The 72,089-nt window shown below is 32.1% G+C and overlaps 1 protein-coding gene across 2 annotated transcripts; it reads left to right on the top strand.

Annotated features, from left to right (window-relative positions):
- Positions 1-44,198: 44,198 nt before the first annotated feature.
- LOC134689608 (uncharacterized) lies at positions 44,199-52,200 on the top strand. Of its 2 annotated transcripts, XM_063549578.1 has the most exons (3): positions 44,199-44,314; positions 49,358-49,437; positions 50,271-52,200. In XM_063549578.1, exon 3 carries the CDS (start codon positions 50,542-50,544, stop codon positions 52,180-52,182), a length of 1,641 nt encoding a protein of 546 aa, XP_063405648.1. In that variant the 5' UTR covers positions 44,199-44,314; positions 49,358-49,437; positions 50,271-50,541; the 3' UTR covers positions 52,183-52,200. The 2 variants fall into 2 exon arrangements, with proteins under 2 accessions (XP_063405648.1, XP_063405649.1); XM_063549579.1 differs by lacking the exon at positions 49,358-49,437 and having other exon boundaries at positions 44,210-44,314.
- The last annotated feature ends 19,889 nt before the right edge of the window (positions 52,201-72,089 follow it).

Here is a 72,089-nt window from a genome sequence, read left to right as displayed (position 1 = left end):
ATAAACTGTAGATTAGAATGGACTATATTCTGATTTGTTTGCAAAGCTGTGCCCTTACTCATGCAGATGCATTTGAGACAAGTTTGGGATCTCAGGCAGATGTTTGAGAAAGCTTCACCCTAAGCCATACAGACACTTATGTTTTATCCTTTCTCAATCTTATGTATGATAAGTTGTATTCTTACTTATTTCGTTAAAGATTTTGATAGACAAATTATTATAGCATAGCACTAAGTACATTCTTATAGCATAGCACTAAGTACATTCTTATAGCATAGCACTAAGTACATTCTTATAGCATAGCAATAAGTACATTCTTATAACATAACACAAGACAAGACACATTTTGAACGTGATAGCTTGATGATTCAAACAGATGTATAAAAAAAACAATACACTAACTCAATTTAACGTACATTCTTAAACAAAGCACTTTCTTCTTACTTTAAATCATAACACTAGGTACATAATATTAATTAAAGATTAAGTACATTCTTGACAGATACTACTAAATATAATATAATAGCATATGATTTAGACCCTAATCCACTGTGTCTAAACCACCCCGGCAAAATTTGTTCGGACCCGATGGTATCTAACATCCGGCACAATGACGGAACATTAATAGACAATAGAAAGCTAGGTTTCTCCTTATTTTCTTATCTTTTTTATGATATCGAAGAATATATATACATATTCAACTATTTTCTATTGTGATATACACGTTTTTCTTCAACCTTTCTTTACTAACGAAGAAATAAGTAAAAATGCATGTCAAATGACAAATTGAGTGAACCTTGCCTCGAAATTGTTTAATTTCTCGTTAAATTGTTAACATTGTACGGAGAGAAAGTTACGGGAAGATAAATACTGACACGGAGATTGCAAAACTAGTCATTATGAGCATCACAATACTTGTGTTTCTGTGTATGGAACGAAAGAAATGGGTCATGTCGAAATTGAACTGGCCGGTTTCAGCAGTGCTTACCACCCGGTTTGGTCATAGATTTCAAAATGCATAACCCGGTTTGGTCAAATAAAAAAAATGTTGGAGGATTTTATGTCATTTTGCTTAGTTGCTTTCTTGACACATTCAGACTTCATATATTTTTAATAGCGATTACTGTGCGTATTGATATGTATTTATTTATTATAGATGTATAAGGGAAGGTTGATTTGTCACAAAACATGTTTAACTTACTCATTTTTGCGACTGTCTTAAGTCAGGAACCTCTGGCCTTTGAAAGTCTTATATACATTTTTTGAATTTTAGTTCATTTATATATATATATTTTTGGTTTGGTGTGACGTCCATTTTCATGGAACTAGATCCTTGCTGTGTTGTAACTTTGACTCATTCCCCATTTCCGATCTCCATTTTTTTTATTATATTATTCAGTAATAAAAAAAATAACTCACATTACTCACCTTCACATTTATCTTTTGTCGTGTTGATACTGCATGAAGAGATGACGGGTGCAACATGTGGACCAGGATCTGCTTACCCGTCCGGAGCACCTAAGATCACCCCTAGTTTTTGGTGGGGTTTGTGTTGTTTATTCGTTAGTTTTCTATGGTGTGTCATGTGTACTAGTGTTTGTCTGTTTGTCTTTTTTTCATTTTAAGTCATGGCGTTGTCAGATTGGTTTAGATTTATGAGTTTGACTGTCCCTTTGGTATCTTTCATCCCTCTTTTGCAGGGGACATAGACATACCGAAAATCCGTGTGTCCATCTGTCCATTCTCACGTATAAAATCATTGCCAGATGTTTATGAAATTGATAGTAAATGTTTATATGATCGTTGTGTTGAACAATTCTGAAAATTAATGCCGATCAGATGGTATATATGTGCCTTTAAAATATCAATGTTATGAAAAATGGCATCATTAGGGCACTTGTGCTAACAGTTATCCCACCAAGCACTCTTATACAAATGTATACATAATTTGTGTTTGATTGTTATGGAACCTATACTATCGGATAAGATAAAAAAAAAAGCAGCAGGAATCAACAATGTTGAAGAGAGTTATGACCCTTGGAAACATTATCTATTTGAATGAAAAAATGCGTTTTTAGCGTTTTCCTATGTACAATTCCGGTCTATTGTAAAAACCCATGGAATAGGTTTTAAATAAAAATGTATTGGAAAATAGCGACAGTCAACAGTTTTAAATTTCATCATTGGAAATATCAAGTATATGGAAAATTGTATTGTAAGCGCCCTCAAGCGTTTAAATTTTGCCAGATTTTATCAAATGTATGTTAGAGATGTATATCATCAACGTCTCAGATTGTTTCGAAAATCAGTGCCGACCAAATACTATTGAAAGAATTACGCTTCTTGGAAATAACAATTATATAAAAAATTGCATTGGTTTCCTCTGAATCCGTTATTTCTCTAAGGTATTTATAAAATAATCAAATGTAAAAACACTGTAAAAACACCCGTTAAAAAAAAATTTAAAAAAATCCTGTATGTCCGAAATGCATATCAAAGCTCACCTGCACCGATAATTAAGAAAGATAGATAATTGCACGACGATAATTAACGAGGAACATAAAAGAAAGATAAACAATACCCAACTTCACCACCTAGAATAAATAATGCAAGACCACGTTGCATCATTTGGGAATCAGGGACTAAATACATATATGTATTTTATCTCATCTTTTTTGGTATTTTCGATACATTTTCAAAAAACGTATGAGACGCTCCCGAAAGGGCATTGGCTGTCAGTTGAATTCAAGTTCAACGATTTTACTAAAAATTCTTCAATTCGATATAAAATATACTAAAACGTGTATTCAATTGCATTCAGTCGGCAATAAACAATGTATGTCCTCGGTAAAATATATCAGAATTTCGTTTTTAAGTTACTTTAAACGCCATCTAGAAAAATCGCAGACAACCGGCGGTCACATTACCCAATTATTTATAAATTCTATAATGAAATTTCGTGTGTCATAGATTTTGGTATTCAGATTATTGATATGTTGTTATTCAACATGTTAAATGTTGATGGAAATTAGGCAAAGAGAATATATAGGGTGAAACAAAGAGAACATTCTAAATGCTTTATCTCACAGATTTGAAAGACATGAACTCAAATATAAAGTTTTAAAAATATTTCACGAAGATTGATAAAATCCTGGGCTTTAGATATGATGACTCGGCATAAATTCACAGTTTATAGTATGCATAGCTTACTTAAAGTCCTGAATATAAAATTAATTCATAATATTTGCATATATGTAAGTGACATGATTAAGAAGTGCTTATATTTACTGTTCGCAGTCATTGAAACTCATCGGTCCTTCTTGAATATTATTTATGGGGTGTGTGTTTCCTGTTAATAACCCAAAAGTAAGCCGTACCAAATAAATCTGCTTTTTTGTCACCACGGGATAAAAAATACATGCTGGACATACAAAAATATCTCAACAGACCTTACAATAGTGTATTCTATCCTGAATATGTACTAAATGTTCCTGATAAATGAGTCTTAATGGGAGAAAAATTGATTTAAGTTTTCTATTGGAATAAATGTGTGTACATGTATAGGTTGCACTTTGTAAACACAGCTGTTTCTCAAACCACGCCTCATTTTTGGGAGATTCAGAATATTTATAGAACAATAATTTTGTTAACATACTGATTCCCAGTTATGCTCTCTTTGTTCCATCTCATAAAGACATAATTTTGGAATGTTACCAGTAAATATACATGTGCATATTGTTAACATTGAAATATGTGGTAACCCTTCATTCGAAGTAGAGGTAGTTAAGAAAATTTGTGTTAGTTTAAAATCTGAAAAGTTCAGGGCATATAAATGTTGAAGATATGCCGCACAGCCCTATGTTTTGACCTTTAAAAACAGTTGTAGTGCATATGAACTTTCAATTCTAGGATAAGATTTTTTTCAAAATATAGTAAAACCTTCATAGTTTCTAGAGTAAACCATCCTTATTTTTTAAGAAATTCAAAATTTCCGTAGACAGTTAATCTCAAACTATTATCATATATATGATAGTTCAATTCAAGGCCAAAAAACTGACTACTTCGCTGGTGATACCCTCGGTGAGGAAGGATTCATCAGCAAATACATCGATCTAGGTGTTTTGAAGAAACAAATCTTCTGTATCAGGGTTAATTTGTCTACAAATGATTCGACAGTAACGCTCGAATAAAAAAACCGAAAAAACAGATACAGTATAAAGGTACGGACAAGAAATTCCGCAAAGTTTCCTTAACTTGCATTTTTTAGTAAATAAAATAAAATTTAAAAGAGATATAACACTTAGTTTTATAATGATGTTTTTTCTATTTTTATATAAATCAATCTTGTTAAAGTAATTGTTTAGCATGCGTGTGTTTTCAAAAAAGATGCATGGCAAAAGGCAGGAAAGCGCATATATCAATAAATTGGTACTTATGCAACTGCAGACAAATAAGCTCATAAAATCAATAATTAATAAAACCATATCAAGGAATGCTCGGGGAAACATAAATATACTACCGGAGCTATGTATTAACAGTTTAATACATAGCTCCGGTAGTATATTTATGTTTCCCCGCTATAATTGATATATATTGATATTTTTTAGGATCGTTTATATATCTTTAATTTTATTTCTTAAAAAAAAGTAACAAAAAAACGTACTCACAAATAGATTTTTATGTTTTCATATTTTAATAAATATTATTAATATGTTCCGCCTTAACAAGTAACAGTAACCAACTAAATTAACGTGCAGGAATAAAATATGCATCGGATGTTTTGACAAATGTATTTGATATTTATTCGATACATCACACAATATAAATGAAAATATCTCAAAAAATAATTTTGACATGTCTATCTCATCACACACCCGACGATAAATGACTCGCATTAATCAACATGCAATATAATTATTTAAGAAAATTAAAATGCGGCCACATCTTTCTATTAAAAATCTACAGGTGTTTTACATGTATGACACCCTTCAATTTATCAAAAAATAAAATCTGTCAAAGAATATTAAATAGATTTCGAAAGAAACGGTCATCTTCGGACTGTTTTTGTATGTTAAATGCGACAACATAATCTCAGTGTGTTTTTTTTATTGTACATGTAAGTTTTGAAGAATGCAAAATTATAAAACACTATTTTTTTTCTTTCTATGTATATAAACTAAGCATAGATACATAGTTTAATGGGGTATTTTGCCAGTCGAACATTTCGTTTTCCACAAAACTCATGAGGGACGTTCGAATGAAAATAGTTGAAAAACCTAATTATGTACAAAATGGAAGAGCATTCAGGATGATTTTGAAAATTTTCTTCATATGAAGTTATTTAAAATTGAGAATGGGAGTGGGGAATGTTTCAAAGAGACAACAACCCGACCATAGAGCAGACAACAGCAGAAGGTCACCAACATATATTCAATGCAGAATTCCCGCACATGGAGGCGTCCTTCAGCTGGCACATAAACAAATATGTATACTAGTTCTGTGATAATAAACGCCATACTAAACTCTAAATTGTACACAAGAAACTAAAATAAAAAATAACACAAGACTATCGAAGGCCAGAAGCTCCTGACTAGGCGCAAATCTATATTGGTCGACTGTGGTTTTTTTTAGTTCTAAAAATGAAGATAAGTAGTCTTACCATCTTATACTGTATTAACAAAACAAGGAAAGAAAATATGGTTTTCTAAATAAACTCCAGTGATTGCAACAAAAGTGTAAATGTAAAACCCCTGCGGAATAAATATGACTCAACTCAAAACGAAGTGTGTCTTAGAAAAAAGACGACAGCCATTAATTTAGGGCCTATCTTTTCATTGTCTAGGAAATTTGCATGATAATAGAGAATAATGCAACAACTATTTTTGTTAGCTAGAAAAGAAAGTGTTTTTATACATTTATTAAAACAATCGATGTAGTAGATATAATATCCTTTGGAAAGACATTCCATTTTTGTTTAAAGTATAAACTTAACCGGATTGTTGTAAAGGCATTTGTCATATATTCTCTACATAAGTCCAATTAAATGAAAGAAGTCATTGCAAATATTTTATATCATTTTTATGTTGTTCGAAAAAATCGGTAATTTTCTGTATAGATATATATTAATTAATAATAAATTCATTAATGATTTGTTCATACAAATTGGTTCACACAATTTCACAATTATAATCGTCTTAAAAAAAACCAGTTCATGTACTTTTCAAGTTTATGGTAAAAAAAATCGGTCCAACATTGCACAATTCTTCCAATATGTTAAAGTTTGACGTCGCGAAAAAATATCCGTTCAAGAGTAAAGCAACGTGTAGGTCTATAATCCATCAGATTTGACTTTAATCCATTTAGTTCTATTTATAAATTTGTATCGTTAAAAATAGAAGAAGAAGAATAGATTTGAAAAGTATACTTTCATCGCCAGGAAACTAAGGTATGAAACTAAACACTTCAAAATTATGTTTACCAATCATATTACATCAACTGCGTTAAGTAATTTATTGTTTGCTCATACTTTTTGACAGTTTGTCATATATAATAACAAACAATAATTTTCCACCGCTTTGGAGCTATGTGATGCACGTTTCACAAAAATATAAAATATATCGTGTCTTATTAAATTCATTTTGTTTTTAATATAACAGATCAAGCGTCATTCACAAAATAAAGGGATTTACGGGGGATTACTCAAATTATAGTGTTAGTGTTAGTCCAACATAACTTTACTTTTTCTGACTCAGAATAGACTGAAGATGTGTTTTACAAATTTTATGAAATTTAAAAGGATACTGAAGATTTTAACTTTTGCAAATGTTTTAATGTTTGTTTCAATCTTGTTTCTATTACTGGCGTTGATATTGTCTGGTGGGTCATATTCTAAATCAGTGAAGTGGAATTTGTATGACAGTGGTACAGACTATGGGACAGGCGGTAAAACGTACAAATTATATGCTTATCAAACACTCTGGGGTAGATACGATGCTTTTAAAGGAAATGGGGATACAGTCTACTCCCAAGCTTACCGGTTGATCAATTTTCGCGGTAGGTACAGAACATTTCAATTAAGGTGGTACCTAACACTTTCGCTTAATTTTGGGTCGTTTAATTTTCATAAAATTTTGTCAAAGTATTTACTTTTACCCTTTAACAGAAATATATAATTTTCTAAAATTTTGAACCAACCGTTTTGTCAAAAAATTTACACTGGTTATATAGCAGTTTGACAGACACCTATTTTGATCATTGAGAAGCTTATTGTTCCTTTTACAACACAACGCAATTAAAACGTTTAGCTGACTTTACAGAGTTATTTCCCTGTAGTGTTAGGTACCACCTTATCATTAATAGAAATGATGATAAAATCTACATGTACATGGAAATATATAATTAGGAATAATATAGCAGTAATGTTTAATTAAATTGAAAAAATCCCATGATTTTAATTTTTTTCCAAAACTAATTGATACAGTCTGACTACAATATTGCGATGTCAAATTATTATTAGATATCGTATTAACTGTTTGTGCTTTTCCATTTATATTTAGATGAATGGCGTCGACTGCCTCGAACAATGGTCTTGACATCTATTGGAACTGGAGCAGGTTCATTTGCTGTCCTTGTAGGGGCGGTTTTAGTGTCCGTTATGAAGAAAAAAGATATGTTGGTCATATTTTGCTGGATTATCTCTTGTCTTTTGGCAACTATTGCAGGTAGCATATTGCAATACTGTTATAAAATTGTCGATTATCTTGATAGGAGGTTTCCTGTTCTTCTTATCAAATTTATATATTTAGCAGTCAGTCATTAATCTTCTTTTAGGGCACAATATGTTCTGTTATTTTTCTTATTATATTAATTCTATCCCAGAAACTTAATTCCGGTATTTTACATCATGACATAACTTTGGAACAATTCAATTAAAACCAGATTTATACGGTACACATAGAATTTTCAACAAAGAATACAAAAAGAGAGGCGAAAGATTTCAAGAAGGCATGTAAACGACAACGTCCATACTGGAATGGCAAAAATATAAGTACAAAATGTACAAAAAACATACTATAGAAAACTAAAAAATGCAACCAAACCTAACAAAAGTACTTTGGCACGGTAGGGATATCGTAAAAAATAAACATACGAAAAACACTAATAAAATGTAAAGGTTCAGAAAAAAAAGATATCAAGAAGTAAAAAACGAAGTGACAATGTCATGGTAAAAAAAGAAGATAGACGAACATACAAAACATAACATAGAAAATAGAAAACTAAAAAGTGTAACCTAACTCCAACAAAAAACCGTAGGTGATCGCATGTACTTCGGCAGAGTAGGCAGATCGCGGTTTAAGAAGCAAAGCTACTCATGAAAAAGAACTTGAATGCAAATACCTGAAAGCAAATATTTATGTAACAACTAATTTTCCAAGCAAATGAGTAATATCATTTAAATATCAAAATAAATTACAAATTTTACAAGTTTACCCGAATTAAAGATTAACTGTAGTATTTACTCTAAAAAAACCTAAGAAAATGTTAATGTTATTTGCTTTAATTTTCATCTTGCAGGTTTTTGTTTGGCATTTGCAATGAACAAATATTCAACGCATTACCGTTCAATGCTTGATCCCACTTTCTATGAACCAAAAGCCTTTTATCCAGATGAAGATAATTTATCATCAGGATTTTTTATGGCACTTATGGCATGCTCGTTTTTCTTTATTTCTTCTATGATGGATATTATCAACATTGTTGTTTTTATCAAAGCAATGCATTCAGAAGGAAGACTGGCAGTTTCAAACGTAAAACCAAAAAGTGAAATCATTAGTAATGAAGTAGTAGAAATGAACATTCAGGAAATAGTTTGAAGTTATCATTGAAAATCTTTTTTTTATTTCAACATATACATATGAAGTAATAGGTATATAGATTTGACTCATGTCCACAGAATAAGGTACCAAAATCTGTTTGACTTTATATACTGGTCTGGCTTTTAGTAGCAAAACTTTTAATTTTGTGTTCTTTTTAAATTTTTCATTCTTTTTTTATGTCTTCATTTCTATTTTTCATTAGTTGCATTCAAATATTCGAATGACCAAAACAAGTCAGGAGCGACCGTTCTAGAATCTCATGTGTAGTCGATGTAATTAAACACTTACTTAGCTTACTAACTATTTCGTTTTTTCCACAACTAAACTAGCAGTGTTTTGACTCTTTTAAATTGTTGGTCAACTGTCAATTTATGTTCAACATGTTTCAGTAGTATAATACATCATGTACATTGGCCAACATATATAAAAAAAAAAAAATGTGGTATGATTTCCAATAAGACAACTCTCCACCAGAGACCAAATGACACAGAAGATAACAACCTTAGGTCACCGTACGGCGTCTAATAATGAGCAAGCTCATACCGCATAGTCAGCGATAAAAGGCCCAAAAATGACAATGTCAAACAATTCAAACGAGAACACTATTGGCCTAAAAAATGTACCAAAAATGTTCACTAAGGTTTTTAAAAGATATAAATATTTTCAAAGGAAACGTGTATGACGTTGATTTTTTTATTTAATTTTCTAATGAAAGAAGTTTAAAGGCTGAAACTACGAATATGAGAAAATGATAACACATGGTCGTGTGAAGATGTAAGAGACGGTGTTTTGTAGATTTATATAACCCTTTGATTTTGAATTAAAGAGTTTGTCATACCTTGTTCTTTCAAAAAAAAATCTATAAAGCAAAAAGGTGCTTTGGTATCTATGGAACGAAAATATGGGGGAAAAATATTATTTAATTAGCCAGATATATTACATTGACAGTAAACATGACATGGTGGCTTTTCATATGGGAATCCAAAACTACATGTATTCAACTTAAGCTTAAATGATTTGTTTATCAAAATGTTTATCATGGCGAACTTATAATAAACACCTTTATGTTTCAACTTATTCTACAATTTCAATACTCAATAAAACAATTTCAAATTTTTATAAAGTGTATTCAAGAAATTATTTTTCATATCTGTAAGTTATTTGCAAGTTGCTTTATATTACAGTGTTATATGGGAAAAATAACCAGATGACTGCGAAAATTTGTTAAAGCTAGTAAAATATGTATAGTTGGACACCTATAAAATAATGTTTTGAAAAGTTACTTATATAAGTAATATTTAAAATAGCCTCGTTTTCATAATTACTTGCAAAGGCAATTTTAAATGTTACTTGTTTGAGTAATGCCCATGACAAGAAATGATGAGTATCCTGAAATTTATTGAATTGAAAGTCGGTGTATTATTTTTTTGTAATTTCCTATTATCACATATACATAGAATATGCATTTCTTTAATAGCATGCAAAAGTTACTCTGACTTTGTAAAACGTCATCGATGTCCAAGCACAAGATTTATGAACCATATATTCATGCTTTTGTAAAAAAAACCAGGAAAGTTCATCAGAAAGTACCAAATCCTTTAAGATTAAATAACGTAATGTCTACTTCACAAATAATACAAGATGATGTTGAGTTATACAGAAGTTGTATGTCTCATTTTATTCTTTTCCCCTATATTTTCTGTGTTATTACGTTTCCTGTTGTCATATAACGTCTGAAGTGACAGAGATCGAACGCATTTTGCTTAGGGCTTTTTTTATTTTAGCGTTCCTGTTTCAGGATTTGATTACAGACTTCCGGTTTTGAAATTTCTCAGAAGTGCGTTTTTTGTGTAATTTCACTTTTTTTTTTTCAAGATTTGAAAATCGTGCAAATAAGTTATTAAAATCATTTTCATAATTTAATTTTATTCAAAAACTAACCAAAACATCTTTTACTTGGAAATCGTCATTGATTACCTTGACAGAAGACGTTCGAGTTCTATCATCTACTGAACAATAAGCATACAATAAACACCAAATAACACGAAACCCGCGTAAATGTTCCGCTTATAAAAAATGACTTTGTAAATATGACTCGCTTTAATTCATTTACCTTCATTAGAAATTATCACACAAGAACCAAAAAAGAGAGCCGTGGTGTAGTGGTTAGTGCATCGGACTACTAACACAAAGGTTCCTGGTTCGATTCCCGTTTGGGATGAAAATTTCAGGAACTCAATTTTCGGCTCTCCCTTGACACTATTTGCGATTATGGTCTTGAGGACACGATGATAGTCCGTCGGACGGGGACGATAAATGGCTGACCCGTGTTAAGAGAGAGCCACATCTCTTGCACGTTAAAGACACCCTTGTAGATTTCGAAAAAGAGTAGGCTAATGCCGCTACAAGGCAGCACTCGCACCCGCAACGTGGAGAGGGATTAATATAAGTTGCAAAACTCCACTATAAATAAATATGTTTAAACTAAAATTAAACCAATATTAAAACCCAAGATATATAACTTTGCCAATAGATTCAGAGCCATTACAAAAGAGACGTTAATTAGATAGCAAACTTCTTCCAAGGTCAACTGAAATTACAATATCAGTGGCACATATCATGGTGATAATACTATAGTCATCAATAAGCAGAGAAAAACTATGTGCGACCATTCAATCTAAATATGGCAATTAAATGGTGTTACGAAACAAAGCGTAGTTGTCGTGAGATTACATTTTTGAATTGAACTATTACATGTATTAGTAAAACAAAAAAGAGGAAGTCTAGAAAAATAAATAAAATGGATTGGCAGATAACCCATCTATTTCAAACAAGGATGTGTGAGTGGTAATATATAAAAAGTACGCAAATCACAAAAGAACGAAAGAAAAAAATCGTCTATTAGACGAGTGATATTTCATGGTTTAATCTAACTCTTATTTTATGTCCACAATCAATATTTTGCAACGAACTTTTTTTATCACCATACTATACACAGATTTTATCTAAAGAAGATTTAATATTACCTTTTTGATGCACATTGCTTTATGTAGACATCAAAGGATTGATGAGTTTCGGTTCAAAGTAGTAATATATGTTATGTAAGATTTTGAGTATAAAGAGCACGTTCCATCAAATAGTATAAGCACCTGATCATTTTATATGGGATTTCCATGTTAAACGTCATTAATCTCGTAGGCGCTTCTTGACAATTTTTATTGTTTTTATTAACAAATGAAGTATAAACTGAAAGTTATAAACATTACGAAGAAGACTAAACTATAGTTTTGTTAATGGTTTTCATTTGAATTCCTATGACCATCTGATAGCAATTAAGTTTCGTTTTGGGTCTTAAAACGGCCTGGTTTTTTTTTAAGTTGTAAAGGTCAACTATTTCTGGATTTCTCAGGTTTTGTCGTAGTGCTACAAACCAAAACAAGAGGACATTTGATTGGTTAACGTGGTTGTTATCAGCCGATGAGGCGTTGCTGGATTCATTAAAATGATCTTAAACACAGTGTCTTGTTGTGTCTTTTTGTTCAGTCCTTTTGACGGTATCAATATGAGATGCTTATCTTATATCTTTTTGTGTTTATCAGCCGCTTCGACTTTTATAGCTTTATCTGTAGCTGGTTACACAGTTGCCAAATCTGTGAAATGGACTTTTTATAATGAAGCAATAGACTATGGATACGGAACCATTTTTTACATGTATGCATACCAAAACCTTTGGACAAGTTACGATGTGTGGCATAAAGGTGATAAAGTGTACACGAAGGTTTTCATACCAAAAGTGTTTAGAGACGGTAAGATAATAAAATATGTTGTATCCCCAATGATGTTCAAAGATTTTAGGACGATTAAAACATTTCTCTCTTTAAACAGAACTATCCAGAACAATCCAAATAAAAATAGTTGTGTAAATATCCTTCTATAAAAGAGGAACAAAAGATACCAGAAGGACAGTCAAAATCATAGATTGAAAACAAACTTACAACGCCATGGCTAAAAATAAATAGACAAACAGACAAATTATAGTACAGAAGACACAACATAGCAAACTAAATACTATGCAGCACGAATCCCACCAAAAACTGGGGTGATCTCAGGTGCTCCGGAAGGGTAGGCAGATCCTGTTCAACATGTGGCACCCGTCGTGTTGCTTTTGTTATGTCAACTTCGTGAAAAGGAAAGAGTATTGTTGTTACGACAAAAGGAACATTAGTGAAACGGTAGTTCTATAACAGTCAACCAACTCGTGATGGCGTCTGTAAAATTTACGAAGGGGTGATTTTAACTTCACCATTTTGAACTCTTGGTTTAATAGCTTCCTCTATCAAGGAAATCATTATAAGGAACACAAGCCCGGGAATATTGTATCAATTAGGAGATATATAATCCGTATGAAGGCGCTGAAAGACTTAGGAAAGGTGCAGACATCTGCAGCGGGATTAAACGTTTAAATTGTACCAAACCGTTTCCCTTTTCTTAAACGACAGTATAACATCACAACATAGAAATACCCGTTTCTTATCTAATTAGTATCTTTTGCATGGTTCAAAACGACATAACCTGTACCGACAGAGTCCCGACTCTTCCTGATGTGATCGATAAGAGACTAGACAGTAAACAAACGCTGATAGAAGATATTCGTTAGAAAACTGATGCCATATTCGGGATGATCAAGTACTGCTGTACCGCATTGCAAATTGCTTTGTCAGGACATTACCGAATTTTGTATTATACTGGAACTCTTTCGGAGCGGTGTCGGCAATCACAGTGCACAATCTTGACTCAATATGCAAAAATACAGCAATAACAAATTCTCCAGATCATGTCCGTTCTTGAGGACAACGTCCAGGAAAAAGAGAACCTTGTTACATTTTAGTCCGATTAGGAAGAAACTGTCACAAAAAAATCACGATTTTAATCCGATAAGACGAACTGTTACGGGAAGCAACTTATTGTTGTGATGCATGACCGAACTCTCGATTTATTCCCGATCCTAAGGAATCTGTTACAAACATCTTCGACTACGTTCAGGCAAAACAAGGACATTCCAGATCATTCAGGAATATTATCAGATTTTTTTCCCTTTAAGTGTCCTTGCGCTGCCAGATCTGAAATGTTAGCAATAATCTGCACTGTGACACATTGTATTATCGCTAATAAATTCACATTTATCTAATAATTCGATTTTAGGTTCTCATGTTTGAAAAAACAAAAGTAATTTGATTTTCGCCTTTTTCAGATTCATGGAGAGTTACACTAAGAATACGAATTTCTATTGCCGTTGGATTTGGAGCACTCTCCGTTATTATCCTTTTGCTGGGCAGTCTTGTACCAATCCTTAACAGAAAGCCGGTTAGATTGAATGCTTTCAGGATAGCATCATCAGTTTTGTCATTCTGTGCTGGTAAATAATCACTACGTATTAATTCTATAATTTTATATTTAATGAAATACGGTGAAATCTGTCTACACCGAACAAATATTAAACTAGTCTATTAGACCGATGTTTAATTTAATTATTTTATGTAATTAAGTTGATAATAAAAGAGGAAATTACCTTCTTGTTTTCCTCTTTTTATATTTATTCAAAAATGCAAACAATGTGACAACACAGAAAAGAATTTTGAACAGAATTTGACGTTACATCATTCATTAGTGTCACATAAGGAGCAGGATTTGCTTACCCATTCCGGAGCATCTGCGATCTACCTCGGTTTTCGATGGGGTTAATATGCTTAGTATTTAGTTTTTTTGTTTTAATATTTGTCAGGTTGTCTTTTGCTTTTTAGCCAGTACGCTATCAATTTATTTCGGTTTATAAGTTTAAATGACCCTCTGATATCTTTTGTCCATCATTCATGGAATATTCTAAAAATACGTTTTTATATTACAACATAAATATAATAATAGTAAATAAATTTTATAAAATAGACATTGATTAGCTTCTACTTATAATCTAATAATAAATTTATTGACAACAAAGTGGACGATATGCATATGAGTTCAGACGCAAACGTAACATGCATTTTGTTCTTCATAATTATAAGATCTAGTATATGTGATATGAGTGCCAAATGGGACAGCACTTTATCCGAGTGAAATTATATTAAAGTAAACCATTATCTGTCAAAGTACGGCCTTCGACGCTGAGACCTGGCTCACTTCTAATAGCAAACCATAAAGGTCCTAAAGTGTAAACCCATTTAAACAGGAATACAAACGGTCTAGTGACACAATATAGAAACAACATTGATTTACAACAATATCAGAAACAGGATTACAACCTTGGAAAATATGGCACTAAATATAATTACGAACACATGTCAATATAATTGATGGAAGGAGTAAATGGAATACAGAAATATTTATTTACAACATAAACAATATTGTCGTTCATAGTACGAGAACAAATTTGATAATTTATCGAGATACTTAATACTTATCAAAGTTGGTATGAGATATAATGCAAAAATAATTAAACAATAACATTAGTAATTGAATAAAAAAAATAGAAATGCCAATAGTGTCAACAGATAAAATTTACTAAAAGTACGATTCGAGAGTACTCGCGGTTGCTGACTGCCAGTTAAAAGCCAAACCTAATCAATAATACAAAAAAAACTATGCTTCGGAGACTAAAACTAGCAAAAACACATCTCAGGGATGTATGTGTAAATACCATGGCCAGTTAATGAAGACATCTCTAATAAATTCATGCTCGCAGAAAAGCAATAACTATATATAAAAAAAACACACACATCTGACATACAGTAATATTTCAAGGTAACCATATTATTGACCATAAAAATAATTGGTGTTCTATTTTAGGAGGACTATTAGTATCTTGCTTAATCTTCTACCAGAGTAAATACCAGTCTATTTTGTCGGTTTTATTCAACGACCCAGCCAATCAATATCCAGACAAAGATGACATTTCAGACGGATTCTATCTGACAGCATTTGCAAGCACAATGTTTTTTGCATCTTCGGTCTTTAATATTTCAAATGTATTAATACTTATCAAGTCTGACAAAACATCCGTCGAACCTTTAAGCAAGCCATGATATATCAGTAAAGACAAAACAATGTCCATGTAATAAATATTCCAAATGAATCTAAATTTAATTGATAGCAAAATAACCATCGAAAGGGAAATATATTGAAGTAATAGTTGACGTCATTTAGATACGTGCTTTTTAATGAGGTAAAGTCGCGTAAATGTAATATAGGATCAAAATGATGTACATGTTGTTATACGTTTCAATTTTTTTTTCTAGATTTTTGTAATCTTGTCTTTTATTCGCTTATGTGCTTAGTCTATTAGAATATTGTTTTTCTTTGTTGAAATATATTTTTGTTTTTAAAGTGATTAAAATTATAACGCAATAGTGACTACTGTACCACTATTTTTGAAATTTTTACCTTTAAGTTTGTTTGTGTTGTTCCCACATAGTTGTCAATGTTATGAAATTTTATGCGATGGTCACCCAAGTACATGTAAGATATTTAGCCATAAAACAAACTTTAATCCGCAATTTTCTAAATAAGCAAATGCTTATCTCAAGTCAGAAATACAACAGTTGTTTTCCATTTGTTTTATTTGCTTAAGCTTTCGGTTTTGCCATTTGATAAGGACCTTTACGTTTTGAATTTTCCTTGAAGTTTGGTATTTAAGTTATTTTACTTGTTAACATGACCTTTTTGGCAGGACGTATATCTTTTGATAATACTATTTAAACTATCTAAACCTCGTTTTAGTACTTATTTATTTCCTCACATATAGAATATCGAATTACTGTAAACCAACTTATTTTCGCGAGCGATTTATTTTCGCGAATTTCACGAGTATAAAAAATACGCGAATATAAATCGTCGCGAATATTTAAAATTTGGATCTCTCCCTATGAAAGTACTCCAAATAAATAAGAATATCGCGAAATCAAATAGACGCGAAGTTAATAAGAATAAGTAAAACGCGAAATAAAGTATCCGCGAAATTAAGTTGGTTTACAGTATATGTAGGCTTATCACCCGGTGTGTACTTACATGTACAACACGACATATGTCACTTATTGCAGAGGACCTGCAGCTCTTAGAGCCACATAAATCACCTTTTTTTGTTTTAAATGGATTGTTGTAATTTGCTATTGCTTTGGTTATAAATTATGTTCTTTTTTTATTTCTTAATGTTTGTATTGTCTAATGAGACGGACACTGATGAAGGCAATTTATTGTTCCGAAATGTATTTTCAGACGATTTCAAGCATCAACATTGTTTCACAAATTATAAAAGTCATATATAAATATATTTTTATTTACCTGACCATTTGAATATAATGCATGAATAGACAAATGTCCTTATCGGGGAATAAAGTAAACTGGTAGTTGTTGTGTGCTTACAGAAGAGAGGTGAAAGATACCAGAGGAACATTGGAACTCTTAAGTCGAAAATAACTGACGACACCATGGCTAAAAGTAAAAAAGATCAATAGATAAACAGAATTACAATAAACATGAAAACTACAGACTAAGCAACACGAAACCTAGCTGGGAGGTATCTCAGAGGCTCCTGAAAGTAAAAAAAACTGCTCCATATTTGTAACCCGTCAAGTTGCTATTGTGAATACATTCGGGGACTTAGAGTATTTCGATAGTTCACATTCGGGAAAAGAAGACGACATTTAGAACTAATCTGCTATTATCTGTGAAGCGGATAATTCATAATGGTCAACTAACGCGTTATGGCGTCCGTAAAATTTACAATGGGCTAATATTTGGGTGCTAATGGAATGTTGCTATATAGAATTTGACAAAAAGCAATGAGGAACCTTAGGTCATTCCTCTTGTCGTAAAGTGTATTTTTAAACCGACCCGAACTGTCTACATGTAGCGTTAATGCAAAATATGAGGCAGGCTGAGCTGTTTCTGTTTTATTCTTTATTTTTTAGGTTGATTGGTTAAATCCTTTCAATACAGTTTTAAATATTTACTGAGAGAACATCGTCTATTTAGCAGAAAGTAAAATGAAAAGTCAAGGATACTGCTATATTCTTTTCATTCTTCTCAAGAAATTCTTGTATTAAGCTAGTTTCATATGAATACTCTGAAGGTAACAAATGTGTTGTCAATCAAGAAATAAAGCATCTTGATGATTTTAGATTCACAGAATTTTTGTTTAAATCAGAGATATTTTTTACATACATACATTTATCCTTCCCTAAAGTCAATATTCATCAACTTAGTAGTCCGTGTGTCGATGTTGACATAATTTATGACATTTTCTTTCTGTTTATGAAAGCGGTAATTATTTAGAATAATATTTGTATGTTCTCGCTCTTTAAGTAAAGACGACATTAGATAACACAAATACAAAAAAAGTTTCTTTTGTCGTTTTTGGTCAGACAGCTCCTAGTGTAAACAGTTTTTATGCATCGTTGGTATTTTACGCGTTCCTGGTGATGATAAACCCAGAAAAAAAACCAATTACGATGCACAAAATGTATATAAAATTTATTTAAAAGCACACTGATTTAATTTTTAAAAAGGCGACAGAAATATACACCTCTGTGGAAAAGTCATACATTGATTGAGAGAAAACAAATTCAGGTGTCAAACTAAACCAGGGGAAACACATCAACCATAAGAGGAAAACTACGAAACAACAGAAACACTGAAGTGCAACATACATAGAACGATATGTTAGACAATAATTGCCATATTCCTGACTTTGTGGATTTGAAGAAAAACTTGGGGGGTAAACCTGATTTTGTAACTATTCTTTTTAAAAGTGCCCATAAAAGTAACAAAATCCCGGGAACAAAGTAAGTTAAGGTTATCATCAGAATATAATGAAAATTATACAATAAATATGCAAATCACGCATTAAGAACAAACCAAGTTGGATGTTTCATGTTAGCTTGATCGCCTTGAGTGCGGAAGGCCGTGCTAAGAACCTTGTTCTGTTTCATTGAAAGACATTAAATCTATCTTGGTATTTATATCTATTTGCTGTATAAAGGAGTAGGAAAAAAACTGGTCGTTTTGTAGTCAGAATAGAGATGAGATGTTACTGTTACTGTCATGTTACTGTGTTCGCTATCATGTTTGTAAGCCGGTTCAGAGTATCGGTCAAGTACAAAGCAGGGTTTATATTTATATCGTCATAACATGTCCAAGCGTGCATTTAATTTGCTACAGGCTGTTTAAAAGCCAGAAATAAAAACAAAACTACTTAAAACAAACTAGGGTGCATTCTATAGTTGAACTGTTATTTCCAAGGTAATTTTTTCCTTATTTTTATTTCCAAAGGTTAATATTCATCTCAGAATTGAAGATTCTTATGATTTTAAGTTAGACTGAAATTTTCCCCATTTAGACAATTTCCGATTTTGAATCTGTTTTGGATATGTAGTATTGTTAAAGCTTACGTCTATTTTTTGTATTTAAAAGGACAGAATAGCCCAAAAGTACAAATGAAACTCAAAAGTCAAGCAACACTTTAAGTGAATACGGAATATGACAGAACGACAAAACAAACCAAATTTCATTCTGAAAAATTATGATTGATATCGTGTACTCTAGAAAAGTCGGCAGATTGTGCTCCACGTGACATTCCTCGTATTGATATTGGCAAGTACATATTCGGTCAACACAACTTAAATAGATATCACATGGTTTTTTGAGGTTAATTGTTTTCATTAGAAATATTAAATATTTTCATCTTTTAAATTAAATACGCACATACGTCTTTTAATTCGGCCTAAAACAGAGATCAAGAGAAAATGTAGTGTACTCATATGACAGTAATCTTCTTTATTACATCTGGATTATGTTTTATTGTAAATATATATATTGATATTTAATATAAATATTTACCTTTTTAACTGAGCGTGTTATATTTGCATAAAAACAAAATTGAAAACAGAAAATTATCACGGACACATAATTACTCTTTTGTTCTAAGATTGTATTCAAAGAAACAGCGGTGTCATTTGACTTAAGGGGGTAGACCTTGGATCAGGGAGACAACTCTTTAAGTCAGTTATACGTTTGTAAAAGTCAAGTTTCATCAATGTATTTTAAGCATTTACCTGAAACTGATTTGAAATAATCTATGTAGCCTTGAAGCTTAGAATATATTTATGAAAATGGTTGACACAAACGTACTGATGATTTTAAGAGTTATTTCCCTTAACCAAGGTCTACCTCCTTAAAATGATAAGTTTGTGACTATGTTTTTGAAATACCCACCTTGATACATACCTTTAAAACTGGAAGGCAGACATTTCATTGGGTAACATATCAGTTGTAAAAAAGGGAACAGAGCTTTGTCGTTCCATTTTAAAATTGTTTTTGAGTTTAAGTATAAATTAGCTATTTTTTGTCAAACATGAAATGCTTATCTCTTTCTCATACCCTTTTGCTTATATCAGCCGTCTCGATACTTATAGCCATGTCTGTGGTTGGTTGCACTCTTGCAAAATCTGTGAAATGGACGTTTTTCAATGAAGAAATAGATTATGGATACGGATATATTTTATACATGTATGCATACCAAAACCTGTGGACCAGCTACGATATATGGAAAACCGGTGATAAGATGTACACAAAAGTGTTCGTACCAGTCGAGTTCAGAGATGATAAGATGATAAAATAATGTCTACTTAAAGATGAGGATGATTAAATTTAATCTGAAAACTTTCAACTTAGATAGTCAGAAAGAAATGTGACATAACCTGGTTTTTAACAGCGCTATGATATAATTTATCTTCAGTCGACATTGCTCAATTTAAGCTGTCTAAACAAACGTCGATCATAAGATCAAATGTTCATTTAAGTAGATATTTTCTTATTTAATCAAATGATCTGAATGTAAATAAAGTTAATATATTTTAGTGTTTCAAATTTTAGCACTATCATCTTAATTTCCACATAAACCGAAATATGACTTTAACATGTGTAATGCTGAAATGTCGTAATTTATGGTATCATGAATCATTTTTACAAGTGTATTTTGCACCTTTTTCAAACTCATGGGAAACTTTTATCAACAAAGTCAACGGAATAAATTATAGTGTTCATGTTGTTGATTAAGCTCTCTGCCATTCTATATAACTGTATATATTTATTATAAATTCCATGTTGCTTACACATGATACTGTTGTAATTCAAATTTGCTATAGCATAATTGTGCTTATAACAATAAACGTTTTTATTTATCGTTGGTCATATGTGCATGCTTATTAATTAATCAAATGTATATGATAACATATTGTTCCCAGAAGAATGTTAACCATCAAAATTACATTAATTTGAAAAGATAGAGCTAATGAAGTAAATAAAGCCAAATAGTTATTCAGGGACCAGGCTTATACTTTAGTACGCCAGACGCGCGTTTTGTTTACATAAGACTGATCAGTGACGCTTACTTCAGAATATTTATGAAGCCAAATAAGTACAAAGTTGAAGAGCATGGAGGATTCAAAATTCCAAAGTGTTAAGCCAAATACAGCCAAGGTAGTCTATGCCTGGGATAAGAAAATCCTTAGTTTTCGAAAATTTCAAAGTTTTATAAACCGGCAATTTATGGATATGACTACATTATTGATATTCATGTCAACACCGAAGTGTTGACTCCTGGGCTGATGATACCCTCGGGACGATACGTTCACCAGCAGTAGCATCGACCTAGTGGTGTCAATAGTTATCAAAGGTACCAGGCTTATACCTTAGTACGCCAGACGCGCGTTTCGTTTACATAAGACTGATCAGTGACGCTCACTTCAGAATATTTATGAAGCCAAATAAGTACAAAGTTGAAGAGCATGGAGGATTCCAAATTCCAAAAAGTTGAGCCAAATACAGCCAAGGTAGTCTATGCCTGGGATAAGAAAATCCTTAGTTTTCGAAAAATTCAAAGTTTTATAAACCGGCAATTTATGAATATGACTACATTATTGATATTCATGTCAATACCGAATAGTTGACTGCCGGGCTGATGATATCCTCGGGGACGATACGTCCACCAGCAGTTGCATCGACCCAGTGGTGTAAATAGTTATCAAAGGTACCAGGATTATAATTTAGTACGCCAGACGCGCGTTTCGTCTACATAAGACTCACCAGTTACGCTCATATCACAATTTTCATAAAGCCAAATAAGTACAAAGTAATAGAGCATACGGGATCCAAAATTCCAAAATGTTGAGCCAATTACGGCTAAGGTAGACTATGCCTGGGATAAAAAAAAATCCTTAGTTTTCGAAAAATCCAAAGTTTTATAAACCGAAAATTTATGAATATGACCACATTATTGATATTCAGTGCAACACCGAATTGTTGACTACAAGCACAAAGTTGAATAGCATTGAGGACCCAAAATTCAAAATAAACGTGCCAAATACGGCTAAGGAAATATATGCCTTGGATTATTAAATCCTTAGTTTTTTGGAAAATTCATATTTTTGAAAACAGGAAAAAATTGATAGAAAAAATGACCATATAATTTATTTTCATGTCAACACCGAAGTGCTGACTTCTGGGCTGGTGATGCCCTCGCGGACTAAATAAGCAGTGACATCAACCCAGTGGTGTAAATAGTTATATATATTGTCAATATCACTCACAGTTCGGCTATGGATATCTGCAATTTAGTATTTTTGTACTTGTATTTGATCCGACATCGATACTTTAGTCCTGTAACTTCATATACTTTGATAAATATGTCAAATTTCAGTTTGGGTTATTGAATGAGAGAGAAAAACAATTGATAAACTTTGTGTATTTTTTTAGATTCTTGGAGACTTATACCAAGTATATTAATCGTTGCTGCCCTTCTAATAGGAGCACTGTCCGCTGTAGTACTTTTGCTAGGCAGTCTTGTCCCAATTTGTAACCGGAAGCTTGTTGTATTGAATGCCTGCAGGATAGCATCATCCGTTCTTTCCTTTTGTGCAGGTATATTTATTTTTTATATAAAATAATGGTTTTTTTTTAGTAATTAACTTGAAATCACTCTTGAACCAATCTACTAAACCGTTGCTTTTTAAACACAGTAACTGTGATATTGAACGGATATTAACTATGATCTGCACAAAACAATCAAGATTTTTTTTAAGTTGCGTAAGTTGAGAGTTCCATGTTTTTAACATTTGTCTGTTTAAATGTGACATACATTTTTGCTATAGACAACCTTCATGCTTTTCTACTGCAGGATGTCCACCCTTTTTACATGGTCACTGCATTTAAAACAAACGTACAGCCATGATATCAATTTCTATAGTCTTTATCTATACTATTAAAATTATTGCTTTTCTATTTCAGGTGGACTTTTAGTATCTTCTTTGATCGTCTATCAGAATAATTACCAGTCCATTTTGACAATTTTATTCGACGATCCAGCTAATCAATACCCGCACAAAGTGAACATTTCTGTAGGATTCTACCTGACAGCATTAGCTAGCGCAATGTTTTTATGTCTTCAGTCTTCAATATTGCAAATGTAATTATAGATACAAAAGCAACCCAAGCTTCTGTTCGGCCTTCAAGTGGTTCTCATGATATATAAACAGAGATTCAAAAGACTGACATATCAGCTTAAACAGGCATAATTAACAATTACATTTCCTTTAAGAATACTAGAACATACCCGTGATATCGCGGGTCTGTGACTGAATTAAAGAATATAACTATGCGCAAGCCTTACTTAAGTATTAGTTTTGTCATCTGATAAAGTCATGCCGATTATAAGATGCACAGCTTTCTCTGCTTTCAACATCTTTCTGTTTGAACCCGTCTTTCTGGAACTAATCAATTACTGGTATTATTAATTTTATTTGGAAAACAAAAGGGCCTGGAAAAGAGTATATTTATCAAAAGCATTGTCCTTTATGAGTTATGAATAAATTTGAATTCTTTGATTCGCTGTTTTACGTCATTTCGGCTAACAAATTGAAAACTGTACATGCTGTAGCTATACGCCTTATTTTAAGTCCAGATTTTATTATTCGTATCGTCATCTTAGAAAGTCATATTGATTAAAATACTACAATCGGGAACAATGTGACAATGATTCAATTTAGTAGTGTCAATCCTGTTATTACGACCCGTGTATAGCAAAATCCTACAATCTAAATGCAGCGTTTGGTGATGCGCATGTGCGGAACATACAGATAAGGTAATAGGTAACAGGTGAATATACTATTGGTATCGGTATCAGATTCGACCCGGAACTTCTTAATTATTGGCAATATTAATTATGTGGAAAACAAAAGGGTCTGGAGTGGTGTAATTTTTTATCAACAGCATTGTACTTTATTAGTTATATATAAAGTTGAACTCTTTGTTTCATCGTTTTTACTTGATGACGGCTGACAAATTGGAACTCGTTATTTTAGTATTATAGATTTTTTTCGTAGTAAAGATTTTTTTTAAGTTAACAGTTTTCTCATACATGAAACTAAGTGCTCAGTTCTTTTTTTATAATGATTGTTTTCTCAAATACGTGTGTATACTCTACATTTGCATGGTTCGTGTGTTTAAAATAGTTGTCAAACTATCAGGCTTTTAATTTGATACGCCAGAGCGTTTTGCTTACATAAGACTGAGCAGTGACGCCCAGATAGAAATAGTTGAAAGGCAAACAAGTATAAAGTAGAAGAGCAATTGAGGATCCCAAACATTCCCAATACTTGTTCGTGATACGTTTAATCAAATCTAATGAAAGAATCTTCAATCCTATGTACTCTAAAATATCTCATTCATTTTTTAAATTTTCCAATATGATTCACGCCTCCTTTAGAACATGGACAGGTAGTTTCTTAATAACTTTAACTATCAGCTTCGATGTAGAGAACTCTTTGTAAATAATATAGAAAGAGATTCCTGGATCACTTGAAAGAACCAGCAATATACAGATGAAACGTGCGTCTGTCGCAAATATAAAATTCCATCATTGTACCTTTCGAGAGTTTATTTACAATCATTGGGTCGATGCCTCTGTTGGTTGAGTTTAAATTCCCAATGACATCACTAGCCCTATAGTCAGCACTTCTGTTTTGACATGAATTATCACGCCTATGGTCATTATAATAAATAAACTGTTGACAAAACTTTGAATTTTTGAAATATTAAGGCTTTTCTACATCAGGAATAAATTCACTTAGCTGTATAAGGTTAGACTTTTTTGGATTGTTGGTTCGAGCGTCACTAGTGAGTCTTTTATAGTTTTATAGACGAAATGCCCGTCTTGAGCAAATATAGAATTTCAATTCTATTTCTAAATCCCGTTATTTGTAATGACACTTATGTAATTGAGATACCCAATACATTGATTGAATATTCAGTTTTTACTGTATGGTCGGATAAAGAGGGGCGAAAGATACCAGAGGGACAGTCAAACTCATAAATCGAAAATTAACTGACAACGCCATGGCTAAATATGAAAAAAGACAAACAGACAAACAATAGTACACACGACACAACATAGAAATTTAGAGGAATAAGCAATACAAACCCAACAAAGGACAAGAAAGTGTATGTGATATAAAAACAAATCTCCTGTGGACAAGACCGACGAACTGACACGGATTCTGAAAGTGCTACTTCAAGCGTTAACATGATACTTTTGTGAATCTGACTCCGAGTCCACAAGCCTTGCCTCACACTCGTATATGCTACATACTTGATGGAGGAGCAATACATATCAATGTGTTAGTCACTGGATTAAAACGACAATATCTAAACGTTGTACAACTCTATAGGACCATCGAAGCGGTTTTATTGTAGTAAATACGTGTGCCATTTATTTTAATTATAATCCGAGTAAGACAATTTCAGTGGAGCCTACAACTTTCATGCATGATTAGATCCATTTCAATAGATCACAAAACTTTGATTTATCCAATAAGAAGACATCATTCATATAGGGTAACATGAATTTTAATAGATTATAATGCATGCTTCTTTCCAGCTTGACTGGCTCTTGTTTTGACTATAATGGGTTCCAAAACTGACTAGTGGAAAACAATCCAAATAGTAAATCTAACGGTCTAATATAAATGACAAAAGAGGAACACTTATGATACATAGTTATGCATAATCCCAAAATATAAGGAAGGAGATAGATATAGGAAGATGTGTTGTGAGTGCCAAAGACACAACTCTCCATCCAAATAACATTTTTTTTTAATTTGACCATTATAGGTCAATGTACGCCTTCGACGCTGAGCTTTGGCTCACACCGAACAACAAGCTATAAAGGGCCCCAAAGTTACAAGTGTAAAACCATTCAAACGGGAAAACCAACGGTCTAATCTATTTAAAAAACGAGAAACGAGAAACACCTACAAATTACATAAACAAACGACAACTACTTTACATCAAATTCCTGACTTAGGACTGGTGCAAACATTTGCAGCGGGATTCAACGTTTTAATGGATCCAAACCTTCTCCCTTTTTCTGAATCAATAGCATAACATCACAACATAGAAAAACACACGATAAAATATCAATTGGCAGGCTTAACTCAATCAAAAAACGTAGATGCATTATTAAATATAAAGGCAACGTGGTTTACCGCTGTTCGAAATTCATAAATCGATTGAGAAAAAATACAAATTCCGGTTACAAACTAAAACTGAGGAAAACACATCAAATATAAAAGAACTAAGACACAATAGAAGCACAACATGAAAATGTAACACACACAGAAACGAACTATAGTATAATGGCCATTTTTTTACAGGACATTTTAAGAAAAAAAAAATGATGGGTTGAACCTGGTTTTGTGGCATGCCAACCCTCACGTTTTTATGGCAATGTTAATATAACATTAAAATAAAAAAAAATATATGACAGGACTACAAAACAAATAAATGGGGGACCATATAGGACAGAGAAACAAACGAGAAATAGCTACATTTTTAACAAAGGGTGCCAGGTTTAAAATTTAATACGCTACATGTAGACGCGAGTTTCGTCAACACAAGACTAATCAGTAGCGCTCATATGAAAAAAGTTCGAAAACCAAAACAAGCACAAAGTTGAAGAGCATTGATGACCAAAAATTCCAAAAAAAGTTGTGCCCAATACGGCATGGGTTTTTTGCTTGTGATAAAACCATCCTTAATATTAAGAATAATTCATACTTTTGCAAACAGATAAATTTATTTGTATGAAATAACTATATAATGTATATACATAATTAAATAGAATTTGTTACTTACAACAGAATAAAACCAGCACATTAAATTTCACAGCCGAGTAAGCCAAAACGATAAACACACAAAGTGACGTCACGTTCAAATTTCTAAATAATTTCCCTAAAAAGGATAGAATTAGGAAAGAATTCAAGATTAGATTTTTTATACTGATTTAACATTTATTATTACAATGTAAATTGCAATACTTATTAATATCGAATTGTGGTAGTAATTAAATGATTAATTGTAAGATCTAGTTGATCCAAACTAAAATTTAATGAATGAACTGGGTGATTAAATATATTTACCATAACTAACGAATTAACCAATCAATCACTAAAACAAACGAAGGTGCACTCTATCGTTGAACTGTCATTTCCATGATGTTTTTCTTTAAATATATTTCGATCTTATATTTAAAGGTTTTTGCTGGTGTAAAATTTAAACAATGTCCGACTTTATGTCTACTTTTGTAATTAAAAGTACAAAACAGTTCAAAAATTTCCAACAAAACTTAAAAGTCAAACAATACTTTCAGAAAAAACTAAATATAACAAACGATGAACCAAGCCAAATTCCATCTCGAAATAAATAGGTGGGATATCATGTGGTCAATAATAACCGGCAGACTGTGTTTCACATGTTACATTCCTCATAGTGTACCTTGTAATTAAATATTTGTATTTTTTATTTTTAATTTCTAATTTTTAATTATTTTCATATTTTAAATCAAATCCGGACGTACTGTTATGAATTCGGACCTTATCAAAACATCAAGGGAACATATAGGCTACAAGTGTGACAATAATCTTTATTATTACATCTGTAGTTTATTCCCTTGTTGATATTTATTAATATTTATATCATCCCTTTCTACCTTTTAAAACTTTTATTATAAAAACAAAATTACAAAGTGAATATTATCACGAACTCTTAATTATTGTTTTGTTCCACGATTAATTTTAATTTTATTGTTGCGCCAATCTAAAGGGAACACTGATCCTATATCCACATTGGACTTAAAGGGATCAATTTTACTCTCAGAACGGTCTCTATGGAGTTATCAAAAAAGAAATGATGAGCTACATGTTTAGAAAATATATCAAACACAAAAAAAATAAAGAGAAATAAGCTGATCCAATATAAAACAAATACAAAAATTAAAAGATGAGCAAAAACATTAAGACTGGGGAAAAATGAACTAGTAACAATAAATACTTAATATACATATATATATATTAAAGTATATGGCTCCTCATAAAGACCCTACTTTAATAATATATGTATATTATTTTCGAGATACTCACATATTGATATATACATGAACCTTCCCAATTTTGAAGGCAGAAACGCCATTGGTTGACATATCTGTCATCAGCATAATTAAAACGAAGCTCTGTCATTTCATTTTAAAATTACAGTTCAGTTGCTCTATAATTTAGTTGTTACGTTGAAGTTTTTGAAAATGAGATGCTTAACTCTTTCGAATACCCTTTTATTTATATCAGCCGCATCGATACTTATAGCTGTATCTGTTGCTGGTTACACAGTTGCAAAATCAGTGAAATGGACGTTTTTCAATGAAGCAATAGACTATGGATCTGGATATATTTTATACATGTATGCTTACCAAAACTTGTGGACCAGCTATGATATATGGAAACCCGGTGATAAAGTGTACACAAAAGTGTTCATACCAGCCCAGTTCAGAGATGGTAAGATGATAAATTATTGTCCAATTAAAGTTGAAGATGATCAAATCTAATCCGAACGTTATTAACTATGACGGTCAGAAAGAAATGACATAACCTGGTGTTTAATCATGCTTCAATATAATACATCTTCTTTAAATCGACATCGCGTTCATTGAACCTGGCTAAAAAAATCGATCATACTATCAGTTGTCCATTTTACTAGAATTTTTCTTATTCGATCAAATTATCTGGACGTAAATTAAGTAAATATTTAAATTCAGTGTTTTTATGTCATGCACTTTCATCTTACGTTCCACATATATGGAAATATGACTTTTGCAGAAATTTAGGGTATCAGGAACATTTTTGAAAGTGTATTTAGCACTTTTTTAAAAACTATTGAGAAACTTTTATCAACAAAGTTAACGAAATAAAGTTGTTCATAAATATTAATTACTAGTAGTCCAAAGTATAAAATGACAAATTTGTTCTTGAACAAAGGTAAATTCGTGTTGCTTAGTTTTTAGTTTTCTATATTGTGTCATATGTTCTTATACTTCTGTCCCCCCTAATTTAGCTATGGCGTAGTCATTTTATTTTCGATCTAATAGTTTGACTATCTCTCTGGTATAATTCGCCTCTCTTTCTTTAAAGATACGTTACTTGTATCGTTTTGCTCATGACGTAATAAATTGTAAATAACAATCCAAGTTCGGCTATGAACATAGGCCATTTAGTATATTTGTAATAGTATTTGAGCAGACATCGATAATATAGTCTTTTTACTACACATACATGTGTATAGAAAAATTGTCTTTTTCAGTAAGTGATATTGAATGAAAGAAAGAACAGTTAATGCAACTTGTGCCTTTTTCAGATGCGTGGAGAGTTATACTTAGAACACGAATCTTTACTGCCATTGGATTGGGAGCATTATCTTTTGTTTTCCTTTTGGTGGGCAGTCTTGTCCCAATCTGTAACCGGAAGCTAGTTGTATTGAATGCCTGCAGGATAGCATCATCCGTTCTTTCCTTATGTGCAGGTATATTGTAAATTTGTTAAATTTTATTTCACTTTCATCGCTTCAACTTGAATAATGAACCATAAACTATTTCATTATTCATCACTTAATATTGAATAGTGAATAGAGAACTATTTCATTATTTATTATTGAATTTTGAATAATGAAAAATGAATAATGGACGTACTTCAGCGTGGTAGGTACATTTAACTTTTATATGAAATAATGTTTTCAGTAAATAAACTGAAATCACTGTTGAACCAATTTACTATACGATTGCTCTGTTTACACGGGAAGTATTATATTTAATTGGCATAAGCTACGCTATACACAGTAAATCAATATATTTTATTTTATTTTAAACATTTTTAATAGCGGAATACTGCAATAGTAGTTTGATATAAGCAGTCATGTTGTCAGAGTGCTTCCAGTTCAACAACGTAGCATGATTAGTTGATAGTTCCAGTTTTTGATATTTGTCTACGAAAATTTGACATACATTTTTGCCATAGACAGCCATGGGTTCTATTGTCTTCCCCTTTAATATCTCAAATGATTGATTTTCCTGTTGCAGGTGGACTTTTGGTGTCTTCTTTGATCTTCTATCAGAACAAATACAGGTCCATTTTGACAGTTCTATTCGACGATCCAGCCAATATATATCCAGGGAAAGAGAACATTTCAATCGGATTCTACTTGACCGCGTTTGCTAGCGCAATGTTTTTCGCTTCTTCTTGCTTCAATATTGCAAATATATTTATAGATAAGAAAGCTACCCAATCCTCTGTCCAACCTTCAAGTGGGCCTCGTGATAAATAAACAAAGGCACAAACGACTGATTTATCAACTGCCACAGGCCTAATTAACAATTGCATTTCCTGTAAGAAATGTTTTCAGAGAAGAAAACTTTTTTTAAAGTTTACAATTTACTTACTGACGAAACTGAAGTCTTTGTTCCATTTTTATAATGTTTTTTGTTAATGCGGGTATTTACTCTACAGGTGCATGATTCGTGTGTGCGTGTGCGTAAGCGTGTAGGTATGTGTGTTAACCTCTCAACCATTTTCTAACTATGTTTTATTGTACGCGTGAATGTTTGTGTTGATTTTTTTCATTGAAAGCCACCCACAGCTTATATTTTCACTTTGTTTGGAATACACGAACTACAAATAAAGCTTTGTGTCTGATGTTCTTTTTTGTAATGTTTTGTTTATTACAAAAAAAAATTTATACACCAAAACCAACGCTTGTTACTATATGAGGGACATAATTCCGAATTTTATACAACGAATATATGGTTTCAGCATTCCATATTTCTATAGTTATAACGAAAACAGACTTTGAGTTGGCTATCATCATAACGGCTATCTTCAATACACACTAATCATTAAAAGATGGTTGATAATTGTGTCAGTATAGTATTACAGTGCTCATAGTAACATTACATGCTGTTCATTTCGTCGGTATTTGAGCTAAGGTAATTTAAATTAATGTTTGAAATTAAAATTGGTTTAGTTATAGATGATTCATATACTTATTCAGTTTTATTTAGTGTTTTGTATACTCTTATTTGTCTTTTTTGACTATTCACTTCTTTTTGTCATAGCGTTTTCACTGCATTTTCGACATATGAAATGTCTAGTTGATATCTTTTCGACATATGGAATGTCCAGTTGATAACCTTTTCGACATATTGAATGTCTAGCTGATATCTTTTCGACATATGGAATGTCTAGTCGGTATCTTTCGCTTACCTTTTACAATACTGGTTTGTTTGACATGTGTGTCGCCGAAAGCCGATCTCTCACTCTCAATAGAAGAGCGACTTCTATGAAAGAAGAAACTAAACCTTTTCATTTTGGGGAGTTGGTGGCAATACCTAGAATGGTATAGGGAGTCGTTGTAGCGACAGGCCGGAATGACCTGCTTGTGATGTTAATTTGATTCATATCTCATTAGAGATTTGTTCTATCGAGAAATAGTTTATTGTTCATATGCATTTATCTTGTAATGATAAAGATTATTTGATTAGTATTGACAATATACCCAACTATAATTTGTAGTATTGATATTGATCCCACGTTAAGTGAAATAATAGTTTCCAACCTACTTTGTTATGCAGTTTTATCAAATATTTCGTCACAATATAAAGTAACTCTAAAAAATATTTGTATATACTGTTATCGTATTCTAGCAAACAGTTCTACTCAAACCTTGTTAAAACGTGTCAGGGTTTGTGCTTTTCTGAAGACCTGAATGTTTATATGAAAAAAACGCTTAACTGTCCAATCAGACTCACGCCACCTCTAGAACATGAAAAGATGGTTTCACAATAACTTTGATTATCAGCTTCGATGTAGAGATCTTGCGGTTAATTATTTAGAGTTTCCTGGAGAAAGAACCAGTAATATACAGAAGTAACGTGTGTCTGTCGCAAATATAAAATTCAATCCTGGTACCTTTCATGAGTTTATTTACAACCATTTGGTCTATGCCACTGCAGGTGGAGTTTTTATTTCCCGAGGGTATCACCAGCCCAGTAGTCAGCACTTCTGTGTTGACATAAATTATCACTGTTATGGTCATTAATAATAAATTAACTGTTGACAAAACTTTTGAATTTTTGAAATATGAAGGCTTTTCTACCTCAGGAATAAATTCACTTAGCTGTATTAGGTAAGACTTTTGAGGATTTTTGGTTCGAATGTCACTGGTGAGTCTTTTATAGACGAAACGCGCGTCTGGAGCAAATATAGAATTGAATTATAATATCTATATAACGTTGTTTGTAATGACACTTATCAAGTTGAGATACCCAATACAGTGATGAAAGATATAGTTCTTATTGTATGGTCGAAAAAAGAGGGACGAAAGATACCAGAGGGACAGTCAAACTAATAAATCGAAAAAAAACTGACAACGCCATGGCTAAAAATGAAAAATAGAAACAAACAAAAAAGAGTACACACGACACAACATAGAAAACTAAAGAATAAGCAACACGAACCCAACAAAAGACAAGAAAGTGTATGTGATATAAAAAAAAATCTCCTGTGGACAAGACAGACAAAGTGACCCGGATTCTGAAAGTGCTACTTCAAGTGTTTACATGATACTTCTGCGAATCTGACTCCGAGCCCACTAGTCTTATCTCACACTTGTAACGCTACATACTAGGTGGAGGAGCGATACTTATCAATGTTGAAGTCACTTGATTAAAACGACGACATATAAACGTTGTACAACTCTATGAGACCATCGAAGCGGTTTAAGTGTAGTAATTACTTGTGCCTTTAATTTTAGTTATAATCCCAGTAAGACAAGTTCAATGGAACCTACAACTGTGATGCATAATTAAATATTCTTTATTTCCATTTCAATGGAAAAGATCACAAAACCTTGATTTATTCAATAAGAAGACATCATTCATATAGGGTAACATAAATGTTAGGAGGTTCTGATGCATGCTTCTTTTCTTTTCTTGACAAACTCTTGTTCTATAACTACAACATGTATAATGGGTTCCATAACTGACTAGTGTAAAACTATTCAAATAGTAAATCCAAGGGTCTAATATAAATGAAAAAAGGGACACTTATGATACATATTTATGCATTATTCCAAAATAAAGGAGATCTATTATTTAATAAGGCAATGTGCTATACCGCTGTTCGAAATTCATAAATTGATTGAGAAAAAAAAATCCTGGTTTCAAACTAAAACTGAGAGAAACACACCAAATATAAGAGAACTACGATACAACAGAAACACAAAATTAAAATGTTACACACAGAGAAACGAACTGTAGTATAACAATGACCATTTTCCGGACTTGGTACAGAATATTTAAAGAAACAAATTGGTGGGTTGAACCTAGGTTTGTGGAATGCCAAACCTCCCGATTTTATGGCAATGCTAAATATTACAATACAATGACAACATTACATGACAGGACTACAATACAAATAAATGTGAGAACATATAGGACAGAGAAACACACGAATAATATCGAACAAATGGTACCAGGTTTAAAATTTTATACGTAAGACGCGCGTTTCGTGCACACAAGACTTACCAGTGACGCTCAGGTGAAAAAAAATCGAAAACCAAAACAAGTACAAAGTTGAAGAGCATTGAGGACCAAAAGTTTCAAAAAGTTGTGCCCAATACGGCTAGGGTTTTCTGTCTGGGATAAGAACATTATTAAGAATAATTCATACTTTTGCAAACAGTAAATTTTAATAAAATTACTATAAAATAGTTATACATGATATAACCGAAGTGGTGACTTACTACAGAATAAAACCATCGCATAAAAAAAATCACAGCCGAGTAAGCCAAAGCAATAAACGTACAAAGTGATGTCACATTTGAATTTCTAAACATTTCCCAAAAATAGGATAGAATAAGGGTAAAATTCAATATAAGATTTGTAATAATAATATAACATTTATTAATAACAATCAAAATTACAATACTAATTAATATCAATTGTGGTCGTAATTAAATAACTAATTGTATTATCTAGCTATGTCGGTGTTTCTTCTAAATCAAACTGTATAAACCAAATAATCATATCGTATGATTTTATAATTAGTTGATTCAAACTAAAATTTAATAAATGAACTGGGTGATTAATTATTTTTACCATAACACACGAATTAATCAATCAATCACTTAAGGATGTACTTAGGTTAGGTTTTGGAATAAGTGTCAAATGTTCGGACTCCTTGGTGTTTTTCCATTCGATATAAGGTAAAATATTGTGCCCCATAACACCTATTTAACTTTTAACATAAGACTCATAAAAGGTCATTTTACAAAAATTAAGCAGATTCTTGATTTTCTTTTTTTTTTATTTGAGACCCAAATAATACCAATGCAAATATAAGGTAAAAGTCCGAGTCAGCCTTTTCCCGCCAAAATATCTCGAAAAGGAGCTCCATGACCTATCATTAAACTTGTTATCTCCCGGATGTTTTTCTTTAATATTTTCGATGTTATATTTAAAGGTTTTTGCTGGTGTGACGTTTAAACAATATCAGATTTTATATCTGTTTTGTAGTTGTTGTAAATCTTATGTCTACTTTTGTCTTTAAAATGACATATCAGTCCAAAAAATTCAAGAAAACTTAAAAGTTAAACAACACTTTAGAAAACTGAATATGACAAACGACGAAACAAGCCAAATTCCATCTGGAAATAAATGGGTTTGATATCATGTGGTCAAAAATAGCCAGCAGACTGCGTTTCACATGTAACATAATTGCAAGTACAGATTTTGATTTTTGATTTTTAATTTTTAATTTTTAATTATTTTTATATTTTGAATCAAATACGGACGTACTTTTATGAATTCGAACCTTAACTGTGATCAAAGGAACATATAGGCTACAAGTATGACAATAATCTTCATTATTACATCTGTATTTTATTCCATTGTTGATATTTATTAATATTTATATCATCCCTTTCTACCTTTTGAAACTTTTATTATAAAAACAAAATTACAAAGTGAATATTATCACGAACTCTTAATTATTGTTTTGTTCCACGATTAATTCCAATTTTATTGTTGCGCCAATCTAAATGAAACACTGATCCTGTATCCACATTGGACTTACAGGGATCAATGCTACTCTCAGAAGGGTCTCTATGGGGTTAACAGCATAGAAAATACTGAGCTACATGTACAGAAACAGATCAAACAAATAAAGGATAGAGAGATATAGGATGCTGAAATACAAATAATAAAAAAAAGATCAGCAAAAAAACATAAAAACTGGAGAAAAATGAACTAAAAAACAAATACTTAATATATATAAGTATAAGGCTCCTCATCAAGACCCTATTACAATAATGAATGTATATTATTTTTGAGATACTCACATATTTATATATACCTTCACAATTTTGAAGGCAGTAATGCCATTGGTTGACGTATCAGTCATCAGCAAAATTAAAACGAAGCTCTGTCATTTCATTTTAAAATTACAGTTCAGTTGCTCTATAATTTAGTTGTAACGTTGAAGTGTTCAAACATGAGATGTTTATCTCTTTCTCATACCCTTTTGTTAATATCAGCCGCCTCGATACTTATAGCTGTATCTGTTGCTGGTTACACAGTTGCAAAATCAGTGAAATGGACTCTCTATAATGAAGCAATAGACTATGGATACGGAACAATTTTATACATGTATGCATACCAAAACCTGTGGACCAGTTATGATATATGGCAAAACGGTGGTACGGTGTACACAAAAGCGTTCATACCAGCCGAGTTCAGAGATGGTAAGATGATAAAATATTGTCTAGTTAAAGATGAAGATGATTTGATTTAATCCGAACGTTATTAACTATGACAGTCAGAAAGAAATGACATAACCTGGTGTTTAATCATGCTTCAATATAATACATCTTCCTTAAACCGACATCGCGTTCATTTAACCTGGCTAAACAAAATTCGATCATACTATCAGTTGTCAATTTTACTAGAAGTTTTCTTATTTGATCAAATTATCTGGACATAAATCAAGTTAATATTTGAGTTCAGTGTTTTTATTTTATGCATTTTCATCTTACGTTCCGCATAAATGGAAATATGACCTTTGCTGAAATTTAGGGTATCAGAAATCATTTTTAAAAGTGTATTTTAGCACTTTTTTAAAACTTTTGAGAATTTTTTATCAACAAAGTTAACGAAATACAGTTGTTCTTAAATATTAATTAAGAGTAGTCCAAAGTATAAAATGTCAATTTTTTTCTTGAACAAAGCTAAATTTGTGTTGCTTAGTTTTTAGTGTTCTATATTGTGTCATATGTACTAATACTTGTCTGCCCCCCCCCCCCCTTTTTTTTAGCTATGGCGTTGTCAGTTTATTTTCGATCTAAGAGTTGGACTGTCCCTCTGGTATAATTCGCCTCTCTTTCTTTAAAGATACGATACTTTTATCGTATTGCTCATGACGTAATAAATTGTAAATGACAATCCAAGTTCGGCTATGAACATAAGCCCATTAGTATTTTTGTAATAGTATTTGAGTAGACATCGATAATACAGTCTTTTTACTACATATTTATCATGTGTATAGAAAATTAGTCTTTTTCAGTAAGTGATTTTGAATGGCGGATCCAGAAATATACATAAGTGGGGGCCAACTGACTGTCCTAAGAGGGGGTCCGCTCCAGTCACGCTTCAATGATTTCCTATATAAGCAACCATTTTGTTTCCCAAAAAGATGGGGCCCTTTGCCCCCCCCCCCCCCCTAAATCCGCCTCTGAGAGAAAAAAACAGTTAATTCAATTTGCGCCTTTTTCAGATGCGTGGAGAGTTATACTCAGAACACGAATCTTTACTGCCATTGGATTGGGAGCATTATCTGTTGTTATCCTTTTGGTGGGCAGTCTTGTCCCAATCTGTAACCGGAAAAAAATTGTATTGAACGCCTGCAGGATAGCATCATCCGTTCTTTCCTCATGTGCAGGTATATTGTAAATTTGTTAAATTTTATTTCACTTTCATCGCTTTAACTTGAATAACGAAACATAAGCTATTTCATTATTCATTACTTAATATTGAATAGTGAATAGAGAACTATTTCATTATTCATTATTGAATTTTGAATAATGAATAATGAATAACGAATGATAGACGTACTTCAGCGTGGTAGGTAAATTTAACTTTTATATGAAATAATGTTTTAAATAAATAAAGTGAAATCACTGTTGAACCAATTCACTATACGATTGCTTTGTACATGAACTATTATTATATAAAAGTGGCATACGCAACGTTCTACACAGTAAATCAATATATCTTATTTTATTTTAAACAATTTTAATAGAGGAATATTGTAATAGTATTTTGCTATAAGCAGTCATGTTGCCAGAGTGTTTCAAGTTCAACAAAGTAATAGTTAGTTGACAATTCCAGTTTTTAACATTTGTCTATGGAGATTGAAGTACATTTTTGCAATGAGTTATGTTGTCTTTCTCTTTACTGTCGCAAATCATTGTTTTTTTCCTTTACTATCTCAAATGATTTTTGTTTTGTTGCAGGTGGACTTTTGGTGTCTTCTTTGATCTTCTACCGGAATAAATACAAGTCCATTTTGTCAGTTCTATTCGACGATGCACACACTTATATAAACAATTTAGGCACTCGATATCCAGAGAAAGAGAACATTTCAATCGGATTCTACCTGACAGCATTTGCAAGCGCAATGTTTTTCGTTTCTTCTTTCTTCAATATTGCAAATGTATTTATAGATAAGAAAGCTACCCAAGCCTCTGTCCAACCTTCAAGTGGGCATCATGATATATAAAAAAAGGTACAAACAACAGATATATCAACTGACACGGGCCTAATTAGCAATAATTGCATTCCCTTTAAGAATTTGTTTTCGGAGAAGAGAATTTCTTTTTAAATTTACAAAGTTTTTGCTCCGTTTTTGTAATAAAAAATATTTTAAAAATGCAGGTGTTTACTTTACAGGTGCATGATTCGTGTGTGTGTGCGTGTAAAAACCTCTTAATCAACTTCTAACTATGTTTTGTTGTACGCGTGAATATTTGTGTTTATTAATTTTTATTGTATATTTCCAATTTGTTTTGAATACACGAAATATAAATAAAGCTTTGTGACTTATGTTCCTTTTTTCTTTATAACAAAATTATTTTTCATACACCAAAACGAACATTTGTTACTATATAAGGGACATAATTCCGAATTTTATACAAAGACAATATGGTTTCAGCATTCCATATTTCTACAGTTATAACGAGCACAGACTTTGAGTTGGCAATCATCATTACGGCTATCTTCGATACAAACTCCCCGGCAGTTCCAGTTCCGGGTCCGCATACGGGTCTGCATACTACCTCTACACTAATGGAGTAAAGGAAAAAAGTTCCGGAAAGGAAACGATCACTGTACGGAGTTTGTCTTCGATACATATTAATTTAGTCATTAAAAATGGTTGATAATTGTGGCAGTATAGTATCACAGTGATCATAGTAACATGACATGCTGTTCATTTCGTCGGTAATTGTACTGAGATATGTTTAAAATAATGTTTGACATTAAAATTTATTTAGTTATAGATGATTAATTATAATAATACTTATTTCGTTTTATTTTGTGTTTTGTACACTCTTATTTGTCTTTTTGAAATGCTTTCTTCTTTTTGTCATAGCGTTTTCACTTCATTTTCGACAGATGAAACGTTCAATTGATATCTTTTCGGCATATGAAATGGCATGTTGATATCTTTTTGACATATGGAATGGCCAGTTGGTATCTTTTCGACATATGGAATGTCCAGTCGGTATCTTTCGCTAGTCTTTAACAATAGTGGTTGGTTTGACATGTTTGTTGCCGAAAAAATTATATCTTACTCTCAATAGAAGAGCGACTTCTATGAAAGTATAAACTAAACCTTTCGATTTTGGGGAGCTGGTGGCAATACCTAGGATGGTATAAGGGATTGCTGTCGTTGTAGAGACAGGCCGGAATGTAAGATTTGTAATATTAATTTGATTCATATCTTGTTAGAGATTCTTTCTATCAAGAAATAGTTGATTGATCATATGCATTTACAAATGTATCTTCTAATGATACTGATAAGGTATTATTAGATTATTTGATTAGTATTGACAGTACCGAACTATAATTTGAAGTAATGATATTGATCCAACGTTAAGTGAAATAAAAGTTTCCAACCTACTTTGTTATACAGCTTTGTAAAAAAATTCGTCACAATATTACCATAAAGTTACTTAAAAGAATATGTGTATATACCGTCATCGTATTCTAGCAAACAGTTCTACCCAAACCGGTGTTGGTGTCACTTTGTTTAAACGTGTCAGGGTTGGCGCTTTTCTGAAGACCTGAATTTCAATATGAAAAAAACTTGGCGCTTAACCGCGCTTCGTATGTTTTTGTTTTGACAAGACTAAGTGCGTGTAGTAATTTTGTGTTCTGTCTGCGTGAATTTGATGGTTTTGGGTTCTCCTTTTCATTTAAAAAATATAGCATATATTATATTATTGCCAAAAATGTCCCAATTAAATGTTGCTTTATTTCGGTTAATTTTTCTTAATGCAACTATCGAAAATAGGAAGATAAAATCCGAGCAAGACATCATAAGAAAAAAAAATCAATTAAAAAAAAAACATCAAGAAAGAAAACAAAAATGCCAATTCCATTTAAGACGGACACTGCATACAATTTAATTCAAATGCTAAAATTGTGAAGATTTCAGTAAATATAGCATGTCTTGATGATGCTAGTTTCTGATATATTTGCATAGTCTTGTCAAAAAAGCTTTTATTTATGTAACAGAAGTATTCTTCTTTCCAATAAATAGCTAAAATTTACATTGAAACTGCTTTATTTTGGGACCAAAAAGGAGTCGTATTAGACCTACTCCTTTGACAGATGCTGCCCAGTTTAGAGGCGATCGCGAGTAATGTTTTAATAATGTATTAGAGACGAGTCGAAAACAAGACTTTTAAAATAGTCTTTGAACCAAAGACACAACTGCTGGCAAACCACTACAAAGTAAAATCCGGATTGAGTAACACGGACGTAACCATAAACTGAGAGTGCACTATGGTACACCAGACAGATAAGCATGGTCGGTCATATTTGTATAATCTGTCGTATTGCCCTACACTAATGAATATCCGGTGAAAAGTACAAAATGTACATGTAGCATAGTCATAGACGAGGAAGGGGAAAATACAAAGTTTTGTGTAGTGTCACATCAAGCACCACCACTCTATCAAATATATCATGACAACAAATTCAAGAAATAAGATATCGTATAGGAATAGCAATTTGTTACATACAATAGGAAAGTTTATAACCAGACAAATGAAAGCATTGCCTTATGGTTATGTTTCTGTCTTTCAAAGTCAGTCTTTATGTGTAAGTCTTGATATGAAGCAAACCAAAAGTGATGACACCATCTATATAGTTGAACGTGAAGTTATTGAATATCGACAGTTTGTTTAACTCCTTGACCAGACACCGTTTACACTTGGTCACATTTATATTGAGGAACGAACTTGCGATTGTCTTTTTGAAAACATGCCTACGGTAGGGCTACCAATTTGAACACAAAATTTGTCAATAAAACAAATTCAAATTGTTTAGTTCATAGTCTTGTGTACATTAATTTGGATTAAAACTGTAATCATCTAATAGTTCTAAATTAGTTATAACATCATAGCATTTACGCTATTATGGACGTGTACATGTATGATCAATCGAAAGTTAACGACTTCTTATAAACGCAACACATAGAACAGGTTACATTAAACCTTTCTTCACATCCTCATATTGAATACGTTTTGCTAATTGCAATAGTAGATCCCAATTAAATTGAAAAGTTTCAAATCACGTGACTGTACATTTTACAATTAAAGAATTTCTCAATGGTTTCTCGACACTTGCAGTTTTGAAATTATCTCTCTCTCTGAGCAACGATTTTTAACAGTATCAAAAGATGAATTTAAAATTCAAAATTTGACAAACTTGTCCTGAAACAATCGCCTTCATTATTTTGTCGAATGAGTTGTATGTCTGCATTTTTCACACTGTATCGTTGTTACATTATGTTTTCAGGAAATAAATAAAAACACTACAAGCAACATCTTCATTCTGGGTACAAAACTGGCAGACGTCATGCAGATAGACATATCTGGTGTCGTGGCAACCCAATTTTAATTTCTTCTGAAATGTCCTGCTCTATAGCATTCATTGCATGGTTTATTTCTGCGTGCTACACTTGACTTCGTATTTCAAGATAAACTGTTGGCGGTTATATATTCATACAAAAGTAAGAACATTAAGTATTGCTGCAAATGAAACAACACTCCACCAGAAAGGTAATAACTGCCTTAGCGCAGGTTGAGGTTTTACGTTTCTATTTTACATGTGTACATGTAACTATATATTCATATTTTGATGTTGTCTAAACTAACTTATAAGTTATTCCATATTACTATGTAAGGGTGGGACCCTGAAGATAGAAGTAAAATGAAAGTCAAGTATTTGGTATCGCATTCTTTGCAATCGAGCTAATCAAGAGAATGGAGATGGGGAATATGTCAAAGAGACAACAACTCGACCTAAGAGCAGACAACATCCGAAGGCTACCAATATGGGTCTCCAACGCAGCGAGAAAATCCCGCACCCAGTGGTGGTCTAAGCTGGCCCCTAAATAATAGTGTGTACTAGTTTATGGTTTTGAAACTGACATAAACTTAGAGTGAAAAACACATCTACTTCATTAATGAAAAAATAAACTCAGTCCTTGGTATTATATAAATTCTCAACGGATCATATAAAAAGTAAAATCACAAAAATACTGAACTCAGAGGAAAATCAATTTGGAAAGTCCATAATCACATAGCAAAATCAAAAAACAAAACGCATCAAAAACGAATGGACAAGAACTGTCATATTCCTGACTTGGTACAGGCATTTTCAAATGTAGAAAATGGTGGATTAATTGCGTATGTATAAAAAACTTAGAAACTTGTGTTCGAGTATTTCGTATGTATCAAACACTTAGAAAATGGCGTTCGAGTATTTCGTATGTATAAAACACTTAGAAAATGGCGTTCGAGTATTTCGTATGTATAAAACACTTAGAAAATGGCGTTCGAGTATTTCGTATGTATAAAACACTTAGAAACTTGTGTTCGAGTATTTCGTATGTATAAAGCACTGGCGCATATATGAGCACAAAGTCATGATCAACTGATACATTTGAATATTTATTTAGTTTGCACTTGGTTGTTTGCATGTGGGTCATCGCTGTTCATGATACTCCTTATCATATATATAAATCAGAACATGTGGTTAAATGGTGCCAATGTACCATATTACTGACTTTTGATTTTAGGTTGATCTTACTTTGCAGAGCACTAGAATGTCCTTTAACAGAAAAAGGTCACATGTAAAAATACATATATACTTTGTAGTCAAAAGTCGGCAGTGGGAAAAGTGTCTTTTACTACATGTGCATGTACTCAGCCAGTTGCAAATTAGATAACATAAATTAATGATTGCAGTTTTAAAAATAAACAATATTATAATTCATTCCATAATGTATATATTAAATTATGTTTCCTAGTACATGCAGTTGAAAAGCGTTCTTTTGATGAGACTATGCTATTTTTCAATGTTCTTTAAAACAAAGATATCTTCTACAAATGCATTCGAGCTCTGTAAAACAAGAGTCATTCAATGTTAAAGTGCATGTATACAACACAATCTCGCTTTTACACTGTATTTGCGCTAGGTTCAAGCGTTAGTCCTTATTCCGAAAATGAGCTTTCCCTGGATTTTTCATAGGCAATGTTGGGTCTTTAGATAACAATTAGTAATGCGCATATATTTACGAATGAAATTAAACAGTTTCATAGTTTTATTTGCAAACTAGCTGTCAACTTACTAATATATAATAATTATGCAAAAAGTTTTGATTGTACTGGTTGTTCCGTTGTTCCCTGGGTTAATCAAGTATATTTATTTTCACTTGAACAAAACTCGATGTTTAAACATTTTTATCAAATCAATTTTGACAGATTATTATATTAAAGTGAGTGACATTTTTGTTGCAAAATATTTGTCAAAATTCAATAATCTAAAATATTTCATTTCTGCTACCTAATTAAACAGACGTCCTATAGAGTTACAGTTTCCATTGTGTAACGGATTTTGCCCTCAAAGGGAAACAATAACTGTTTTGATTTAAACCATGAGGGTATCGAGGGTACATTTAAATACATTTAAAAATCACCCATTCACAATTTAACAGATTTCGACAAGCTTATCCGCAGTATTCAAAGGTTATTCATTGGGAAATGCTTATAAACTATTTGTCTTTTCGGTATTTTGATTTTTGAATTTTCTAGAAGAAGTTTGCGTTTATTTGTTGTGTCATGTATATGTGTCTTTCTGTATAGGTCTTGCATTACTAAAATTTACTTGAGTTATTCATTTTTTTTTCATAATAATTTTGCATTATTATGATAGTCATCTTTTTATTTAATCAATTTTATTATTACTAACGTTTAGCTATCTTTAGGTATGTAATTAGACCATGCATTGACTTTCAGTAACTTCAGTAATGATTTTCATTGTAAAAAAAAAAGTAATCAAATATAAAAAATCAAAACCTTTCCACCCTCGGTATATGTCTAATCTGTTCAAGATATCATTGTAAAGTGTCAATCTAAGTAACATAACGAAACCTTAAACAAAGGGATTTGTCTTTTTATTTCATTTGACGCTCGTTCATTGTACCCAGATTAAATATATTTAATAAACAAAATACGGGGGTTCGTTGTGTTCCATAGTATATTGTATTGTATCATGGCATTCTGTTCAATGTGTATTGGGACATTTAAGTCATTGTAATACATTAAATGAATGTGGGTGTACGGATAATCATAACATTTGTACTTGGGTTGTAATTAACATTGAAGGTTTGAAGGTAAGATTTAAAGAAAAAAATAACGGCTTTTGTTTTAATTATTATAAGAATTTAGTTTTGCATTAAATGTTACCTTTTGAAACATTCCGCATTTCCATTCTCAAGTTTAATAATTTTGTCAAGTCGCTGATGTTTGTGTTGCCCGTCGTGTTTCAGTTTACCGAATTGTAGTCCATGAATTCGTCCTGAACATGCATGACATATTTTCCACTGGACGTTAAGCAACCAACAATCAATCATATTACCCATGAACGTTTTATTTTTATCTTACAGTACTAGTAGTAGTTGTAATTCTTTCTCATCTTGCTATGTTCGATTTGAAATAAAATGTATACGATAAAAGAAATGGTCATTTATTTAGCTTATTTTCTCATTATAATTTCGAGAGTTGCTAAAATGTATATTTTTGTAAATAACAATTTATTTAAGGTAAACTGTACAATATATTTTTTTTTATTCTAACACAAATGTCAGTAGCCGTACGTATTTCTGGCGGCATATCATATTTGCCCAAAAATTTACTAAACTATCTTCTTTATTCATATTAAAAGTCCGCTCTAAACATTACATTGGTTATTCTATATTCTGTGGGAAACTCGGAGCAGGATCGTTTCTGGATTGACTATTTATCTTAATCTATTGCTACGCATGATTATTATTTTACGCGAGAAACTTTTTATTTTTATTTTTTGACACAACTGGGTTGCGTTCAATGTCTCAGCGGCTACATAGGGCTACGTAGATTTATGACTTTTGAACGTGTAGGTAACCTAGCTGCTACATATATATTGATAGCAGCTAGGCTAGCTACTCGTTCAGTAAACAAAAATCTGCATAGCACTAGATCTATATGTATATGTAACTGCTACGATATTGAACGCAACCCTGGTTCCTGCATTTTCTTTTGTTGCAGAATATTCATTTTCATCTATGTATTTTGAGCTCTTACCAGCCAATGTAGCTTGCATTTTTAAGAACCGAAATGAAGTATTTCATTGTTATGAAACCGTGAAAAAATGAGAATGTATGGTAAAAGGTTAATCAAAGGTCATGCATCCAAACAACACAATCTAACTTTAAAGAAAACAATATGTGAACATACGGTTTTTTAATTCTACAATAAAGAGATAAAAAAGATTTGGTTTTTGGAATTTTGGTTGTACCTGTAGCAAATTTTAATACGTATTGTAAATGGGATAGCATATATCATAATTTCTATGGTGATGTTGTTTAGCGAGTCCTTAAATTTAGATACGATCAGAGTAAACGTATCGATCCTTTCAATAAACTTATTTTAAAGGGTTATCAGTTCTAAAAATTCTTTGAAATTTGTTTTTATCGGTATAATGTTGACTTTGTAATCAGTAATAAAACCATATAATCCAACCTCTTTGTGTACATGTATATACTTGTCTCAAGTCAGGAGCCTGTAACTCAGTGGTATTCAATTGTTGCTGTATATCATATAATTTAGTTCTTCGTATATTGCTTTGAACATAAGTCATGGAGGCCGTTAGATTTTTCGTTTGAATTGTTTTGCATTCGTCATTTTGAGGCTTTTATTGCTTACTAATATATATTGGTTTTGCTCGTTGTTGAAGGCCGTACGATGACCTATAGTTGTTTAGTCCTACGTCATTTGTTCGAAGATGAAAAGTTGACAAACGGGGACCTATAATAATTGTTAAAACCTATGGCATATACTCTCTTGTGGGGCGATGTCTCGTTGTCAATCAGATCACATCTTTTTAGGTTGATACCCTTGCCATTGATCGAAAATGTGCAATATATAAACAAGTACATGTAAATGTATGTTGTTACGATTAATAATCCTTTATGGAGTGAAAAAATTGAAAAACAACGTAATAGAGCTATATTGCCCTTCTCAAAGACATAACGAGGCCTTAAATAAATAATAAAGAGCAAATGCCCACTATTAACTGCTACTTCAAGACGATCCTACAAATGTAGATCCACTTAAAGTAGAATTCTTTGCTTGATGTTTATAAATGTGTTTTCCTTTGTCTAAACGTTTTTTCCAAGGCCTGGTTGTACAAAATGTAGATAACGGTCAGTTTTTATGAAGCAATATTTTACATTCTACATGTACAGTGTTATGTGATGTCGTCAAAGATGCTGAATATGTAAACATATTTAATGCAGAAACTTATAACCCTTGACTGATCTCTAAGGACTTTCTTATGTTATGCTGTGACAAACCACGATTATAACTAAAGGATGTACAATTGTACTTCGGGCAGGCTTTGGAATTTTGTCTTAGATGTTCGCAAACATAAGGTAACAGTCGGTGTCGGCTTTTTCTCGTCATCTTGAAAACATTAAATTTCTGGAAAAGACGATCTAAAACCTATCAATATTTTAAGCTTATTTTGTTCCATTACTATTGGCACTCTGACTCATATCATACATTTTTAAATTCTAGATCTTTTAAATTTTACCTAAGTACATCCTTTCAGTTAGATTATTTCGAATGAAGGTTTTATGACTATTTGTATAGGAAAATTCTGTGTGTACCCTTCCTAACCCAATAAGTAAAATCTTAGTGGTTGTTTATCATATCTATCAAAACATTATTTTAAGAAGCTTATCAAATAAAATGTATTAAATAAATATTTAACAATTACACACATATTATTATTTTATTGGTACATTTACTAATAATTTTAAATCATATTTATTTAAACGAGATTTCAATCAGGTACTACGAGATTTTAATCAGGTACTACGAGATTTCAATCAGGTACTAAAAGATTCGAACAATTGTAACCATCTCTTATGTACAATGTACTCATATACACCTTATTATTAGTCTCGGATTGAATATTTAATTTTTTCAATTAAAAATCTATAAATTTTAACTAACCATTAATAACCGGCTTCGAATTACATGATGCTTTTTGACTATACAAAGTCTTTAGCGGATCAGATTTAGAATTAAATCTTTAATCTCATTATAATTTACTACACTATACAAATGAATCGGTTCCTATTACGATAGGTGGACATTTGGTGATTTAATATATTGATTATTTGCATAAAAATCACTGTGTAGAATTGGTTTATCGGTCAAAGTGCCGTCTGTTGTTTCCTTATATCTCGTTGTAGTATGGCACCTTTTCATCACAATTGAGACGACTTCAAATTCTGTTACTGCCATTCGCAAATAGGTATTTAATGAATGTATGTTGTAACTATTTGAAAAATGATCCATATTTTGTCTAATTTTACGGAATCCTTTTTTATTGAGAAAAAATAAATTGCCTCCTCTTGAATAGTGATTTTTGTATCTCATATATTTCAATGTTATGTTTAGATACTGTTTTTGTCGTCGTTTCTCTCTAAAGTAGTATGATGTACAATTCAGAACCAATAATTCATTTTATTCAATATTTAATATGAACTGTCAATTTTCTACTTATGCATAGTGCAGCATAACTTAACTACAATCTCCTTTTGTTTTCACGAATGTGACCTACGAATCAGATTAATTACTGGATTTGTAACAACTTGAGCAACACTACGGGTGCCACATGTGGAGCAGGATCTGCTTACCCTCCCATAGCACCTGAGATTACCCAAAGTTGTTGGTGGGGTTCGTGATACTTAGTTTTTAGTTTTCTATGTTGTGTCTTCTGTACTATTATTTGTCTGTTTGTATTTTTATTTCCAAGTCATGGTGTTGTCAGTATATTTTTGTCTATGAGTTTGACTGATGTCTCTCTGGTTTCTTCCGTCCCACTTCAATGAATTATCTGTTACCAGAAACTGGTCTTATTCTGTTTCTGTAATCAGTTGTTCGAAAGTTGATTACTCTGATCCCAATCATTTGCGTTCCATAGAATTATTTCAAGAGGATTAATTCGAGTGCATTTATATATGAAAACATACAAGAAATCATTAGCTTTTAAAGACAAATTCGAAGTGGCACACATAAATTAAATCTATTTGAACTTTGATTTGGCTATACACCTGACATTCTTAATCCCTTATAATAAAAAGATTAAGAAGTTTGAATTTAGATTTTGATTAAAATTATTGCTTACATAAAATTAATTTACAAAAGTTCCAAACATGAATACACATGTAGATGCTCCTATGGTATATATGCAGCGACTTTTGTTCTCCCTAACAGGAAATTTGATAAACATCGTTTTAACATCTCAAATTAGTAATACTTTTATAGGTTTTGTTTTAACATTTGATGGAATTAAAGATATCTTTTTTTTAATAGAACTGTATTTCGATTCCGCTTAATTAGAAACATTGTCACTTTAGTCCTATTCTGACCGACAGTAAAAACCCTGAAAAATAGGGCGTTCATTTGGTTGTTTGAAATGTATAAATTCGTAGACAAGTTCGGTCAAGATAAGAACGTTAAATCCGTTAAATTGTGTTGATGAAATGTCACATTTTCTGCTTGTAAAACGTTGTATAACCACTTTGAGGAGTCAGAAGGTGGCCTGTTGAAAGTGAAAATGATTATCGATATCCAACAATTAATTGTTTTACATTGACAGTAATTTCCCGCCCCTTTTCTCTGTCGTACCACCTTGTAGAACCTACCTTATTAATTGTTGAAAGTTATCGTTCAGAATATATTTGTATTGAATGCCGTTTGACTTCAACCGATCACTACTCAGTCGAACTATGCAAATTTATGTCAAATCTATGTGCATATTTGCAAGGCTCATTTTTAGTTACAATCTTTAATCGTAACATATCTTTCATATAAGTTTTGCCATATTTATTACAATCTAAGCTTACAATAGAATTGATAATAGAAATGGGTAATATGTCAAAGAGACAACAACACTACCAAAGAGCAGATAACAGCTATAGGCCATCACTGGGTCTTCGACACAAGAAAATCCCGCACCCGGAGGTTAGCCTCAGTTGGCCCGTAGATAACAATGTGAATTGTTTTCTCCTGTTAATTGTACATGTGACTAAAATTTATTTTCCTACATATTTCTTTTTTTTTTGTTTTAAGACAGAGACAATGCTTTCTTTTTTTATTTTAAGACAGAGACAATGCTTTCAATCAGAAGTATCCAAACCCACGTTAACAGTTACTGTATATAACAGACATGGAATTCGTAACGGTAAGACAAACTAAGTTGTTAGCTACGAATGTTTGGACGGAGGTCTCTTTTTCTGAACATTGTTTGGCCTTTTTTCTCTTTTCTTATTTGTTTACCTTTTATTTTTTTATCAATATAATTTAGTCCCTAATTATTATCTAGGCTTTAAAATGCTGTAATTTTTTCTCCATTCTTCATATCCCCCACTTGTTCTCTATATAAATCTGTAAACCCCATCCAGACCCTTTGACCTTCGCCAAATATAGTTTTATACTAGGTACAACTCTTTGTTTTATTGTTTAATATATATGAATATTCTTTCTGTTCTTTATGGTGCTCTGAAAAGCACGAATATCTCACTACCTTAAACACGTTAGAGTGGTGATCTTCGAAACAAATAACATAGAGTCTATATCAAACAACAAAAACAATGATCAAGTGTTTGTATACAAACGGCATGCATACTTTAAATCAGAACGCACTCCATCTTGCCAGTCGGGTCAAAATTAATAAAGCAACTACCTACTTTTGTTTCAATACAAAAGATGTTCTGTTCTCAAGTACTTGATAATTATGTTTTAAAACTATGGACGAGTTTATAGATACAGCATCACGCAACAATGTTTGTTAAAAAAATAATCCGTTATTCGTGCAGACATGGTCTTTTAAATAGTTTTGTAACATTATATAAGGCTTTATTTATTCAAAAGAATGCTCATGTATTATATTATAATTATTCTTTTTAAGTTGAACAAAGAATGGCTGTATTATGTTTATATCATTAATATTTTTAAAGTTTACAATCTACATTCGAATCAGATTAGAAATTCATATTCTTGACACCTTTATTTCAGATGGAACTTAAAATGCAAAGGATATATTTCTAAATATGTAAATATTGATACTGTGGAGTATATTAATATGAATTATGTCAATCAGCAACACTTTGATAGGAAGACTTGAAACAACGTAACCCGGCCATTCCAGTCGTTTTTTCCCGACTCATTGCCGATCGCTACTATATGCCACTAACAGGCGCAAAATTATTCTAGTTAGGGAAGGACGTACTTGTTTTTAAGCTTGAAATTCAGAAATTTTGAATTTTCTAAAGTGAATGAAGATACAATGTCACAGAATACAACAACGAGCTATGCGTTGGAGACCCTCAATGATGACATGGCGCATCGATTACTTCCGGTTATAATTATTGTTGGAATATATATGATTCTTGGTTTGTTCGGAAATCCTCTAGTCGCAATATATTATGGATTATATGCGAAGAACACACCTTCTCATCATTTTATTCTGTCTCTATCTATATTGGATTTAGTCATGTGTTGTGTTGATATGCCATTAGAAATAGTCGATCTCCGCCATTATTATAATTTTGAAAGTGTTGCAGCGTGTAAATGTCTGCGATTCATCAGTTATTTTTGCAGTATTGCGTCAGGTTGCATTTTATTGGCTATTGCTACCGATCGTTACCGAAAGATATGCCAACCGTTTAAAAAGCAGATTACATTAAAAATGACTAAAATTATGATAGGAAGTGCTTGTTTGTTTTCTTTGTTTGTGTCGTGGCCGAGTTTGGTGTTTTATACAGTAGTCAGGGTAAACGTCACAAGAGTTCCGGCATTAGAAGGTTTTGATTGTACTTTGTTGAAAGATGACGAGTACACCGCATTAGTGACTGCTTATAACATATTTCAATTCGTGTGTTTCATTTTCGCTATCACTAGTCTTACTGTTTTGTACACTTTAATTGGAAGAAAACTATATCAACTGCGGAGTTTTAAATTCTATGCGACACAGAATACTGCTAGGAGTGATAAAGGTCAACACAGCTCCTCGTATACAAGTTACAGTGATAATGAAACACCGCGTTCGACGAATCTACACCGTTTATCATCCCACATGATCGAAATTCCGGACGAAATTGATGACAAGCCGCTAGCGACAATAAAAGTATTAAGCAGCGGAAGTAGCTATTACAATAAAAGTAGACCCACTTCGGCTTCGTCTGGATATAAATCCGCATCGTTTAGTTCTAGAGGGTCAAAGATTCATCCAGAAAGAAAAGAAAACGAAGAATCATCTTTATCCGAAGCAAGAATATCTCGAACAAAATCAGATGTAACACCAAAACGGACAAAGTCTGACGTTACTAATGGCGTCATAAAAGGTGTATCAATAAGTAGTATAGAAATTCCGGAACGATTACGGTATAATGGATCTGTAAAATACGCATTTTCAGAGAGATCCATTATGAGTAAATTTGGATCTTCAATATCGAAAGTGTCGCATTTAACTGAGTATGATGATGCTTATTTTACACCCGAAAATCAATCTGAGACTCGGGACGCAAACCCAGTTGGAGATATTGATGACAGCGGGAAAAAATTAAAGGCACAAAATATACGCACGACAAAATATACTGTCATTATGTTGTCAATTACCATAACATTTGTGCTGACTTATCTCCCATACCTCGGTCTAATTACATGGCGGACATTGGAAGAAGACAGACTTTCAGAAATCATGACGAAATCAGAACTTGTCGCCCTTGAGTTATTTCTGCGGTCATTTTTGATCAGCAGTATAGCGAATCCTTTTATATACGGATTTCTCAATACTGGTTTTAGGAACTTCGTGAAAAGTGTATTTAAAAAGAGCTGTTGGTGCTGTCCATGTTTCAAAGAGAAGGTGAACAGATTCTCAGAAACCGACCATTCGTATTCAAATGAAGCAACAAATAAGACTACGTAGTATCTTAGGAAAGACAACTGTCTATAAATATCATTAACAAGAAATTGTTAAAACATCTGTCTTGTAACCTCAAGTCAAAATATTACTCTAATAAATAGCATTTCAAGTTAAGGAAGATATCTGAACCATACAAAACTATTATTTCTTGTCCGGCATTAGCTTTTCTGTTTGTCCGTTTTGCTTTAAATGTCCTTTGTTAGTCTTTATAATCTATAATTTTCATAAATGACATATTAAGGCCTCGAACCTTATTGGAGATACATTAACTGTACTGAGGAGGTGGTCCATAGTTGGCCCCTAAATAAAATTGTGTACTAGTTTAGTTAAAATGGACGTCACACTAAACTCCAAAACATATTTATGAACTAAAATGAAAAAAAAATGCAAGACTAAGAAAGACCAGAGGCTCCTGACTTGGGACATGCGCAAAAACTCGGCAGGGTGAAACACTCATTTACAAAAATGTGCGTCTTCCGATTTATTTGAAAACTAATATTATTTAATATATTTAAATTTTTTGCTCTATCTATTAATTTCGGACTTGAATCCTACATCTCATACCACTGACGAGATCAGACACATATCTGAAACACTTTTCCCATTTCCATTCTCAATCTTAATTTTACATAAACATATTACAAGTATAATGGTATCAGTATGGGATAGGGTCAACAAACTCCTTCAATATTTTTTTTAAGAAAAACATTATGTTCTAATATGTCGATTTGTGTATTTTGAATACCATCTTATTCACTAGAATGTGATGAATGCATGTGAGACCTCTATACTGCCGTCAGTTGTCTAAAATGTGTGATAGTAAGAACACCATAGGGATTAAATTAGGAAGTCATATCAATGTAATTTTGCACAGCATCATAGGTATATGTACATATCTTTTTTTAAAATATGGCTTTCAATTAAAACACACACACACACACACACATTTTGAGAAACACCTCTAGTGGTAGTTTTTCAATGGAAACTTATATTATGAATATGATCCCTTAGGCAAAACTTATATTTCAAACGTAATTTTCGAAATCTGTTATACTACATTAAGAATTCATTGTCCATTTACTGTACGTAATATACTGTGTGTTTGTTTATTCTTCATAAGCTTGAGGTATAAGGGGAAGGTTGAATCAAACGAAACATGTTTATTCCCGCCGCATTTTTGCGTCTGTCCTTAGTCAGAAGCCTCTGGCCTTTGATTGTCTTGTTTTTTTTTTGTTTTTTTTTACTAGAAGTCCAGTTATATGTTTTTGAGTTTAGTATGACGTCCATTTTCACTGAACTAGTACACATTTTCAATCAGGGGCCAGTTGAAATCTACATCCGGGTGAGGAATGTTTCACTGCACTGAATATCCATTGGTGGCATTAGACTATTATCAGCTCTCGAGTTTTTGTCTCTTTTACATATTCCCCTTTTCCATTCTCAATTTTATTCAACTTAGTATTTCACCTAATTTTATATTAATTAAGATAACTACTATATTTTTATTGGGTTCAACTGAAGGTTTACAAATCCTAAAACATAATTATATGTTTTGCTTTGTTTGTTTCAACATAAATTATTATTTATGACTTTTTTGTGCCTCACACAAAAATATGCAAAAGAGGAATTACTGATTACATCGTCACTTTTCTAGTTAAATGTTTAGATAATTGAAATACTTCATTCAATAAATATATACATTTGATGACTATCTTAACATCCATCGACAACAACTTAATATAATCAGAGGATGAGTGCCCGTCAATGTATTATGAACATGACCGTTTAGTGGCTTGACTGGTCCTGTTTTTTCGAGCTACTACACAAGTCAATTGTCCAGAAGACTATAATTTTTCTTTCTGCAAAGCGCATTATTCTAATATAGAACTGCCCAATGTGTGATTTTGATAAATTATTGTACTTGGTGTATGGAAAAAAGGCAGTGGCAAAGTTGCATTATATTTTCTAGAAGTCCTCTGTTTTACACAAACTAATGACTTTTCGTTCATCTGAGATATAATTATTACAATGTACGTAACAAAACAGGGGCAGTCAAACCCATAGATCGTTAATAAACTGACAATGCCATGTCTTAAAAAGACAGACAAACAGTTTCATAATAGTACAAAAGACGAAAAATAGAAAACTAAAGACTAAGCAACACGAACCCCACCACAAACTTGGGTGATCTCAGGTCATCCGTAAGGGTATGCAGATCTTGCTCCACATGTGGCAACCGTCGTGTTTCTCATGTTATTACATCAAATAGTCTTATTGGGTTTGTCACATTCGTCAAAAGGGAAGGGAATTGCGGTTACGAAATGATGAACATATCCGATATCATCTGTGAAACGATTATTCCATAACGGTCAACCAAATAACTCACTATAGAGTTTAAAAAAATTACGAAGGGATGATTTCAACTTCACTATTTGGAACTCTTGGTTTGATAGCTTCAAGCGACTACCGAGATGAAATTTTGCATACACTAGATATTCTTTTATTTTGAACTTAAATACAACTTTAAAACTAACATCATGACCATTACGACCTTCAATCATTATCAAAATTACATTGAAGATTTGGTTTATCGTATCGCAAGACTACGTGCTTGGAGATGACCAAATGGTATACCCTTTGCATGTATTAGGGTATACATTTATATGGGTGTGCAGAATAGAAAGTAGACATGAGTGTCGATACACAAGGAAAATAAAGGGTGAAACAAATAAAGAATAGAGAAAAACTGGTAAAACATAAAATAAATTAAAAACAAAATAGCGTGAAAGGGGGTGCTTTAAATTCAAGATTAATGGAGAAAATACGAAGGAAGAGAAAATGGTCGAACAAATTCTATATTACAGATATGAACAACCCTCCACCCAGACCATCGTGTATATGAGGATTCATACCAAAGAACCACATAGACCATTAATGAATTGATACATATCGAAACCAAAAAAACCAACAATAATAAATCAGGATATAAGAAGGATTGAGCCGGGAAATTTTGGTACTGTACCGATTGATTCAAACTGATTTATCTCTAATCTATGCATAACATCAAATGTATATTTTTTTGTACATACAATATGAATTATTCCCCTTTGATCGACGAAAATTGATGAACATATTTAAACATCGACCTACAATCTGTTATGATTCCTTTTACAGATTGTAAAATAAGGATCAAACATTTGCAGCACTGGTTAGAACTATTGCTCCGTTCGGAAAGTCATGTATGGTGCAATGTGTTTGTTTAGCATTAAAAGACCGTATCACCGTGAGAACCGTTTAAAAGATGTATACAGACAACGTATCTAGGTTACTACTTCATGAAGCAAAATTAACTTTTTTGTTCTAGTGAAAACATTGTTTTCATTTTTTTAACTTAAGCAAAGCCAATAAACTGCGGAATTATAAATTCACCAGCCTTTAGTATTACTGTTAAGAGTTTATGTTGGAGTTCCGAGCGTATTGTCGCTGAGGAATAACCCTCAATGATTATTTGGGAATATGGATACTCTTGGTATAATGACGACGGTAGTCAAATCCTTGCCGGAAGAGAGATGTCCGTTTGGCTATGCGGGATGTAGAAGTACGCAGCCACGTCCAGTCAGAATAGGACATTTAATATAATGCCTCGTTTAGAGATTGCTACGCTCTCTGCCCTTTTGCAACAAATCGTTCAGAAGTGATCTGTTGCAACGAAAAATTTCTGTCTCTTTCGAATTTACTTCATATTTGCCAGTAGAAGTGAAAATTATCCCGACCTTCATCCCTGATAAAATATATCACAGACCTACCAATTGTATGTATTGTAAATTTGATCTCGTCCTGTACATGAAATAGTTGACACTGGACGTTAAGAAACAAAAAATGAATCAATCACGGAGGAATATTAAACAGTTTTCAACCGGATGTACGTGTACATTTGATGTTCTTTTTTTCTATTTTTTAACCAAATCAATAGTATTTGATTGCTGGGGTCTATGATATTTGAAATATTTGGTCGAAACGAAACACAGTTATTAAACTTGAAAAGTTCACTTGTTATATTATGTTCTGGATCAAAACAAAGGAAAGAAAAGAATATAAATTGCCGAAGTAGACCCAAAAAATTAATATAATTCCTCGATAGGCGTCATTTAAAGTTATAAGCACGTGATCAAGAAGATAAAAAATAAAAATGATACTATAACACGTTTTTATATACAATTTGTGAAAAGGGATTATTAATAAGTCTGTGAATGTTTTATACAGTTTTTCATATAAGGAAACGATAGCTTTTCTATGAAAGCGGTATTTCTGTAGTTTCAAGGCTTTATGTATAAAAGATCAATTTTGAATAAGTGCCGTTTGCCAAAAAACAATAGAAATAAGTGCCATGATCAATTACTAGTACATATCCTGAATGACCGACCGTTCGGACGTTGTACAGACAGTCAAGGTCGTTAATAACGCACAGCATTATCATATCCTGAAGTCCTAGCGTTGGATCTCCTCTTTGGCAGTAACATGTTGGTATAATACACCCACAGCATGGGAACAAAAGCTTCTTGATAAATTTCTATACACAGGAATACAGAAATATGACGTTTAAATAAATTTATTCGATAAATCGATCGCTTGCTAATTCTATATTTGTTCTTTTTCTTGAACTTTTCACATAAGTAGAATGATTATAAATGTCCCATATTTTATCGTTATGGAATACCGGTGTGTAGCACAACGAAAAGACAATTACAAACTGTAATTATTAAAACACCATCTGTTACTTTACTGAATTCAAAAAAAAAAAGTGTATTAAACATTTAACATCAGAATACTAAGTAGTTGACAATTTGAATATGAGAAATCCTGCGGTCATCTGAAATGCAGATAGATGAACACAGTTTTAAAAAATGAAAACAAATATTTATAAGTTGCATGCATCCGAAACATTTTTTTCTGGAATTCCTAAATCAAGGGTTTGTATATGTCACTATACAAACCCTTGCCTAAATCTGTAACGCTCAAAGTCAAATATTTGAAAGCCAATGAGGTGTAAGAGCCCAAAAAAAGAGCTGATGTACATGTATGACCAAAAAAGACTTATAATAAATAATAGTTTCAAATTTGCCTGGGTTGTCAATTTAGTTTCAATTGTTATAATTTATATACATATGATATAAAAGTAAACACTGTAAAACAAGGTTTGTTATTCAGCATATCAGTAACAAATACATTAAATTTTGTATATTTGACTACAATGCTGATTATATCCTAGGGAATTGATCGTTCACCATACCGCCAAATTAGGAATACAAATCCCACACCAAGAGTATTTACGACAGTTTTATTTATAAATAAGGCTGACGTATAACAAGTAATCCTTAAATATGCAATAAAATTACATAAAAATAGACTAGAACCTTTAAAGCAACAAAACAAATCGACAATATACAATCAATAATTATTATGTATACATTTGAAACTTTTCATATAAAATCTTATACTATCTCTTTTAGGGCAAAATGATTCCAAAATCTATTTGTTTATGATCCCCGGATTTGACTATATAACCCTTTCCAAACTATGGTCGAAAATATCCGTAGGGTCTAATCGATACTAATGATTTTAAATTCACTGTGGTATCGTATCATATTTGTTTTATAATATCTTCCTGATTTCATGATTAAATAAACAGTTCGGTGACTTTGACCGCTAGGTCATAGTTCAGATAAATGTGAAGTAATACAGTTTGTATTCTAATCGGGATAATTACGGACTACATGTACGTAAATATAGAATAACGGCATATTTTTTTTTACTGACTTTATCAGCAAGAATATCGATTCAGTACGCTAGACGATAGCCGATGAAGACAATATAAAAAAATGAACTTATAATCGGCAGTTTTTTTTTGTTGTTGTTGGTTGGGAATATAAAAGGGTAAAATGAAACATTAATTTAAAATTCTAAAGCCGGTAACCTTGCTTCGGAAAGTGCTGACGTTGATTCACTGATACATGCCGCCATTGTCTTATTTTAAAGTACCAAGTCCTTTCCCAATCTCTCATGCAGAGTTATCGGTCCTTTCTATCCCTGCATGGGAGATTGGTCCTGTCCATGATCTTAAAAACAATGGGACAGTGACATCACATGTTAAAATACGAAATTTTATGTTAAAACAGGAAAAAAAGTGAAAGAGTTGCAACATCCCAAGTCGATTTAATTGCTTTCAGCGAACTCACATTGAGGAGACGTTATACATATGGCAGAAAATTATTCGAAGTCGCTCGAAGTTTTTCTTCCAGGAGGCTGGTTTTAGACTCAAAGACTTTCTTTATGTCTTTCCTTCTTTCTTTCTTTCTTTCTTTCTTATATTCCTTGACTTAGACGTTAAGCACGTTATTGCGTTAATGCCGTGAAATGCGACAGAGCAATTTGATAAATAGTCTTTCTATGAAAACTGACTAGTTCAGCTTTATGAAATTTATATCCATAGATGAGGCAGGTATTACTGTTTCCAAAAATATTAAAAATATTCTTTAACTTTTCATAATAGTTTCAAATAATGATACAAATGTTACCAAAAACGTCAAAAATATGCGTGTCAGACGTAACAAATTATTCGCAAAATAACTTTAGCGGGATTTTTTGTGGTCTAATAAAAAGTTTAAAATCCGCGAAAATTCGCATGAATGATAAACGTCTAATATAATTTATGACGGCATTGCGGTTTTTTGTGTTGATCGAACGGTAAAATTATTTTTTTTCAAAAATGAATAATCCTCGCCATGGTCAGGTTTCTGAAAATGCTAAGTTATCAAAATTTAGCGCTTTTTAGAATATCAGATGATATGAAATTTTGTTTTTATAAATTATTCCTACAAATGTGCTTAGATAGACCATTTCAAATCCGGAATTTTACAGCACTCGCACCACAAATAAAAACGCATTGGCCTCGGGAAAATGTCTTGCAAGATTGTCCAATGTCGAATTTCGCCGCTTTTTACAAAAACACTGTCAGTTTCAACGTCATTTTATTAAATATTCAATTTGTAGCATATAAAACAGTGCTTTTTCGTAATTGTGCTCTCACCCCACAATACGATAACATACTTTTTGATAAGCTGTTAAGTCGAAATGACTTCGATTTTTAACAAATCAAATGTCTTGCAAGTTTGTCCACTGAGCAATTTTCTTACGTTTTGAACGTTTTCGATTCGGGACGCTATATATACATATATGACTTTTTTGTGTTTTCAAATTATTTCTAAACGTTTGTTCTTTGTTTTGGTGTTAAACACCACTACATGTATAAGCGACATTTGTTGTATTTTATTGACCTGTCATCAAAGGTAGGAGTAGCCGAACATCAAGCGACCTTAAGTTAAAATAGTTGCAATAACTGTCGATTAGGATCGGAGTCGAACAAATCTCGCCACGAGCGTATCTTAAAATTACCATGCTTTTTATCACTTTATATGAACTCATTAGGCCAATCCTCCTCCTAGGCCATCGAATTTGATAGCAGTTCGTATTATCATATGATATATGAACGATATTTCATTACTTTTAAATATCAAGTACGGTCCGATTTTATGTTTTAAGATCAGAGGACAAAACAAAATAACTAAATTACAAATTTCGAAAATAGATAGAATCATAGAAACCACGATAAGAACTGCAATATATAAAAGTAGTTATAATCAAATAGAAAATGAATAACTATCTAAAATGAAAAAAAACATATGGCAATTTGTCAATAAATACTTTAAATAGATAAAATATTAATTACAGAACAAAAGAATTTCATATCCGAGACAGAGAGAATTAAATATTGTTAAGAGATAAAGAAACTAAAAAGAAAAGAGCAAAAAATAAAAGTTAAAATAAATATAAAGTAAAATACAACACAAGCCGAATTAGAAGTCCGAAAAGTTCATTTGCTTGCGTATCTACCAGTAGCAAATATTTCATACATATTCAAGACTTTGAAGTATCCATATCGATCAAAAATGAATACAATGAAAACGAACAAAGTATACTCGATTACCGACGTAAAACGTCAAATATTGACGTTACCAATTGGGACGCAATATCGTGCGTAACGTCTAAATGTATTTGCTCTATGCAAACAAAATCTACTAAACTGACCCATTTGTAAATCGTCTGAGTTAGTAAGATAATTTTGCAGGACATATTCTAATTTCACAAGTACTGTTCCCGAATCTGATGCATTCTGGGTAATATTGTCAAAAGCGAACACCACAACGTTTTGATGGGTCTCCAGCGTGTAAGAGATTCAACCAATGAAGTAAAGTTATTTTTGTATTGGCGTACGCAAAATGCGATTATCCATATATCCTCTAGATTCCGAATTGCCTGTATTATTTTTAGAGTATAGGGACAGTAAAAAAAAAAAACCCCAGCATTGGCCGTATTTAAGGAACAGACAGTATATGTATATAGAAAACAATATCTTCGTAATTAGACTGCACTTTTATATTATTTTATCTACAAATATGCATGTATATAAATTAGATGATCTCCCATACTTTACTGTGCAGGTGGCTATGAGATACAAATCAATATAATCAATAAAGCTTTAGATAAAGTATAAAACCCATCTATTAAACACGCAAAAAGATTATCCGAAATATATATACTCGTTATATATTTTGTCCTGGATGCCGACTGCGAATCCCAAACTAAGATTAAGTCATGATTTTTGTGAGGGGTTAAGAAGCCGCGAACTTTGTAGATAAAACAGATACGTTAATATCGACCTCTAAGTCAGAAAACAAGACAGTTTATAATATGAAATGATATAAAAAGGGGAAAGAACATTAATTTTGCCGAGCTTTTCTCTGTTTCCGTAGCGAGAACAGTTTTTTTTTATTATAATTCCGACAATATACTTATATTGTTTTTATCCTAAAAATCATGAGAATCGCATGTCAAACTCATGTTAACTCAGTTCATGTGAGTTTCACGTGAATCTCATGTGAAAATTACGTAAATTTCACGTTAAAAAACACATGAAATTTTTCACGCGAAATCCATGTGGTTTTTTTTAAAATGAATTAATTCAAATAATATACCGCGAAACATTACATATATGCAATATCCGTACATCGTAGGGAAATATGAAATGAATTTCTACATGTACGAGCTTTAGAAACAATTAGTAAAAAGAGGCTCCTGTTTTGTAGTTAGTACATTTAATATGAGAATGGAAACGAGGAATGTGTCAAAGAGATAACAACTCGACTCAAGAGCATATAACAACCACAAGGCCACCAATGAGTCCTCAACATAGTGAGGAAACCCGACACCATGATGCTGGATTCAGCTGGCTCCTAACAAAAAATGTGAACTAGTTCAACGAAAATGGACATTACAAGGATATTTCATATTGTCTCCCAACGAATCATTCCAACCATTGATTTGTTCAATGCACCAAACACGACTTTAACACAGATCACGAGGCGGACCCCAACTTGGGCTGTGACGTCAACATAATTAGACATATTTTCATTATAATACGTTATTTTAATTGGATAACTGCACATCTCGCGTTATTCCTTAAGCAATTGCATTAAATTAAATAAAAACTTGATAAAAATAGTGTTTTCATGATCCTACCTAAAAGATGTAATTTTAAGTATTGAAGCTTATATTTATAACTTCATAGGGTTGTAAAAGCGTTGACCGTGCGCCAATTTTTAGCTTCCGCGCTTTATACAAAAAGTCCTTTGTCAACGCTTTTACGCCCCAATGAAGTTACGAAAAAAAGCATTCAATTCTTATATATAACCGGTCGCTTACAAAACTTGAGGAGCGGGATACCAAGAGACTATATTTAAATGTATACTGTACACTTATTGTATTATATCTGTCAACCTGTATTTGTATAGGAAAAGTCGATTGCAGGATATAAATACTTGCAATATGCATGTTTCTAGACAATACGATATGATATTGATATTTATCTATTTAAATAATTATATTCCATTTTTATGCAATTCATCATATATTAGAAAAACTATGTAAATTTATTAAAAAGTTCGTTCCTCCAGGTTAGAACTTCTTAGTAATACTTTATACCTGTATATGTAATTCACTTGGCGTCCGTCGTCCGTCGTCGTTAACTTTTACAAAAATCTTCTCCTCTGAAACTACCAGGCCGAACTAGACCAAACTTGGCCACAATCATCATTGGGGTATCTAGTTCAAAAAATGTGTGGCGTGACCCAGCCAACCAATCATTATGGCCGCTATGGCTTAAAATAGAACATAGGGGTAAAATGCAGTTTTTGGCTTATAACTCAAAAACCAAAGCGTTTAGAGCAAATCTGACGGGGAGTAAAATTGTTAATCAGGTCAAGATCAATCTGCCATGTTTGCAGAAGGATCGGACAACCTGCTGTTAGGTTGCTGCCCCTGAATTGGTAATTTTAGGGAAATTTTGCTGTTTTTGGTTATTATCTTGAATATTATTATAGATAGAGATATACTGTAAACAGCAATAATGTTCAGCAAAGTAAGATCTACAAATAAGTCAACATAACCAAAATGGTCAGTTGACACCATATAAGGAGTTATTGTCCTTTATAGTCCATTTTTAACAATTTTCATAAAATTTATAAATTTTAACTAACATTTTCGACTGAAACTTTGTGGCCAAGTTCAATATAGATAGAAATAATTGTAAGCAGCAAGAATTTTCAGTAAAGTAAGATGTACAAACACATCACCATCACCAAAACACAATTTTGTCATGAATTCAAATGCTTCCTTTGTTTAATATTCACATAGACCAAGGTGAGCGACACAGACCTTTGGAGCCTCTAGTTTCTGATTGTTTATGTTTTGTTCAAGAATTCAAATTCAAATATTTTCCAACATTTCTTGATCACTTGAATTGAATTTGATGATATCGAGCCAATTACAGAAAAGTACATTTTAAAAATTGTTATTAGGATGGAGAGTTGTCTCATTGGCACTCATACCACATCTTCCTATACATATTTAAGGAGATAAATTGAACTACACATAGAAACTTAACTGGAACTTGTAAAGTGGTTGTAATTTTCAGCATAAGATAAAACATTTCAAATAACTGTAGTGAACATAATATTTTTAATAAAATGTGTACCAAAATTCCTACTTCTAAGTGAGTGCCAACTGACTGCCTAAGAGGGGGCCCGCTCCAGTCACGTTTCAGTGATTCCCTATATAAGCAACCATTTTTTTCCCCAAAAGGGGGGGGGGGGCCTTAATCCGACTCTGATGGTACAGCAAATTCCATTCATTGTTTCAAAAATGTTCCAAGGAAACATTTCACCTTCACTTTAATAAATACAACCAGTTACGGTATATACAGACAGATTCCACTAGAATTAAAAATTTCGTAAAACCAATACGGATGGTATATCGAAAGAGAGCTTAGTGATTAATCAGAATTACTTATACATGTTTGTTTATCCCAGCAACCCCTCTTCAAAGGGCACTGGGTGTTAAAAGTTGTCATTACTAGATCACTTATTGAATATCAATCTCGCGGGATTACCGTCCAAAGTTTATTAATTATCTTGCGGTTCATATCGTTGTTTGGTAACCTTTACAAAACAACGTGTAATCGATCATTGAGGGGGATTTTAACACACGGATAGTATGGATTATCTGATTAAAATCATTTTATTATTATTTTGATGTTTCACCTTGTGTCTATTTCAATATCATTTATAATTTAGATTTTAATTTATGTAAAGGGCAGAAAAGAACCGTCAGAGATTCTGTCACATTCTCAGCTGTGATTTTGATTAAAACTACAAAAGAATTTCACCTATTCTGCTCGGTCTTAGTGTTTTTGTTTATAACGTTGATTTATTAATAGATACATTTGTACATGTATAACGTATTGTCCAGTGGCAAGCATTTCAAGTATATTCAGAACGTGATTTTTTTATCATTAAAAATTAAATAAATAACAATATCTAGAGTGTAGGAAATGTATGTGTAACGGCTTTGAAAGAATGAGGCTCTTGTTAGGAAATGTAATAAATTAGAATAAAAATTATCTGTAATATTTCAGTGTCTATCAAATATAATATCTTTATTGCAAAATTACACCCATACAATCAAACAATAATTTTATACTATACAATACAATACAATGAAATACAATGTAATACTATACAAATACAGCCTTTGTATGAGGTCGATACAAGGATATATTGACATGAAAGAAGTATATTGACTGAGGACGAAGTCCGAGGTCGATATACTTCTTTGGGTCGATATATCCTGTATTGACCTCATACAAAGGCTATATTTGCTATATTATTAATTTCCGACCATATTTGTATCAAACTCGTCATTTAGGTTTGTTGGAATTTTATAAATATTACAATTTGTCTCCTTGACAATAACAACATATAAGTTGTTATTTAATTTACCTTTTTTTTACATTTTATGTTTTTGAAGATTTTTTCAGTCAAATTATTGATCACAGATATCATGTGTTTCAAAACGTTAAACAATTTTTATATCCTGAAATTCATTACATGACGTCACAAAGTATATCGGGTTTTTAGATATTCTAAAAATAACCGTGCGATATGCATTTTGCAGGTCAATATGCTTTTGGCTATACGCCGTTCTACTCTACCTTCGAAAATATAGTTTAACATGTGACTATGTCTAAACGAATCAAATTTGTTAAATAATACAAATTAATAATATAATGAAATACAAAATAATACAATACAATATATGGAATAATAGAACATTAGAGTTCAATTATAAATGTATGTAAAAAAAAAAACACCATCATAACCTTGCCTGACACGGGTCTGACTCCCTCAGTTCTAAAGACTGTTTAATGAAGATTCCAATATGACAAACAAGTTCAGGGATGGGGTTTAGAATGTGTTCAAGTTTATTGAATGCATCAAGATGTTGAAATAATGGTACATAGTCTTTTAGATAAGCAAAAAGATTAGAACGCAAAGATATGTTAATGTCACAATACAAAAAGAAATGAAATTCATCATCTAGGACTTCACATTTTTTACATAATCTTTGTGCTCTTGAAATGTTTCTGTACCTTCCGAATTCAATGCCTAGGGAATGATCACTTAGTCTAAATTTTGAGAGTAACTGCCTATGTATAAAGAATGACCAATTTGAGATGATTTTTTTAATTTATAAAATATAACCAAATCACTGCCATACTACCTAAAACCAAATGAATTAACCATTATAAACATTTGAAAGTGCTATAATCGCCAATGAGACAACTCTTCACCAAAAACGCATGACGTAGATGTTAGCAACTCGCCATATGGCCTTATTAAGGTCGCCTTTAATTCCATACTTGAGCATCTTGGTAATAGATATAAAAAAGAAGATGTGGTATGATTGCCAATGAGACAACTCTCCTCAAGAGACCGAAATGACACAGCAATTTTAAACAACTAAAGGTCACCGTACGGTCTTCAGCAATGAGCAAAGCCCATACCGTATAGTTTGCTATAAAAGGCCCCGATATGACAATGTAAAACAATTTAAACGAGAAAATTAACGGCCTTATTTATGTAAAACAAATAAACGGAAAACAAATATGTAATACATAAACAAACGACAACCACTGAATTACAGGCTCCTGACTTAGAACCGGCACATACACAATAGAAACTATGTTTATAAGTCATAACGTGAGATTCCAGAAATACGAGATATTTCGAAAGATTGTTAAAGTATTCATACTTACGATTTGTTTTTGGCAGAGTTAATATATCGAGTAAAAATATTCGCATATTTAATGTTTCAAGACAGATATAAAGGGCCTGAACTCTCTGAACAAATTTATGAGAAAGTTTCAATTTAAATAAGAATGGAATTGTAAAATTTGGAATTCATTAAATAAAACTTGTTATGTTTTTCATAGCTGTGAAATATTTTTCTCAAATAGGTACATGTATTGCAAGTTGGTTCAAAATTGATTCGTTTACTGGTGAATCATGAATGCATTGACGGAATACTATAGCAAGTCCGTCAATTAGACAAAATACGTCTTTTAAAAATAAAAGGTTTACTGTAGGGGAATATTATTTTCAGTAGATATAAGAAGATGTGGTTTTAGTCACAATTAGACAACTCTCCTGCAAAGTCATAATTTGTAAATGTAAACCATTATTTTAAAAATATATATTAATAGTCGAATGGGAAACTAGAGGAAACAAGTTATAACAACTTATATTAATCCGTGTTTTACTTTTCGTGTGCGAGTGCTGCCTTTTAAACCTAAACGTACGGCCTTCAACAGCAAGCTATGCAGGGCCCCAAAAATATGACTAATGTAAAACCATTCGAACGGGAAAACCAAAGATATATAAATTCAAATTCAAATTATTTTATTCAAGAAAACTCACAAAGAGCATAAAATGAACAATATAAATGCATATGTACATAAATATTGAGAAAGAGTTATAGCTGACAAAGAGATCTAATACACACATAAAAAAGAAATATTATATTATATGGTATGATAAATATCAAGGGAGACAACCCTGTTCTTATGTAAATACTCTATTAAGTTACCATATCCATACAACATCAGTGCTTGATAGATTTGATTTCAAAATTGACACAATTATGTAACATGTGCAAATATATTTGTTTATAAAAGTGCCAATATTACAATTATCTACGTCATTGTAACTTACAAATGTATAACTAGATACGAAAACATCAGAAAACGATAAATAACTTTAATAAAAAGAAACGTGAGTTTAGATTTAATAGATTTTTAATATTGAATGTTTGATACCCTTTACAACAGAACAAAGTGGTATAAATCAAAACTGCAATTTTATTATGTTTATTTAAATTTTAGTAATATAGAAAAGTTAATTAAGTTGCCGATAAACATCATTATGTTAACAATTATTTACAAGTGGGTGTCCAGAAATGTCATTTCGTAATCTACAAAAAATCTCCCATTCGGAAATTGAAAAATAAAATTTGTTAATAAAAGTAAAGTTGGTACACAGTATCAGTTTAACAGTTCAATCCGTAGATATTTTAAAAGATGATTCGAAACGTGTACCCGATAAATGAATAATAAACAAGAATGTGTCCATAGAACAAGGATGCCCCACTCGCACTATCATTCTCTATGTTCAGTAGACTGTAAAATTGTGGTAAAATCTCTAATTTGGTATTACAATTAGAAAGATCATACCAGAAGGAACATGTGTACTAAGTTTCATATTGATTGGACTCCAACTTCATCAAAAACTATCTCGACCAAAAATGTTTACCTGAAGCGGGACAGATGGGCGACCAGACGAACGAACGGACGGACAAACGGACGCATAAACCAGCATATATAATGCCCCTCTACTATCGAAGGGGGGCATTCAAAAGAAGATTGCAAGTCGTACAAAGACAGTCATTGCGTACAGATTGGACTATCAATATCTGTCGGGTGGCTGGACGCTATATTACATTTGCTGTCTATCATACAAAAAAAAATGTTTCGTTATAAACAGGTCTTTTGTTTTGTCCAGGTTTTTTTTCTTCCTTTTCATTTTTTTTTCAACTATATATAGCATAATATACTGTATGGAGTTTGGTCATATTTTAGTAAATCTGTCTGTTCCTTCATCGTTATTGCATAAAATGTGTATGGGTCTTTACTTTCATATGGCAATGAGTCGTTGGACGGATACCTGAACGTTGCCGACATATTTTGTGTACGGTCCTATATTTTAATGTACGCTTTATAATCTTACTTGGAATAAAATGAAAATTATGCATAGTATACACAAAGAACGAAAAGAAAGACGTTCAGCGTCAAAATGTTTTTTCATCAAAGTACTTTTACTGGTTGTCAAACCACATAATATGAGCTATAACTTTGCATGTCGTTAAATGGAATATGAATGCGTCATTCGTCTTTTGTTTGTTTTTATTTTGTTTGTAATAATGATATGTCATGCTTACTTTACAGGATACCTATCATGATAGATTACAGACCACAGGAAATAAGAATTCTGGTTTTAAACCTTGATTTTTAAATCGATACGAACGGAACTGATATCAAAAAGAATTATGACCACACTGCACATGTAAGCATGTGAGCCCCAGTTTTTGGTTCAGTTCGCCTCGATCAGTTTCAATTAGTTTTCTATGAAGTGTATAAAGGAATGCAACAGTAGTATTACGCTGTTCGAAAGTCATTTATCGATTGAGAGAAAACAAATTCGGGCTACAAACTTAAATCGAAGGAAACATACCAAATACAAGAAGAAAACAACGAAACAACTGAAACACTAAAGTGGAACAAAAAATCAAACGACAATGTAACACACAGAAACGAACTATAAGATAACCACTGCCATTTTCTTGACTTGGTACAGGACATTTTAAGAAAAACTTGGCGGTTGAACCTTGTATGTGGCTAGCCAAACCTCGCTCTTTTATGGAAAATTTTAATGTTAAATATAGCATAAACAGGACATTACATGGCAGGTTTACAGTACAAAAAAAATAAAGAACATTCAAGACAGAAAAATACATCATGGCAATAATCAATATAATAATACATTTCGACATGCTAATACTTTGTATAATTGTTGTTTGTTATTTGGTCTTCTGATGGCATAGTCAAATTATGTTAACTTTCATTGGGTGTCTTTTATTATAGAGCCTTATATTTATCCTCTTTTATAACTGACTATGTGGTTTGGGCTTTGCTCATTGTTGAAGACCATATGTTGACGATTATTCATTAATGTCTGTGTCATTTGATCTCTTGTGGAGATTTGTCTCATTGGCAATCGTACCATATCTTATTTTTGATATAAAGGTACAAAATAATTTAAAACTGATTTTTTATTGAGTATAGCAAATTGAAATACCTAGTCTATGTAAATATCTTCATTGATAATTACCCAAGTAAATTTTGGATTGGTAATGTAATTGTCAGGAATTGTAAATCTAATGAGTTAAATGTATTTGTCTCTCACGTTAAGGGGGTGTCAGTTTAATATTGAGCCATTTTAAAAACACTGATTTACGAACTTATTGTCACTTTAACAAAATCTCATAAATTAAGCTATGTGAATTTTAAACAAAAAAGACGTTTCCAATTATTAAATCTTTTTACTTTAACAAAACCTCGTAAATTAAGTATTGTGAATTTCTAACAAAAGAAAGGCGTGTTCGACTGACGCTACACGTAGCTACCCGATTCCACGGACTGGGGAGAAACCTGACCGAATTACAATGTTATGTTTGTAATTCTTTTCTATGTCAATCTACATATTCACAAGATATACTATAATCTTTCTCATCAATACCAACAAAATCTTCAGAAATCACGTCAAAAGATTTAATTTGATCATCATTCTAGTATAAATCAATAATTTAAAGAGAATAAAAATTCCGGACAAATCTTTTAGTAAATAGATATAAGTATAAAGATTAGAGATAAGGCATTTACCCCTGTATAGATGGGTATTATTGGTGAATGATTGATGTTCGGGATGAGCTGAAAGCATACTTACTGAACTTTATATATTGAGACTTGAGAAGATTTGTGTATGGTAAAACAATTATAATCGTTTGAAAGACGAGGATGACGGAATATTTTTTTTAGCATATCCAAATTTCCGTTATATGCCTATCTCCTCTGTTCTGGCCTGTAAAACAAAAACCATATAAACCACAGAATATAAACTGGCATTCAGCAACGCTTACTGATTTACCTCAAAAAATAAATTATTCAGATATCAAAGTACATCTTATTATAGAGATTAGACAAGAGGCAACGCATGCACAAATCATTTACCATACAAGATGGATTGAATAGTCTGATTGAATAATAGGATAATATATAATACCTTTCTGATAGGTCGCAGATTATCTCTACTGCATCCTTCTTGGAAACCTCAGCTCATGAGATTTTGGCTGGGTTTGTGTTGATCAATCTTTTATATTACATGTTTTATTATGGCTTGTTATACGAAGGTTGTAACGCAAGAAATTAATAACGTGTTGTTTTCAATATTTTACATCACTGGGTCGATACCTCTGCTGGTGGACTATCAGTCCCCGAGGGTATCATCCGCTCAGTAGTCAGTATTTCGGTACTGACATGATTTAACAAACTTTACTAAAATTGTCCGTTTATAAATTTACAAATTATTAAGAAACTAAGGTTTCAACTCCCTCAGGCAAAGTTGGCTTTAGATTAATTTGGCTATTTATTTTAGGTATTTTTGACATACAGCTCTTCAACGGTTTCGGTACTTATACATCTTCGGATTTCAAATGTTTGGCTTTGAGCGTTCCTGATGAAGGTAAATCCAGAAAAGCGCTTCGGACGCAAGAAATTAATAACGTGTTGTTTTCAATATTGTTTCTTCTCGTCTCCGTATGAGCCTCCTTTAATTATGAGAACCACAAGGAGTTAAATCGTATAAAGGAGTACATTTGTATCGGTACAGATTAATGTACGCATTTGCCTACCACATTCCCCATCCAGGCCGTGACGGGTCTTAGTACCAGAAACTTAACATTACCCAAACATAAAACAATGCAATAAAATGAAACATACTTAACTCACACACTCACATGATTTGTGCAAACCTCAAGGTATAACAAGTGCAAAACTATATACGTAAAATGGAACAAGGTTTTTCTGGATGCCCCAAAAATGCCTTTGCAAAATACGCTTAAGGTAATCGTTTTTCTCTTTCATTTTAATTCTTTTGTTCATGGTTTTGTTTCTTCTTCTTATGCGTTGAATTGTTCCTCGTTATATTTTACTGTCTCACAGAAAAAAGGGAAAATGGTCAGAAAACGCATTTTATACTTTTTTTTTACCGAGCTAACTATGACATGTAGAAGTACTTCATAAGGCTATAGTATTAATCTATGATCCAATTGGTTGGTGCAGGTGCAATTTGAAAGGAGGACCATACACTATATATTGGAGAAGAGTGATGATCATATTCAGCCAACATATAACTTGTCTTTTGTTGTTGAGTTTATACCAGGTTTAACCCCCATTTTTTCTTAAAATGTCCTGTACCAAATCAGATAAATGGGCATTGTTATATTATAGTTCGTTTCTGTGTGTATTGCATTTTAGTGTTGTGTTTCTGTTGTGTCGTTATTCATCTTTTATATTTAATGTGTTTCCCTCAGTTTTAGTTTGTAACCCGATTTTGTTTTCTAAATCGATTTATGAATTTCGATATACTACTGCTGCCTTTATTTTTACGAATTCTTTTTATCAGGTTATAGGTAGAACAAACCTATTACACTGTAAAAAGAGATACCCGAAATATATCAAAAACTAAAACTTCTCTTAAGCGGATTTTATTGGTATGCTTGATTTGTTTTATTGACATCACATTTGTTCCATACGTATTTGATACTATATCCCAGCAGCATTTAAAGTATAACAAAATGCCTCCCAGGTTGATACGACATTTAAGGGCTCGCGTATTCTTTTTTGATATAATTTGATTTGCTTGATAGATGGTTGCTAAAAAAAAGGACGAAAGATACTAAGCGGACAGTCAAACTCATAAATCTAAAACAAACTGACAACGCCATGGCTAAAAATGAAAAAAGACAAACAGACAAACAATAGTACACCATGACACAAAATATAAAACTAAAGAATAATAACACGAACCCCACCAAAAACTAGGGGTGATCTCAGGTGCTCCGGAAGGGTAAGCAGATTCCTGATAGCAGATTGCTATATACTAGTAATCAACATGCATTAAACCTGGAATTGCTGAAATCTATCCAACGGTGCGCAAGATAAATAGGGTACTGTTTATGATAATCTAATCTGGTAGATGATATAATTTCGGAAGCCACAATGTCGA

This window comes from Mytilus trossulus, chromosome 11, assembly GCF_036588685.1.
Source record: "Mytilus trossulus isolate FHL-02 chromosome 11, PNRI_Mtr1.1.1.hap1, whole genome shotgun sequence".
NCBI classification, from domain to species: Eukaryota; Metazoa; Mollusca; class Bivalvia; order Mytilida; family Mytilidae; genus Mytilus; species Mytilus trossulus.
The sequence above is the reverse complement of the archived record's forward strand: the minus strand, read 5'-3'. Positions and strand labels throughout refer to the sequence as shown.

Coding starts and splice junctions, on each gene's coding strand:
- LOC134689608 (XM_063549578.1), top strand. CDS start 50,542: ATGTCACAGAATACAACAACGAGCTATGCGTTGGAGACCCTCAATGAT.